Below are 72,089 nucleotides of genomic sequence, written 5' to 3' on the forward strand. Positions count from 1 at the left end.
TATAAACCAGATGTATTTTATTTATTTTAAAATATATTATGATCTTTTTACTCTTTTTTATAGTAAAAGTTCATCTCTGGTCTGGATGTAATTACCTTATTTTTGTGTGTAATTACTATCCTTAAATTTAATCAAAAGGAAAAGGCACACATATCGAGATCATATTAAGCTCAAGTTAGGTTTCCACTGATCATAAATTGATTGCAAATTGACTTAGACTACTGAGATACTCATATTCTAGTTCCAGTAATTAGACACAAAATGAGCAGCTCATGTAGAAATGTCTTCATCATCTGGGATGCTAAACCACTGTCTAAAAAATAGACAGTTGGCAAAACCTTGAACAAAATTTCTGAGAATCATTGCTGACAATTTAATCTTGATATTATGCATCTAAAATGTGTATTGTTAAGAATAGCATTTCTGGTACTTAACAGATGATAGACAAGAGATTGTGCTTTTACAAGAACAAATCATTTTCTACATCTGAGCAAACAGGTGCTAAAAGAATTTGTCAAAAGTCAAAACACTGCCGCACAAACAGTTATTAAACATATGATCCTCATTGGTTTTTTATCCACTGTTGTATCTAAAATGCTGTTGTGCTTTAACATCTGCTCTCTAAAGTCTGTCCACTGCTAAAGTGTCAACCTCTGCTTTTAAAAAATACTGATGTTTGTTGTAACTACTGATACTTGCTCCATCAGTAGTTGTCAAAACAACTGTCCTCCATTATTTACCATTCCATCAGATGTTTGACACGTGGTCAGTTTTTTAGCCTTCAGATCAAAATAACCGCTGCCACATCAGCAATCACTTTTTCCCTAAATAAAACCATGATTAAATCCAAACAGGGTTTTACTGTCGAATTGAATTCCAAAAGTTCTCTTCTCATAGCAGTTTCCCTCTCATAACTCCAAAAACTTCTTCGATCTTCTTCATCCAAAATGACGAAACCAAAATCGAAGTCAAAATCAAAACCAGCATCTTCTTCCACAACAGCAGATGCCACTCAAATGGCTGCTGAAACACCGGAGATTCGCTACAAATCTCCACACAACTATGTAGGTATACTCACAAAACCTACCGATAACCACACTTTCGACTCCATCCTTGACATCCTTTCTGCATCAAAGTACAAAACTTTGATAACAGCAGACGCTCCTATTTACCTTGATACCCAGAGAGAGTTCTGGAAAAATGCCACCCTTGAAAAACAAGGAGATATCATCGCCGCCATCAACTCCTCGATACAGGGTAAGAAGGTAAAAATCTCACCAAAATCCATCTCTGAAACCTTTAAACTCGATGATTTAAATGGAAAAACCTCTTTTACAAAAGACGAGTTGGTAAAGGATTTCATGAAAAGGGGCTATGCAGAACAACCAAACAGGGACACCCTACAAAAGGGTTACTTCCCTTCTGCACCCAGATTTTTATTCCACACACTGCTCATGTGTGTTTCAAATAAAACAACGTCCTTCAATGAGATACCAACAAAAATCCAATGCCTGGGGTATGCAATTTTGAACAATGAAAACTATAACTACTCCCAGGAAATATTTGATGATTTGGTAAAGAACGTTGATAATAAGGCATTTCTGCTCTTTCCTAGGTTTCTCAGTTACTATTTTGAACAAAAATTTGTCGGGAAAGAGGCAGAAGTGCCCAAACAAGGTGTCTCATTCAAAATAAACTGTTTAACAATAGAAACTTTTTCAAGAATGATGGCACAAATAAAATTAAAAACAAAAGAGGCAGAGCAGATTTTAGAAACTGCCACTGACCCTCAAGAAACCACTGCTGAGCCCACTGCTCCAGGTTATCAGAGTAGCACACCCACTGCTCTGAAACCCACACCTGCCACCACCAAAAAGACCAAAAGAAAACCATCCAGAAAACCCACCAAACCCAAAACAAAGGCAACTCTGGAAGATGAGATCCCAGAGCAACTGCCAGTGACAACACAAAAGTCACCAGAAACCACTGCTGCTACTTCCTTACAGCAGTTGGTAGAAAGATCTCAACCCCAGCCTCAAACTCCTCTTGCATCCTCACAAAAGGATCAAGTTGTAAGCACAGGGACACCACAATATGAAGCTCTAGGTCCACTCGGATCTATCTTCCACAGTCCTGATCCCAAGGACATGTCTCTTTCAACACCCATACCCTCACCAATAATAATGCCACAATCAATAATACCCCTGTTGCATGCAGTTGATATTGCACAGACAAAAACCAGTTCCTCTCAATCACCCATTACTGAGAGAATACCTCCACAAGTGACTGGGTCTGATGTTAATACCTCTGTTATCCAAGCAACAGTTGAGGAGGTTACACCCCCTGAGTTACAAGTAACTCTCGGTGGTAGTTCAAGTGGAGCAGCAACTACAACTGATGGATCAACAGATCTTCAGTTGGACAGTTGTTACATAACTAAGACTCCCTTGAAGGCAATTTCTTCCATGGCAACATCGGTAACCACCAGTGAGTTATCTTTAACTGCTGGTAACATCAAAGGATTATCGAGTGCCGAAGAAAGAAGTCCCCAGTACCAAGAAAAAGGGGCATCAATGGATGACTTTTGGGCTACAGCTCCTAAGTCACACATTGATACAACCACTGCTGGTGGGGATTCAGATGATCCTGTTAATTCAGGTGATGATTCAAAATACAATGAATTGACGGCCAGAGTTGAAAATCTGGAATCTACAGTTGCAGAAATAAAAGATATGGTGCAGCAGCTGTTAGAAGCTCAAATAGCCCAATCTTCTGCTCCTCCTGCTCAAGCACCTGCTCCACAAGCATTTGCTGCAAATGAGCTATGGAATATTCTCCAACCACTGCTTGAACATCAGCAACAATTGGCTGCTAAACAGCACGCAAATCAAGTACAAATGCTGACCAACATGGTGGAGTCTCGGTTCAAAGACACTCAAGCAGACATCAAGGCTATAAAGGCCAGCATACAACAGAATGCTCAAAATGAGAAAGGCCCATCTACCATTTTCTTCATGGATACACCCCTGGCAGATAATGCCAAAAAGGGGGAGAAAATCAGGTTGAAAAAGAAAGGTATAGAAGATGGGATGCACATTGAACCAGAAAAACCCAAAACCTCAAAAAATTCAACAGCTGATACAACAGTAGTTACAAAAACTGCTGTCAGTAGCCAAACAGCTGCCATCTCATCAACACACACACCTCCAACACACACAACTACTGTTTCAACACACACCACCACAACTACTGCTCCACCACCATCATCATCTGTGTCTATAACACAAAAACCACCACTATCATCATCTACAATCACATCACCACCACTGCCTCCTGCCATAGAGCAGAAGACAGCAGATCTGTTGTAATGACAACAGTGGTTGAAACACCAGTTGTTTCAACTACTGTCAGTCAGTCACAGTCACAAACCACTGATCCACCCAAAACATCATCAGTCTCCCCTCCATTAAAAAGGAGAAGGGTTTTCATTCCTGATGATGAGTCACCACCACCATCACATCCCCCATCCCCTGCTCAAAAGCAGAAGACAACTACTGATACATCAGTAGTTGTAATGACAGCAACAGTTGAGACACCAGTTGTTTCAACAGTTGTTAGTCAACCATCCACCACTGCTCTATCCTTTCCTATATCTCAACCAAGGCTCTTTAGCAGAAAAAGAAAACCTATTACTGCCGATGAAGGGATACATGATCCAAATGCTGAAAAATATCCACTAGAGCTTGATGCCATCAAAAATGAGATGAGACAGTTTTATAGAGAAACAGATCCTTCAAAAAGAAAATTCTCCTCACTCATTGGCTACATAGCTCCAGAAGATATAACTGGTTATCTCAAGTTAAAGGCTAGGCAAGCTAAAGTTAAAGCTAAGGTTGACAGTGAGAAGGAAAGACTAAGCGAAGTAGGCATTGCTAATAGACTGGAGTTCTACCTTGCAAATGTTAAGCAGATGGAAGAATTTGCACAAGAGCTAGAAAAAGAGAAGGCAGATCAAAAGAAGAAATTGAGAGAACAGCTTCTAGCCTTCATCATGAAAGAAAAGTTCTATCCTGCTGAAGAATCCCAGTTTAAAGAATGGCCTTTAGTAGCTTTGAAGCATGAGGCTGAAAGGATCCAAAGAATAAAAAATGATCCTTCAAAGAAGAAAACTGCTCCAAACTGGAGTAAGTACAAAAGACTCATTGCTGATCTCACTGCTGAATATAAAGGAAAGAAGAAGGAGTTAGTGGATGCTAAAGTAGACACTGCTGAAGCCATATCAAAATGGTCTAGGCAGCAAACTGATGAAGCCTATGAGAGGCTGAAGAAAAGGAAGAAGAAAGAACAAATGATGAAGATGGAACAACAAATTGAAAACCTCAAGACAATGCTAAAATCAGCAGACAGTCCTACACTTGGGTCAAAACAAGATGAAGGCAAACAGCTGACTGAATAAGAGGTCAAGGAAAAAGAAGCAGAGTTCTTCAAAGACACCATCAAGAAAATGGGTCTGAAAGAAGATAGCTCATCAAAGCTTCAAAGTCTCTTTGTGAAGTTATTAAACAGCCCTGCATCCTCAAACACTGCAACAGGCATGATAGACAATGAAAAACAAGAGCTTACTGGACAAGAAACTGCAGAAGACATAGTTGCAGCAAACAAAGTCATAGAAGAAGCTTTCAAAAGAATGTCTGAGAGTTTGCATGTGTTTTCAAGGCCATTATCTCTCAACTCATCAGAAGATAAATCTCTCCCAAGAAACCCATTAGGCTTTAAAATACTAAAGTGGATGTCTGATCAAAAGACCCATGTATTGACCCTGGTCAGAGCCAATGGTGAGGTGAAGCATATATCAAGGAAAGAAGCACTAGGCCTTAGTGTTAAAGATTTGCAGGATCTCCTTGAGCTCTCACTGTGCAGGGATGAAGATGACCAGAGTGCCAAAGAATTTGAAGCTGAATTTAAGGAACAAGCTAGGGCACTCTTGATGAGTAATAAAGGTCCTGAATAAGGAAGGGTTTTGGCATTATCTGTTCCAGGGGGAGATTGTTGGGATTGAACCCTAACAGAGGAACAGATAATGTAAAGCCAAAACCGGATCCCATCAGTGGACACTTAATAAGCAGCAGTTTACTCTAATCTCTCCCCTTGACAGTGGTTATCTAACAGCTGATGGATGTTAAGTGCTGCTCAACTACAACAACTGATAAACCAAACTCTGATGATTATCTAACAACTGCTGAAGACAAACTCTGTTGCTCTATCTACTGCTGTATCCTAAGTACTGCTGAAGACTCAAGCACTGCCCTCTCAAAGACTGATCACCTTTGAAGAAAGCACTGAAGACTCAACATCTGTGCTAAGGCTACAACAGTGGAACGTGAAGCAGTAGTTTCCTTATGTTTTGTACTTTAGTGATTATCAGATGTTACATAACAGTAGTTTGTATAGAACAATATTTATAGTTTGTTAGGTCGTTAGATGTCACTATCATGGTGACGTCAGCTGAAGCATATCAATAGTTTGGTTTACCTATAAGTATGACAGTACTCTGTACTGTTACACTTGATCGTTTTGAGTGAGTTTTTCTCCTCAATTCATCCTTTCATCTTGTGCAACCAACTTTGGTGTATCAGGCTGAGGGGGAGTTTAGATTGTAAGCCTGCACTGTAATCTTTTGCTTTTATGTAAATCTTTTGACTCAATGAAAAGCAATTGTTTATCAATCTACACTTTCCTTTGTTTGTGTTTACAAAGTTTGCTACTCATTTCCGCTGCACTTATTCGTTTTATGCAAACAAACACAATCACAGACAACCCTTAGATCCTAACAGTAGACATATTGTCAATGAATTTACAGTCCGTCCCCATTAACCACTCGGGCATCGACCCCTAATTTATAATAGGTATTTTTTTTAATGTTTAGACACTTTGTAACTTGATTTTGTAAATTGTAATTGTTAACTAGTTGGATTACCCTGTGCTACGCGGCATGCATTAGGGGTGACAATCGAACCTGAATCTAATGGGTAAATCCGAAAACTCAACACATTGGAGACGGGTTTAGGGTCGGTTAATTGGGTATAGGACCAGGTCTGGGATTAGTGTTTTTTTTTTCGGGTTTGAGATTTAGTGATATACCCGTTTACCCGACCAGATTACCCAGCTGTATACCCAATATAATTTATTTTATTATTTAAAAGGGTTGTATTGGTTTATATTTATATAAAAGTAATTGATTAATAATTGAAATCATACAATAATAATTGAGTTAAATGCCATTTTAGTCCCTGTGGTTTGGGCCAATTTGCCACTTTAGTCCAAAGGTTTCATTTTTAACATCTGGGTCCAAAAAGGTTTCATCGTTGCCATTTTGGTCCAACTGACTTAACTCCATCCATATGTGTTAAGTCTGCCAAGGGCATTTTAGTCATTTCATTTTTCTTTTAATTAACCCTTAGTTCTTTATTGTTTAAAAACATTAATATATATCCAGCCCTTTGCTTATTTAACACTGCATCTTCAATCTAAAGTTGAAATCCTAGACCACAACCTGCAAACAACCAATCTTTTTTCACCATCACCACACTCACCCGTAAACCACCACACCTACCACTGTACACCACTGCCTACACTTAACTACCCGTTAACCACCATCATATAACTCCTTTCTCCACCACCGTTCAACACACTACCATAAATCCGAACAATCATCGACACTCCTCACTCTAATCACCACCTAATAGCAACCAAATCCTTCACAACCTCCTGCAACCTGAAACACCACAGCTTCACCAGCTAAACAACAGCCCTTTTCATCGTACTACTCACTACCAGAAACCCAGGCCGCGTCATCATCATCATTGATCAGCAGTCCAAGACCTTGTCACTCCACCTAATTTTGTCCGCTCTTCCCTGTCAATCACTCTACCCACCACATTCACTCTACGCCGGCAAGAATGATGGGTTGTCCACTCTTCACTGTCATTCACTCTACCCAACCCCACCACCACTGCCACCATCACCATCACAGCCTCACCACCACCGCCTCACCACAACCATAACCATTACTGCCTCACCACCGCTTCACCATCACCATCACCTGCACCCGACCACCACCAACGTCACCATCACCCGCGTTGGTGACTGAAACTAACCCCCAATCCTCAAGAACCCTAGATTTCAAATCCCCCAAATTGATCATTTAATCCCCCCTGTCGTGGCAAATTGACAAAGGGGTTTTGTTTGGAATCAAAAAACGAGCGGAATGCGGGAAAGTATTGCGGGTTCGTTGGAGTTCCCACAGTGGCAGTGGCCGACGGTTACAGATTGCTCTCCGAATTGTGGTGGCCGGGTGGTTGTGGTGCACGTGTGGTGGTGATGGCGGCAGGTGGTAGTTGGTGAGGATGGTTGCCGTAGAGTGAGAGAAAGATGAGAGACCTGGTGTATGACTGAATGTGTTATATGTGAGTGTATATATACTTAAATTTGTTTTTTTATTCATTTTATTAATAAAACATACAAAATAACTATAAAGACATAAATGCCCTTGACTTAATAGAGTTTATTGGATGGGGTTAAGTCAGTTGGACCAAAATGACAACGATGAAACCTTTTTGGATCCAGATTGTAACACCCCAAAACCGGGTTTGGTAAATTAAAACCCGGTTGGTAAAAAGAAAAGAGTTTTAATCCCTCACATAATCAAAATGAAACTAGAGGGACCAAAACCGTTAAGTGGGGAAACATGAAATTATAAAAATAAAATTAAAACACCACACACACACATAGTGTGTGTGAGTGTGTCGATGGTCAGGAAGGAGAAAAAGGGGTTCAACCCTAGTTTCACAAAAATCATCAAATTGAGTGGGAAATTCAGCTCGGATCTAATGCATGTACATGAATTCATGATCATCTAGCCCTATAAATCACTTGGTAAGTTGTAATTTAAGATTTGGTAATTTCGTATGAAGTGGGTTATGATGGAGTCACGAATTAGTATGAATTGGGTCTGAATATATGTTATAAGCATCATATAGAACATGAATTATACAAGATTTTGATGTCATTTGATGCTTTGACATAAAACCCACTTGTAGTGGTAAGGATGGTGATCTGAATGAATTATCCATGTTCAATTCTTGTGTAATTTTGATGTATGATGTGGTATATGATGAATTCTTGTTAGATAAATTGAGCATGATATGAGTTACTTGATGTTTAGTGGTGTTGATGAATGAAATCATGAAGTTGGAAGTGAGGCATGAAATACTTGTACATTATGCTTAGATAGTGGTATGCACACCAAGTGTTTGATGAAATGTCTAGGTGAGATTTCTAGATGAGATTGAATGCATGTAATGGATGAAAATGTATAATATTTGGATGTCATGTAATTGGTTATAATTGAACATGAGAAATATATTTTAGATGAAATACATGTATGATTTTTGGTTGGTTATATGATTTGGTAAAAGGTGTGCATTAGAAGGTTGTACTCTAGGCTGAAGTGGTATGATGTTCACCATATGTTTGAATAATTTCTTAATTGAAATCATGGAGTAAATGTACACTAAATGTGAAGCATATGAGATTTGTATAAAGGAGTAATATTGGAACGATATTGGTTTAGCTAATATGTGTTATAGTGTTAGTTGTAGAGACATGAAAATGCTAGTATGAATGAAATGTATTACATATATGTGTGTGTAAGTAATTATATGCGCGTACGTGTGTCCTAGAACATGAGTATGAAATGCATATAGTGTTATTAGTATGGTTAACTTTATCAACGTAACCGTATCGTTATAAGGATGAGAATTTGCACATTTAATAGTTGACTTTCTAGAAAGTCAACGAATGTGAGAATAGTATGGTAGGCTTCCTAACACGAATATAAGACTTGAGAACTCATACGGTACATGTTATATCATTATGTGTTGTGTATGATGACATGTAGAATTATACGAGCTTGAAAAGATGTGATTGTTGATCTATGCCTTATGTTGTTAAAATTTTGATTAATGAAAGTCTAATGTAAGGCATGAATTAGAAATGATGGATGATATGTATGAGTTTGTATGCTAACAAAGAATATGGATGTGGTGACATGAAAGGATAGGAACTACATTAACACGTACTCAAGCATGGAAGGCTAACGGGTCAAGATGAGGCAAGGAAGCGGCTACGAACACGGATGCACAAGGTAAGTGATTTCCGGAATCACTTCTTAATTTGTTAAGTAAGGTTACGTTCTAGTTAATTAGCATAATGGTTGAGACGAAGAATAAGAAGCGGCTACCAACGATTTTGCTAAGTAGATGTAAGGGGTCAAACTGAGGTCTTGATGTTATGATGAAACGAAGAATAAGAAGTGTCTACGGAATGGTAACCGGGTGACGGGTAGGATTGGCATAAGCACGTTAATGGGTGAGTGGTAGTGCGGATAATGTAAAGGTTTTATAGCTATAATGTTCTTGTAAGTTCTGGGCTAAATCGAATGTGTTGTTGAAGAAAATATGAACGGGTCAAACAAGTCATAAATGAATAATAAGTCGATAGTTCACAAGTTAAGAATTTCCTTAATTCGGATATGGGATTTCAAGTCCACATGGTAGAATGCGAATTTACAAGCATGTAGAAAGAAACGGGAGGTTAAACGGGTAAACGGTTCAAAAGATACGCACGTTTTAGTGCGTACGGACGACGAAACGAATCTGCAGAAAACTGCAGATTCTAGAGGGCGTCGCCGACGGGTGGGGGGCCGTCGCCGACGGGCAAGGGAAAAACCATTTTTGTGCTGACGGGTTAATTTCCTGTCTACGGGTTTTTGGGCTACGGGTAAATGCAAGGCCCGTCGCCGACGGCCCTAGGGGCGTCAGCGACGGCCTTCCCAAGTTCCAAAAGCTGAAACTTCGTTATTTAAGTTAATTGACGTACCGTGGGCTTCGGTTTGATATCCGTGGACTACGGCGGACTTCCCAAACATGATTCTGATGGTTTTTAAATGTTGATAGGCCAAAAAGCTAAGACTAAGACCCATATTAATAACATATGATTATGTAAGAGGTACGTGTGATCTAGTACATGATCGTTAAAGTATGTGCGTATGTATAAAGATAGGTATAAGTATATGCATGTGTGTAAAGATCGCGGGGAGGTATGTTCATATGTAGATGTGTATGTATGCATGCAAGTAGAGACATGAATGTAGGTACGTATGTAGAAGTGTATAGATATGTACGAGAATATGCACGTATGTAACAATGTAGGAGGGGTATGTATGTGTGTAGATGTGTATATACGTATGTATAGAGGTATGTATAGAATATGCTTGTATGTTAAGATGTAGGAGAGATATGTTCGTATGTAGATGTGTATGTATGCATGTGTGTAGAGATGTACGAATGTAAGTGCGTATGTGGAAGTGTATGTATGTATATATGTGGAAGTATAGAAATGTGTGTGCGTATGCAAATGTGTGTTAGTGTATGTATAGGAGTACGTGTGATCGTAGACATGAATGTAGGAACGCATGAAAGTAGGTACATGTGTAGAAATGTATTGGTGAATATATGAAGATACGAATGAATGCAGGCATGTATGTTTTGAGGTATGGGGGTATGCGCGGGTACATGTAAGTATGTATGTATGTATGTACGTATGATGTGTGTGTGTAGTATGTGACCAAAAGTGCATGTACGGATGTGCGTAGGTACGATGTAGTATTAATTGTACATGAGGGAATGGGGCTAGTATATATGTGTACATAGCCTTAATATGTTTGAGCACTAAGTTACTAATCATGTGCCTTGAGAATGAAATGAGATTTGCAGGTATGCTATGGTAGTCCATCGTGAAGTTTTGAGGAATTGGAATGCAAGATTGTACTCGGAAGGATAATCGAAAAGTCTGGCACACATAGAAAGATTGCGGCGTGGTCAATTAATTATGTATGATAGATTATGAATGTAGATTATCAAATTTTAATGATGTGCATGTTTGTGGTGAATGTAGGTTACACGGTCTATCGTCGGTTTAAAGCATTGGAGTATTGAAGATCGAGTCAAGGGCAAAAATTGTACGGGAAGAGTAGTCACGTAGCTTAAACGCGTATATGTAATTGATGTGAAAATTCAGAACGAACGATGTAAACCCTTTAATTAACTTTAAAAATTTCTAGTAACGAACCCCAAGTATGATACATGACTAAGATAGAAAGAAATTTTAAAGGCCCAAATTTTCCGCTGCGTCATTTTAAGGTATTACGTTTTAGGGCGTTACAAGTTGGTATCAGAGCCCTGGTTTGAGAGAATCAAGTAATAGAAAGTAAATGCTTGAACTCAAACCGGTGTGCTCTCGTAATCAAGAACCCGTACAATCCAAGACTCGATCGAGGCCTAAATGTAAAGGCGAATGTAAGTATGTATTAGATTATGTATTTGAAGGAACTAATAGTGTGTTATGTGCAAGGTAAGCTTAAGAGTTTGAAGAGGATGATCCGTGAATACAGAATAGGATGAACGCTAAGGCGGGCAAAGGTGCAAATAGGCAAATTAACCCCAGGTATACACTACTAATATGTATGAGTACCGATGTCAAAAGAAAAAGGAAGGGGTCTCCTTGGGAGGGTAATTATTAAACGAAAGACAATGATGTGGTCTTGGGGAAGTTTTAGAAATGCGCACAAAACTGAAACCCATTTCTCGGGCATAAGTCGATGATTACACGAAGGCACGAAACTAGTGTGTGAATTGCGCACCTGGCCAGTACGCAAGAAGCATATGACGTTCGTGAGACCGTGGCAATTATTGCAGGTATGTCCGGTAGAACTGGGTAGCAGGTGGGCGCTATGTCGTAGCGAATGCGAAATAGCAAATCCATTGCGGATTTGGTTATGCTAACGAAGGTTATGAAAAGTTATGCGAGTCGACGGTTCTAGCGAACAAGTCGAATAAGAATAAGCTACCATCCGTTTTGAATGGGTGATATTGAATGCTCTAATGAATGCTAGAAGCTTAATCCGTTATACGGATTGAAAGAAGAAGTTATGATTAAAAGCGAAAGACCCAATTATTTGGGTAGTGGAATGTGTATGCTTAACTCTCCTTGAGAGTGTTTATGCCGAAACCCAATTATTTGGGTAGTCGAATGTGTATGCTTAACTCTCGTTGAGAGTGTTTATGCCAAACCCAATTATTTGGGTAGTCGAATGTGTATGCTTAACTCTCATTGAGAGTGTTTATGCCGAACCCCATTTACTTGGGTAGTTGAATGTGTAAGGAAGAAGAAAACTCATATATGGATAGAACTAAAATGAAGTAATTATGATTCGACAACTAAGATGACTAACCTTAAAACCTAGTTGCTGAAGGTAGGTAAAACCTTAAGTTTTTGTTAAACACATGTAAGAAACAAAAGGTACGAATGATATGTTTGAAACCGCTAGATGGATTCAAACATAGAAGGAATGAAGGGTATGAAAGTTACGTTTAAATCCGTGGGACGGAGTTAAAACATAAAAGGATGTAATGGTTGCCTTTATAAGTAAGCATTCGTATAAGTTTGAATATATAGGGACGATGAACTTTTACTAACCGGTCAAGGAAATGAGAAGGTTACATGGAAGTATGGCATGGAAAGTATAGATTTGATAAGAAGAAGTCAAACATAGATTTGTGTATAAACGAAAATGAGAAAGGTTTCGGGGACGAAACCTAATTTAAGGGGGTAGACTTGTAACACCCCAAAACCGGGTTTGGTAAATTAAAACCCGGTTGGTAAAAAGAAAAGAGTTTTAATCCCTCACATAATCAAAATGAAACTAGAGGGACCAAAACCGTTAAGTGGGGAAACATGAAATTATAAAAATAAAATTAAAACACCACACACACACATAGTGTGTGTGAGTGTGTCGATGGTCAGGAAGGAGAAAAAGGGGTTCAACCCTAGTTTCACAAAAATCATCAAATTGAGTGGGAAATTCAGCTCGGATCTAATGCATGTACATGAATTCATGATCATCTAGCCCTATAAATCACTTGGTAAGTTGTAATTTAAGATTTGGTAATTTCGTATGAAGTGGGTTATGATGGAGTCACGAATTAGTATGAATTGGGTCTGAATATATGTTATAAGCATCATATAGAACATGAATTATACAAGATTTTGATGTCATTTGATGCTTTGACATAAAACCCACTTGTAGTGGTAAGGATGGTGATCTGAATGAATTATCCATGTTCAATTCTTGTGTAATTTTGATGTATGATGTGGTATATGATGAATTCTTGTTAGATAAATTGAGCATGATATGAGTTACTTGATGTTTAGTGGTGTTGATGAATGAAATCATGAAGTTGGAAGTGAGGCATGAAATACTTGTACATTATGCTTAGATAGTGGTATGCACACCAAGTGTTTGATGAAATGTCTAGGTGAGATTTCTAGATGAGATTGAATGCATGTAATGGATGAAAATGTATAATATTTGGATGTCATGTAATTGGTTATAATTGAACATGAGAAATATATTTTAGATGAAATACATGTATGATTTTTGGTTGGTTATATGATTTGGTAAAAGGTGTGCATTAGAAGGTTGTACTCTAGGCTGAAGTGGTATGATGTTCACCATATGTTTGAATAATTTCTTAATTGAAATCATGGAGTAAATGTACACTAAATGTGAAGCATATGAGATTTGTATAAAGGAGTAATATTGGAACGATATTGGTTTAGCTAATATGTGTTATAGTGTTAGTTGTAGAGACATGAAAATGCTAGTATGAATGAAATGTATTACATATATGTGTGTGTAAGTAATTATATGCGCGTACGTGTGTCCTAGAACATGAGTATGAAATGCATATAGTGTTATTAGTATGGTTAACTTTATCAACGTAACCGTATCGTTATAAGGATGAGAATTTGCACATTTAATAGTTGACTTTCTAGAAAGTCAACGAATGTGAGAATAGTATGGTAGGCTTCCTAACACGAATATAAGACTTGAGAACTCATACGGTACATGTTATATCATTATGTGTTGTGTATGATGACATGTAGAATTATACGAGCTTGAAAAGATGTGATTGTTGATCTATGCCTTATGTTGTTAAAATTTTGATTAATGAAAGTCTAATGTAAGGCATGAATTAGAAATGATGGATGATATGTATGAGTTTGTATGCTAACAAAGAATATGGATGTGGTGACATGAAAGGATAGGAACTACATTAACACGTACTCAAGCATGGAAGGCTAACGGGTCAAGATGAGGCAAGGAAGCGGCTACGAACACGGATGCACAAGGTAAGTGATTTCCGGAATCACTTCTTAATTTGTTAAGTAAGGTTACGTTCTAGTTAATTAGCATAATGGTTGAGACGAAGAATAAGAAGCGGCTACCAACGATTTTGCTAAGTAGATGTAAGGGGTCAAACTGAGGTCTTGATGTTATGATGAAACGAAGAATAAGAAGTGTCTACGGAATGGTAACCGGGTGACGGGTAGGATTGGGCATAAGCACGTTAATGGGTGAGTGGTAGTGCGGATAATGTAAAGGTTTTATAGCTATAATGTTCTTGTAAGTTCTGGGCTAAATCGAATGTGTTGTTGAAGAAAATATGAACGGGTCAAACAAGTCATAAATGAATAATAATTCGATAGTTCACAAGTTAAGAATTTCCTTAATTCGGATATGGGATTTCAAGTCCACATGGTAGAATGCGAATTTACAAGCATGTAGGAAGAAACGGGAGGTTAAACGGGTAAACGGTTCAAAAGATACGCACGTTTTAGTGCGTACGGACGACGAAACGAATCTGCAGAAAACTGCAGATTCTAGAGGGCGTCGCCGACGGGTGGGGGGCCGTCGCCGACGGGCAAGGGAAAAACCATTTTTGTGCTGACGGGTTAATTTCCTGTCTACGGGTTTTTGGGCTACGGGTAAATGCAAGGCCCGTCGCCGACGGCCCTAGGGGCGTCGGCGACGGCCTTCCCAAGTTCCAAAAGCTGAAACTTCGTTATTTAAGTTAATTGACGTACCGTGGGCTTCGGTTTGATATCCGTGGACTACGGCGGACTTCCCAAACATGATTCTGATGGTTTTTAAATGTTGATAGGCCAAAAAGCTAAGACTAAGACCCATATTAATAACATATGATTATGTAAGAGGTACGTGTGATCTAGTACATGATCGTTAAAGTATGTGCGTATGTATAAAGATAGGTATAAGTATATGCATGTGTGTAAAGATCGCGGGGAGGTATGTTCATGTGTAGATGTGTATGTATGCATGCAAGTAGAGACATGAATGTAGGTACGTATGTAGAAGTGTATAGATATGTACGAGAATATGCACGTATGTAACAATGTAGGAGGGGTATGTATGTGTGTAGATGTGTATATACGTATGTATAGAGGTATGTATAGAATATTCTTGTATGTTAAGATGTAGGAGAGATATGTTCGTATGTAGATGTGTATGTATGCATGTGTGTAGAGATGTACGAATGTAAGTGCGTATGTGGAAGTGTATGTATGTATATATGTGGAAGTATAGAAATGTGTGTGCGTATGCAAATGTGTGTTAGTGTATGTATAGGAGTACGTGTGATCGTAGACATGAATGTAGGAACGCATGAAAGTAGGTACATGTGTAGAAATGTATTGGTGAATATATGAAGATACGAATGAATGCAGGCATGTATGTTTTGAGGTATGGGGGTATGCGCGGGTACATGTAAGTATGTATGTATGTATGTACGTATGATGTGTGTGTGTAGTATGTGACCAAAAGTGCATGTACGGATGTGCGTAGGTACGATGTAGTATTAATTGTACATGAGGGAATGGGGCTAGTATATATGTGTACATAGCCTTAATATGTTTGAGCACTAAGTTACTAATCATGTGCCTTGAGAATGAAATGAGATTTGCAGGTATGCTATGGTAGTCCATCGTGAAGTTTTGAGGAATTGGAATGCAAGATTGTACTCGGAAGGATAATCGAAAAGTCTGGCACACATAGAAAGATTGCGGCGTGGTCAATTAATTATGTATGATAGATTATGAATGTAGATTATCAAATTTTAATGATGTGCATGTTTGTGGTGAATGTAGGTTACACGGTCTATCGTCGGTTTAAAGCATTGGAGTATTGAAGATCGAGTCAAGGGCAAAAATTGTACGGGAAGAGTAGTCACGTAGCTTAAACGCGTATATGTAATTGATGTGAAAATTCAGAACGAACGATGTAAACCCTTTAATTAACTTTAAAAATTTCTAGTAACGAACCCCAAGTATGATACATGACTAAGATAGAAAGAAATTTTAAAGGCCCAAATTTTCCGCTGCGTCATTTTAAGGTATTACGTTTTAGGGCGTTACACAGATGTTAAAAATGAAACATTTGGACTAAAGTGGCAAAAGACCCAAACACAGGGACTAAAATGGCATTTAACTCATAATAATTATTAGTAGGATAAATGTAACAAATAAAACTAATTGATTAATAATTGAAATTATCTTGAGAATATTTTTGTGTGGGATAACAACGTTAAATATATTTTTGTGGAAAAATAAAAGAAAAATAATACACTAGGAAAATCAATTTCTATGGATGGGCCTTTTGAGTGGTTTATTGGAGATTTGGAGATATCATGTTACATTCACTATTACCACCCTCTTGCTACACAACACAACCCAGGCACAAACTCACTGACTCACTATCTTCCCCTCTTTCTCTCTCTGTTTCACCGTCTTACCCATTTTCTCAATTCTTATCCTTAGATTCATAAATGATAAATCAACATCCCAAATTTGTTGCATTTTGAATGAAGTAAACCTAAAATTCTTCTTCTTTAACAATCGGGTAGAGATTAGGAAAAAAAATCCTACTTACAGAAACTTAAGAGTAAACTGTCATTTTGTCCCTATGAGGTTTGTTCACTTTTACCATTTTAGTCCAAAACTCAAATCTTTTAAATCTGGGTCCCTGTGGTTTCACTTTTCTTGTCATTTTGGTCCAAAATTCAAATCACCTGTTATTTGGCTAATAAAATCCGGTTATTTTGTCTTTTTCTTCAAGGGCAAAATGATCCATCTGAATTTATTATAACATATTATTAATTAAATTAATTATATTAAATATCCCTTTACCATTGTCGATCAGTAGTAAGAGCCTAGTTTGACCAAAATCCTGAAATTAGTCTGAAATTGAAGCATAATATGATCGTGAATTGATGAAATTTTCAGCTCATTCGGATACAGCTCATTCGGATACAACTGTAGCAAGAATTGATTTGGACAACATTAGAGCTGTAAGCGTGGAAGACGGCAAGAAGCTAGCAGAGGAACAAGGCTTGTTCTTTCTTGAAACATCTGCACTTGATTCCACCAAGAACTCATCCTCTTTGGGTGACTTGTTGACTAGTAAACATTCAAGAACAACACGAGTATCTGCTTTGATTTTGCTTGGATTTATCAACACAATAATTCAGCTTTATATGAATCCGAATTCAGTATTTTACGACCGACAGTATTATTGTAGATCTCTCGAATCACCATCTGAAAAGTCGTTTTAACGTTGGTGGAATCAAGTGCTCTTATTAATTTCAGGATTTTGGTTAAACTAGGTGTCACACCCCAACCGATGGCGGAAACATCGGGGTGCGAGCACTAAGCGTTCCGATTGCTCATGAGATTCCATAACACTATTTGTTTCAATAGAAATTAGATCAAATTCATCATAACCTTGTCTAAAAGCGTACACAACCAACACAAGTATCAAATACAAACCATAACGAATATTGTTCAAATTGTTTCAAAAGATTCTAAGTTAACTAGGTGACGTTTCTAAGCATTTCCTACCTGGATTCCATGCATCCCAAAGCATCCTATCAGCCCGCAACATGTATTAAAATATCTATACAAAAGTATTAGCGAGTATACAAGTTTGATAATAGAATAATATAAAACGACTCATATCCATAGTGTAAGCAATAAAATAGTTTCAGCCGTGCTAGTGTCGCAGTCCATGCAGTGATAGCCCAAGTATCCCGATGCTTTGGTGTTTACCCAAGACTCAAGGTAAACTAGAATCCTCCTAACAATACCCCCCGAGAATAATGGGAGAGGTGCATCTCCTATAGCGCTGCTATTGTTAAGGCGAAACTAAACACTCTAGATTAAACGTCACATAGCACAAAGAGTCAAGAATCAAGAATCACAAGTTTAACGTACACATAGGATCGAGTTTAGATTTCAAATATTATAGTTTATATAGAATACATGTTACACCCCAAAAGTTTAAAGTAAAAGGGGATCAAGTATACTCACAGTGATTGCTTAACAGTCGCAACTGTTATTGGATCAAAGGGAGCTCTTTTAAGATTAGCATGATTAGATTACAATAGGATAAGAGTCGCGCAGAATAACGAGATTGCATAAGTGTCAAAATTAGTCGCTGGATCGGATGGTTTTCCGATCGGGTGGCAATCCGATCGGATTGCCAGTCGGTCGGGTGACTTATGTGTATGAGGGATTAGAGGGCTGCCCGATCGGATGGCCATTCGGTCGGGTTGCCACTTGAGTTGAAGTTCACAAATGAGGGGGGATAGGGTGGCTGCTCGATCGGGCGGTTGTCCGATCGGGCTGCCACTCGATCCGGGTGTAAGTGATTTGGTCATCTCAAACGGGTGACACCTCGATCGGGCGGCTGTCCGATCGGGTTGCCACTTGACCAAGTTTCCCAATGTTTCAAAGTTTCTGAAAAAGTTTCTAAGTGTTAGGAAGTTTCAAGTTTCAAAGCTCAAGGACAAGTGTCACCTGATAGGGTGGCTGTCCGATCGGACGGCTGTCCGGTCGGATTGTCGCTCGGTCGGGCGACCCTTGTTCATGTTTGCCATTTTGTAAAATTTCTACGTTTCTAGCTTAACGGTGACGGTACGACACGTACTGTGACAACAGTAAACTCATTATCATACCGCCGTCCTGATCGGGTGGGAATCACCCCTGTCCGATCAGTCGTCTGTTCGTAACGAGTTTATGTCAGAATCCGTTCCATGCTCGTCCTCACTGATATTAACTCAGATCCAAGCCGGCTTTAGACTATTTGCCCAGTCCACAGCCCGTTTAGACCCGGTTTCCACTTTTTTAAGGTGAAAATTTGAGAAAAAGATGAAGATACTCAAGTTTTATAGGAAAAAGTCTAGATTTAGCTTAGATTTAGTGTGAAAACATATGAAATACCTTAGATCTGAGCTAGATCTTGCTCAGAATGACATCTCATGGCAGTTTGTACAAACCCCCATGATGACATCACCCTCAAGAACTCAGATCCGAGAGATTTCACGGTGAAACGTGTGATTTCAAGTGAGAATCACGTAGAGAATGATGTGTAGAGCGAGAAAGTACAAAGATCTAGAGCAAAACGTACCGAAATCAGCAAGAAAACAGGAGAAAAGGGAAGAGTAGCGCGTCTGGGCGAGCAGAGCTGTCACATCACTGAAATGGTGATGTGACAAGTCTATTTATAGGGTGAGAGTGTGTGTGAAGGAGTTAAGTGTGCACGGGTCGGATGGCAGTCCGATCGGGCGGCTGTTCGATCGGGTGGTCATCCGATAGGGTGATAATCCGGTCGGATGACAATCCGATCAGACGGCTGTCCGATCGGATTGCCATTCTGGCCAATCCAATCTTTCCATGTTCCCGTTTTTGATTCGTTTATCGAGTTAGATTAAGCGTTGTGTTGCGTATTGTTTAGGTAAAGTATCTAGATTATATCACAAACCAAAAGTTTCCAAGTTTCTTAGATTCCGCCAGTGACAAGACTTCCAGTCTCTCGTTCAACCAAGAATCAAGTCTTACGAGTCTAAGGAGTCAAGCACCAATAAGTTTCAAGAGTCAAGAATCATAGTTTCTCAAGTATCAAGTATCAAGAATCAAGAGTCCAAGTATCAAGTATCAAGAATCAACATGAAGAATCTAGCTTTCATAGTATAAAGAATCAAGTATCTAGTTTAATCATTAAGAATCAAGTATCTAGATTAAGTATCAAGAGTCAAATATCTAGATTAAGTATCAAGAGTCAAGCATCAAGTGTCAATAACTCACACCAAACAACCAAAGTATCAATATATTATACAATAGGGACCAAAAATGTCAATAGTCCAAACTTCAAGGACTAATCTTGGCAAGATCCTAAAGTTTAGGGACGCTGGGCGTTACATTAGGATCTGACTACTGATCGAATTGTTCAAACTAGGCTCTTACTACTCATCAATTCACAACCGTTGTCGATCAGACAGTTGCAGGGGGAGAAGATGAAGAAGATGAACTTATATTCACAACCATTCTCCCTTTTTTTCGTGGTATCACAATACACCATATAAGGTACACCAATATCTATAAAGACTTTAGGATTGACCCAACTATATCCCTTGTTACCCCAATCTACCCCGTGTGAATTTTTTATTTCAACACTTAAAACTAGCGGGTCCCCTGATAAAACATATACGCCCGTAATAAGGACGGCATGGAGGGCGTCGAGCTCTTCTTCTTTGGGAGTCCTTTCATGAACAAAGGGTCGCGTTTAACCTTGCCAAACCCGAGTCGAAATCATACATACAGATAAGGCCAAAAACGAGGTATAGGACAACTGCTTTTCTAGAAAAAGTTATCCACAAAAGCTTTTGCAAATGTTGTAGAATCATCATACTTTATAAAGCCGTGAATTTTATACCATTCTCCGGATATTTGTTTGGGTGTCATATTACGCATTTTTAGGAATTGTTGATAATTTGAATCATGCACCCCCTTCACAGAACATCTTTATATATCTTCCATTGTGAAACACCCATAAGTTACCAACTCCTGAGGTGATATAACTAATGTTTTATAACCAAGCTGATGATATATATTTTGTCATGAGCAAAGGGTTCCGTTTTTGTTGCTTCCTTTGCTAAATCTGAGTCTAAATAAAATGTATGGATAACACCAAAAACGGGGTAATGACATCTGCGTTTCTAGAAAAGTTTCCCACAAGAGCGTTTACAATCGTTATAGGATTACGATATTGTCTACGACCGCCAATTTTGTAACTTTTCTTTGGGTATTTGTGTGGGTGTCATGTTAGCCATCCTTAAGAATTGTTGATTATATGAATCATACAACCCCTTTGCAAGACATCTACTTACTTGCACTATCAAGTGACACCCATAATTTACCAACTCCCGTGGCGATATAACTAACTTATCATAACCAAGTTAGCGATATATGTTAGTCATGAGATGTGCCCCTACATAGGAACAACAGTAGAAACAACAGTAGGGCTAGTACTCTTGGTCCCATACTTCTGTATAGTGGTGAGCAATGGAAATCTCCCTCACTGTCAAAAAACCATTCATAAGTTAGTATAGTTACTTATTTGAATATTTATAAATACATAGCCAAGGGTCAAGGGTTATGTATGAGTGCGTTATTGTAATTTGGTTTCCAAGTTATAATAATAGAGTTCATTCTTAGTATTGTGTGATTCTTTTTCTAAACTTGACTTTAATGAAATGATCAAGTGTTAGTAATGTTGTTAAAGTTTATTTTTTAGTATATTTTTTAGTGCTTTTATCACCATAATGTTTTGCATCACACATATTTTCTTTATATATGATAAAATAAAACTACCAAAACTTTACTATTTGTTTAAATAAACTACTTTGATAAGATTTTATTACTTAATCTTACATTGTTTCGTTTGTTTTATTAGAATTTTTATCATATACTTTTTTAGGTGCTTGTAAATAATAAAACCGGATTCTAAATAAGTAAAATTTATACAACAAAGAATATATTAACACTATTTTCAACTTTAATTTATACAAGCAAATATATCTATTATTTGGTTCACATTTTGTTTCAGCAAAACACTTAACATCTATCATTGCTAGCTAGTTAAAAAATAGATATTAAAAAATCATAACTAGTAAAAAAAGGTACCAAAAAACACAATTCAGACCCATCAAAACCGAATTGCCAAACCGTCTACTAGTTTGGTTTAAATTGATACAACCAAAATTCCAGACTAAACCGGATCGTGAACACCTTTATATGAACATGAATTAGCTAGCACCTAAAAACTTTGTATTCTATCCGTTATTAACCGTTTTATGGTGATATTATTCTATCCGTTATTAACCGTTTTTGGTTATATGACAGGTTATTTTGTGAACCTCTACACTAGGGATAGGGTTGGTGGGCCATTTCTTGTGCATGTACTTAAAGTATGGGAGGCCCAATTTGAAAAAAGAGATTGCACATATTTTTATCCAATATCAATATTTTCCATCACCTCCATTTTAAAGGTGTAAAATTAACCGGTCTCAAACTGATTAACCGATACTCAAGCCAAACTGATGGCACAAAAAAACCAGTTTGGCCCAAACCAATCTGGACCGAGCCAAGGTTTGGATGATTGGATTGAATCCAAACCGGAAAACCCATTAAAAACGGGTTTTAAATTGCCAAACCGGTTTTGAATCCGAACCTAATTGGTTTGAGTGGGTTGGACCTTTTCCCCTAAAACGGGGTTTCCAACCTGAACCGCTTTGGACCATTAGGAAAAAAAACGGGTCGGGTTATAACCCGAACTTATTTTAGCTCAAGCCGGTTTTTGTACACCTCTACCTTTATTAGGGAATATGGTTGGTGAGCCGTTATTTGTGCACACACTTAAAGGGTCGGAGGCCCAATTTGAATATACTTACACAATATTCGCCATTACAACGAGCTACAAACGCTGAAGAAAACTTGTGTTCGGCTCTGCCCTTTCTCGCGACCTACAAGCAAATGAAAAATTACACCATTTAAGCTCAAACTCTAAAACTTACGACGGTTAAAAGGAAAACACACGGATCAATAGAAAATCCATCAACGTGTAAACAAAACTCAACAAAAGGATTATCTGTTGCTTCAAAATGATTATTTAGTACAAATATGCAAATGTTGTAGTAATTAGGCATTTTCAAGCTGATCGAGTTTGCAAAACACATTCGAAAAGAAACTGTAACAGGTTTTACAACCAATGCAAATAGATCAGAAACGATGTAAGATGGGAGGACTCGTTGAGAGTGATGGCTATGGCCCAGCAATGGGATGACGCCGTTGAGATGTATAATGAGTAAGCTGAGAAGTGTGGGTTTTCAATTTGGAACACTATAGTTATAAAAATGTAAGAAAGTTATCCAATTTACCTTCCTCTCCTTGTAAAAGTAAAGGTGAAAGTGAAAGAAATCCTCGATAACTATAATCGCAAAGAAATCTTTTGAAATGAGTTATAAAAACTTTGATCCTATAATGACCTGTTACATTACCATCTATATCTATACTATATATAATATACATATCCAAAGGACTTCTTAAAGTCATTGAAATTTCCTTAAAACACCCTTAAAGCATGATGTACAAGTCTTTTAAGCACCATAAAACATCACTTTCCATTTATACCCTTCTACTCAAATAAAAACACGGGATACCTAATGCCTTTAGGGTTTCATACTTTCATTCTCATCCTCATTATCCGCCCCCATCTTTCCTTCCCCATTTCTCTCTCCGTTTTCTAGAAACCCTAAACTCGCAACGCCGCTTCCCCCTGTACAAACACACATTCTTATGAAATCAGAAAGATGAAGCTTCAGTGTAGTTGTAGTCTGTGGAAAAAAGACCCAGGTAGTTTTTTTATGGCTGAATGTTTTCATAGATCTACCGGACCACTATCGACTTTGCAGATCTGAGTTTTTAGCTACATTCAAGAACGGTACAAACAACATTCTTGCGTCAATCAGAAGGATGAAGCTTCGGTGTAGTTGAAATCAGGTAGGTTTTTTCTATTTTCTACCGAAGGTTTTCTCAGATCTACCGGGTTACCCTTAATTTTTGACATTTTTGGTTGATTTGTTATAGATGAAGATGGCAAGCAAAACTTTGCAGATCTAAGACTTTTTCTCTCTAATAACTTTGCAGGAAACAAGCAGAGCTAGGGAAGATGACAAGCCCGGATCTGATAGGTTTGCTTCGGTATAGTTGCAATCGGTGGATGAAGATGGAAATCAGGTAGGTTTTTTCTATTTTCTGCTAAAAGTTTTCTCAGATCTAAGGTGCTACCATTAATTTTTGACGTTTTTGGTTGTAGATGAAGATGGAGTGATGGAGATGACAAGCAAAACTTTGCAGATCTGAGTTTTTTTTGGGTAAAGTTGCAGATCTGAGTTTTTATGGTTGTAAACCCTATATATTTTTACGAATCTTCTAATTTGTTTTTGAATTTTTTGATATTTTTCAGTTGTTTAGTGGATGATTGTGGCATTAGGTTCACCTGAGATGTGATTTCTTGTATGTTGAAGGCTATGATGATCCAGCTCTCCGTTTTAGCAGGCCTGTTAACTTCATATGCCCATCTTTATTTGTCATTAGTTTAGTTTTGAATGGATCAATTGTTGATTTCTGAGTGCAAGTTAAGATGCACGTGCAATGCTCTTGATGAAGGATAGAGATAGGGCCACTAACCAAACTGAGTGGCCTGGCCCTTAAAAATGATTTTTATTTTTGTTTAAAATTGTTAGTATGTATTAAAATGATTAAAGCGACTTCATTGGTATGATACGTTCACAAACCTTCATGGTTTAAAAAGGAAAAAATATATAAATAATAAAGGTTCAGCGGATGGTTCCAAGTCCTAATTTGTTAGTTCTGTGACCCGACCCGACCCATCCAGAAATTTCTAATGTATGGTTGTGAAAACTTTGACCACCACAAAAGTGAACCCATAGAAAAAAATTCTCAGATCCGCCACTGGGTAGGATGGGTGGGGCGGGTGACCCATAAACACTTGTTACCCATTTTAATTTTTTCTTTAAATAGCTTATTTTTTCTTTACCAGACGCCGCAGGGTAGGATGGGCGGGTCGGGTCGGGTCGCGGCTGCCGCTAAAACGCAGCGGCGCGACTGCCGCTAAAACGCAGAGGTGTAGCTGCAGCTAAAATGCAACGGCGCGGGTGCCGTAATGCCATAGCACACGGCTGCCATAACGCCACAGCGCGTGGCGGCCGAAACATAGAGCGCGGCTGCAGAAACGCAGCGGCCAAACGCAACGGGCACGGCTGCAGGCAGACGCAACGGGCACGGTTGCCATAACTGATTAGAGTGTTTTAGTTGTTGGTTATTGTTGACATCATGTTGATGATAGTGTGTTCATAACTGCAGGCGAGGACATCAAGAAAATAACTTTCTGAACACGTTTCTTATAATGTTTGGGATCTTTTTCGTGCTTGTGATGATCAGGCAATGCTGATTAGAGTGTTTTAGTTGTTGGTTATTGTTGACATCATGTTGATGATAGTGTGTTCATATAATACTTTGTAATAGCACCAGCAGCCGCACGAGGGAGTATATACAACTTTCTGCACAAGCAAAATGATTCATTTAAGCTTCCTTTGTTACTGAAGATAGCAATCGATATATCCAAAGGCATCAGTTACCTGTATCAAAACAATATTATCCACAGGGACGTGAAAACCGCCAATCTTCTGATGGATGAGCACGACGTAAGAGTTACCTTATTTTCTCTTTATATTGTCGTATTTTTGGTTTAATTATTCTTATTGGACAGGTTGTGAAAGTTGCTGATTTTGGAGTTGCAAGGGTGCAGACTGAATCTGGAGTAATGACGGCAGAAACCGGAACATACAGGTGGATGGCACCCGAGGTATGACTGTGTTTATAACTTTATATATATTCATGTCTTTACAAATGGCTCCATATACATTCGCAATCGCACGAATGTCCGGTTTGTAAAGCGCTAATACAAGAGGAGAAGCTGATTCCTCTGTATGGCAGAGGGAAGACACAAACTGACCCGAGATCCAAACGCATACCCGGCGTTGATATCCCGCACAGGCCAGTTGGACAGAGAAACCGAACACATGTATTTATTTGTGTCAAAAAATATCTTTATTAATTATGTAGCTTATACACGATGCGTGTAACCCATTCATATTAAACAAGTTAGGGGGGGTTATAAAGCGCTTGTAATCGAACCGAAAGCCAAACTGGTTAGCAGGTTGAACTTATTATATACATATGTGTGTGTGTGTGTGTGTTATTGATTTTAATTGTAAATGGATTGATGATGAGTTGATTTGTGGAATGAAATGAGTTAAAATGTCATAAATAGAACACTGTATAATTAATTAAACTTGTTAAATAGACGAATTCGAACATGACTGGTTTATTAAATGGATTAGACACAATAACCCAAAATTAAATTATTTTTTGTATTGGTTTTAAGTCTTGTTTCAGATTGTGCCAAAAGTTAATAGATCGAAAAGGCTGCTGATCCAAGTTTAGAAGAGGTAAGCAACGAAAGACACAACGGCTGTGCAAGTAAAGCAGGTACCCACAACACCGTTTCATCGCTATCCATTGATGGGGAAGTCTCTGGTGCGACCCCAAACTCCTGAGCCATGGTTCCAGTACTGTTGAAGGCTATGAGCACCATAATGGTGAGTGCAGTGGCTAGCTCGACACTTTCCATTTCGGCGAGTGTAGAGAAAGATAGGTTTAGTAGCTTGTACGAGTGTTGCAATTGAAGTAGGATTAGAGGTAGTTTAGTGGGGATTAGTGGAGGAATTTAACAGCTAATAACATTGTTAGTATTATTTATGAAACAAAGCCTTTTCATTTGATAGGAAGTGAGTATCAAATTAGGAGACCTTTAAAATATTGAAACTGTATCGGAAGCATTTGAATGAGGCAAATGGTTCGAGTTTTGATAACAAAAGTTTCTGTAATCCACATTGTCATTGGCTTTTGTAACACCGTCTTTATGAAGTTACTGGTTTATTTCAAGTGATTCATAGATTCAACAAAGCCCTTTTGGGAATTTTTTTATCTTCTTAGTTTCATATATCTTTTAAGCACCCAATTGCTGCTGGTATTTGATTTTATAGGGCTTCTAAAATCTCTGGATTGCTGCTGCATACATCAGTACATTATTATTTTCAAGGCAATCTTGTGTTAGCATAATACAGTTAACTATTTTTGTAGTGGGTTCATCTTTTAGTCCTTTCAGCTAGATTACTTAATTAGCTTGTATATTTATTTGCATTTCTTTGTTTTCATTGTATGCACTTTTCAGAATGATAGAACCCTATCAATGTCTTTTTCTAATCCTATTTAAATTGAGCTTTGGTTGGTCAATTATTGCAAGGATGAGCAAATGGTACTAGGTACCGGTTCAGAATCGGTACTGAATTTCTCGAACCTGTTCGATTTTCAGTACCAGTTTTTACCTTCAAATTCCGGTCCGTACCGGTAACGAACCGTATCGTACCAGGTATTTTTGGTACCGTTACCCATTTTTTTTGGATTTTCGGTATCGTTTGGTACCGAGCTTATCCCTAATTTATTGTACTGATCATGTGATGACATTTAGTTTATGTTTGACTTTCTTGATTGCACTCTGACCTATACCAAAAACTTTATTCAATAAAATGTTGCTTTTTGTTACAAGTTTTATGATTCAAAGCAGATTGTTCCTAATAGACCCTCTATTAGTTCCTTTACTGCAATTATTTGATGGGACATGGCAATCATGATGGGCTTTCCAAAAACCAAACATGGAAATTTGAGGTGCGAGGCGCTGTGGAATACGAGAAATCACTTCTGGAACATGATTCGAGAAATCACCGAGTTTAAAGACAATGTTTTGAGGTACTAGCATACATTTTGAAGGTTGTTTGTTGATTGAAGGTGTGTTCTCAAGGCGGGAAACATGGTTGCACTACCCAAGGGCATTCCATTCGCGTATTCTTTTCGTTTAACTCAGAACCTTTATTCATCATCAACTCTATTTTTCTTCTTTCCCTTTTTGTCTTAATCATATAAAGGCACCCGAACCCGAAAGATTAAACCCATTAAACCCTAAATTATAGGGTAAATAAATATTACATTCATATTCTCTTAAGATTCTTTCTTGTGAAATACAAAAAACTACTAGGTGTCTACTATCATTCTACAATCTTTGTTTTTCAGTTTCAACATGAATCACTGATGATCGCAACTTATTTTGTAAGATATGAAATGCCGCAAAAGGAGGTGTTTTAACGAATTTAGAATTTAGAAACATATACACTGAGGGTGCTCTTCACTGAATTCTTTCCTGCTTTTGATTCTTTTTCTAATTCAAGGATGCTCTTCACTGAATTTTGACGGTATGTTAGGAATTTTTACAAAACTTGCTAATTTAATTGGTGGAAACCTGTATGCAACTTGTAGTTTTTAATTTTGGCGGTTTGCAATTGGAATATAGGTCTGGCCTTGTTGGATTTTCGAGCAATAGTATTGCATGGTCCATATGGCGACTTCAGAAACTGGCCTTGTAGGAAGCAAGCGGTGAATATTTTCGTTTGCTTTGGTTGTTGGTTGATAGAAATTGATCATTTTAGCCATTTTTACTATTTAAGTGTAAAGTAAACACTAAGATATGGTTGAGCAAATAAAGTCGTTAATACCTTTGTACTCATTAACCCCTAAACAAACTACCCCTTTGAATGAACTATGTTAGGATTAAATCTTGTGCATACAATGGATAATATGGATATATGATGTTTTTTGTTTGGTTTGTTTGAAGGGATCTCAAGGGGCTATCATTGGAAGGATTAGTGGTAGCTGAGATATGGAACCTCACCCTCCTTGAATGCTACAGACTTTAGATTTTTTTCTTCTTCTTTTAGAGTTTGGTAATTTCTTTTTTTTTTTCGCATTTGTATTTTATGGTTTATTTAAAAAACACAACTTGTTGTAGTGTAACATATTGGATTTTGAGAGTACCTTAACCGAAAATTTAGATTTTAGTTATGATCCAACTGAACTGAACCTTCTCATGCACACCCTTAGAATTACTAACAAGTGTTGTGTTTTCCGTTGCATCGCGAATTTGGTTTTGGTTATAGCTCAAAATCGAACCGCCCCGTACATAGCCCTAAACTTACCAACCTAACTGATATATTTCCCGCCGCATCGCGCGGGTAAACGACTAGTATAACATAAATAACTAACCACATTTGATCACATCCCAAATATTTTTTTTTTTTTTTTTTTTTTTTTGTAAATAATACCTTGCAATTCTTTTTGGCGGTTTGAACAATACCTTGTGAGGTCCCCGTATCTTTTTCTCCTTTTTTTCACGGTATCACAAGACCGCATATCAGGTACACCAATATCTATGAAGACATTCGGATTGACCTAACTACATCCCTTGTTACCCCAATCTTCTCCATGTGTTTTTTTTATTTGAACACTTATAACTAATGGGCCCCCGGATAAACATATATTCCCGTAATAAGGACGACATGGAAAGCGTCGAGCTCTATTTCTGTGGGAGTCCTTCCATGAACGAAGGGCCGCGTTTAACCTTTGCCAAATCTGAGTCGAAAACATACATAAAGATAAGGCCAAAAACGGGGTATATGACATCTGCTTTTCTAGAAAAGTTATCCACAAAAGCTTTTGCAAACATTATAGAATCATCATATTTTATAAAGCCGTCAATTTTGTACCGTTCTCCGGATATTTGTTTGGGTGTCATTACGCATTTTTAGGAATGGTTAATAATTTGAATCATGCACCCTTCACAAGACATCTTTCTATATCTTGGTTTGTAAAACACCTATAACTTGAATTCCTAGATCTAAAAACTAGAAAAAAAAATTAGGTAAAATATCGAACACACCCAGAACTCGATCCGAATCGTTCAAGCGACCTAGAAATTCTATGTCCGGTTTTATAAACGTGGAGCATCTAAGAACAATGAAACAAGTAGAATAAACTATCACGCTACTTGTCTTTCATTTTAAGTAAACCATATCATAATAACCACTTAAAAAGTAAAACCTAACTTGTGTTTACCTTTTTTTTTATGAAAGTAGTATAGTCCACTTGTACCATATGTTGGTGTCTTAAAAAGTTGTATGCCTTTCATTGTAGAGTGCATCTCCATATCATTGTAGAGTGCAGCTCCATACTGAAATCATTAAGAAGAACGAAATTTAGGTCACACAACAACTTCAATTATGGTTTAAAATTTTCAATTACTCAGGCCAAATACTATATATCAATTAGCAAATTTAGTTTGTGGAAGAAGCTACTCTTTAAATTTTTACAAGTACCCTAAGCTTGATTTACAACTTACCAATGCATACTTGGACCCATCAAGCACACATGCCCAACCCTTTAGACCGTGTGTTATCACTACTGGTTCCATGCCACGCCGGACCATCAACGCCCAGCGCACAACCACATAGTGGCGCAATCGACATCGCAGGAGAACCTTTTGAATGGTGAGGTGCATTGGGGTGTGGGTCTGTGATATGTTGTCAACAAGGTATGGTTCGACAACATTGGGTTTGTTTGGCTTAGCTTATTTTAGTTCAAAAGGACTTTTGCTAAAAGGACTTATTACCTTATGACTTTTCAAAAAAGAACTTCTAAAAAAGTGTTTGGGTTAGCTCTTAAGCCAATAAGTTAGACATGTTTGGGATCAAAGTCAAACACTACCCGGAATGACTCTTTCATAAGTAAACGAGCAGAAATATATTTGCAAATACAAAAACTGTATCATACCTCTTTACTGCTTCAAGCAGGTCAGCTAAAGCATCAGCATTATTGGATATCGATCCTACCTGAAAAGGTAACAGTTGATAGAAACAAACGATGAGCTGTTATCAAAATATATAGAGTATAAATTGTTGATTTAGTGGCTACATCCCGTAATTATAGATATAAGGTTGACGACAATTAGATCACTTAGACCATTTAATGCGGATACATCCCCTACACCACACACACTAACAACAAACTCAAGATTCTAAAGCAAGTATCACATTAAAAGCATACAAAAATGAAGCAAAACAATATCATAGCAAAAGAATACAACCGGATACATGTTCGTTCCCATTCACCCATGTATTTTCCTACTTTTATTCCTACCCTGAACATAAACCTAACTTTTGGCCAGAGGGAAACAAAAACAGAACCATTTAACGCAAACATAATAAGCCTTTATAAAATAAATCTAATGTTCTCAGCCTTAACTAAAGCAATCAGCTATTAGTACCCAAACTGAGATAAATCGACTGCAGATATAAAAAATCACAAAGATGTTACCGACAGCAAGAGCAAGTGTTAAGAATCTGCTTGATGTCTCTTAACTGTTAAGAATTCCTTATAATAAACAGAGATGGGGAGTGGGTATATCATCGGCAGGCAACTGGTAGATATATAAGGGTGCAGATGCAATGTAAGGTAGTTGGAGGATTGAAGGCAGGGAGGGAGGTTACATTTATTTACAGCAGTTCCATCTACTACACAAATTGAATGTTGGACGACTCGTTTAATTGGGGGCGATTAATTGAAGCTGGTAGATTGTATGTGTGGTAGATGGGGGACTTAATTGAGAATTGATGATGAAGGCGGGATGAAGAGATGATGAAGCGGCAGATAGTTGGCAGGGGTGGTTTAATGGGAAATTTGTCCTCAAAAGGAATTTTGGGTTTGGAGAAGTTTAGCAGGTTGTTCATTAAACGTACTCAGTTTTATAAATATACTTATTTAATTAAGTACATTACATTTTTTAATAGAGAAAAATACCCCGACCTGGTTTATCCATTTTTCACCTTTAATCACCAACTTTCTAAAATTACAGTTATAGTCCTCAACTTTTGCAATTTCGTTCCCGGATAGCCCCTGAAGAGGATGGAGGTTAGTTTTTGATGTTAAATGGGTGTAAAATGACTAAACTGCCCTTGCTATTTAAATCAAACAAAAAATAAAATAGTGAGACCCAATTTTCAATTTATATTTATAATAAGTTAATAATATAATATAGAGACTAGTGGCACCCACTAGCACAACATCTTATCCATGGGAGGCTTTGATGGTGTGCGGGGAGAATCTCCATAAAAGGCCCACAATTTCGAGGGCATGCGATTTAAAAAAAAATCCGATATGTATATGTTATTTTTTTAAATAGTTAACACATACTACTTTCGATATAGGCCAATTTACAAATCATTTTATGGTTTAGAATTTAGTCCACTTGGAATTAGGTTTATTAAGCCCAATACTGATTTGATCTTTTTTAAATAATAACAAAACATAACAGAATGACACATTTTTTCAATCTCGAACAGGGTACGTGAATTCTCAGAGACGCCTCTGATCTCATCTCACATTTCCGACCACACCCAACTCGTCTTCTCAGGCGAGCGGTCTTATCGGCGACAACGCAAACTACATGAAATAAAAACCATCAGCAAATTAGGTGCTTACCATAAGCAAATTACCCAAAACAAAAACCACCTGGTTTCTTTTTCCATGTCAGACACATCCGCTCTCAGCCTCCAATTCATCAACAATGGTGTATATCATTTTAATAAATGTAATCTGCAACTTTGTCTTCGAAATGGTCTCACTAGAGTTTGCATTTCCCACAAAGAGAACTCATCAAGTCAGTTTTGTTACATTCAATTGGCATCATTACTCTAAACATGGGCTTAATGTGATTATATAATTATTACATCCCATATTTCTGGGAGAACAAATCCATATACCCATCTAAACCAGCTGTCATCAAACAATGAATCAAGTATTCAATCATGTCTTTTATGTTCTTCTCCATGATCATTCTAGTTTGAGCCCACAGCCGTTCTATATAATCATGCTGTCGTTTGAAGTCAAAATGTTATTCCTATATATGTTATAATTAACGACTGATTCTAAGAGATTTATAACAAAATATTAAAACAAAAACCTGAAATCCAATTTGATGAGTTGAGTGTTCCGGAAGGCCTTTTTCTTTCATTTCTTCGTAATGTTTTAAGACTTCACTTAACATATCATTTTCCGATGGCAATGAAACCTTAGCCGACAATGCGTGTGCTATCCATCTTGATTGGCACTCAATTATTATAAATGGAATGGTCTACATTTACAAAGGACCGTTAATCCATCATATATATATATATATACTAGGTTAGAGCCCACGTGTACACGTGGTTTAACAAATGAAAATACTTTGAATTTGTTTGGTTTTAATTAAAATAATAAAAATAATTTTAATATAAATAAAATAAACTTAAAAACCCATATGATAGGTAAAAAAATACAACGAATAATTCAGATTTCACTAAAAAAAAATTAGTAAACCACATTGGTTGTCTTATTTGTAATATTCTCATTGTTATCTAATTTGAATGTTTAATGGTCTTGATTGAAACTAAAATTAAACGTGCATAAAAGAAAGTTGCATACACATACTACATGAGTCTAATGACAAAGTGAAAGTATCTCAGCTCGTTTGTCGCTCGGTTGTCGCATCCCCTTACCATATGGAAGTATACGATCTTGCCTATAAAAGCAACCAATTAATTAAAAATGATTAATTTGTAAAAATAACTAACAATAAAAAATTCAAAAAAATTCTAAACAAAATAATCTCATATGGATTACGCCTACCAACTTTAGTTTTTATATATTTATTTTATTATTACTTATATTTTATTGATATTTTTACATTAAAAGTCTAAAACGTTAGTAAAGCCATTAGTTATTTACATGTTTATTTTATTATAATTGAATTTTATTAATCTCTACTATAAAGCAAAGATATGATAAATATAAATGGAAAACAAAATGGTAAAAGACAAAGTTTATGGATTAAAATAATATATTTTTTATTTGAGATATAATCTATATCTATTTATTTAGGGTAAAGGATAAAAAGATAAAATTCATGTATTAAAATAATATTTCTTTTATTTGAATCTTATTAAAAAATATTATCTATATCTATTTATTTAGTAGGGAAAAAATAATTGAGATCAACTCATAAAATGCCATGTGTCCTCATGTGATTTACTTTATTATATGTATAGATTATATAGGGAGAGAATCAAATAAAAAAAAATTATTGAAAGAAGAAATTACATATTGGTAAAATACTAATTCATTTATTACTCATTTAATTAATTATTTCTTTTTTAATTAATTAGTCAACTAATCATTAATTATCGTACATATAATCTACAAACCCTATACATATCAAAATTTTTCTACATATACCCTACACATTATAGAATATTACCCTACACACATCGATATTTATTCTACACACCTCGAAATATATCTTACATATCTCGTAATTTATCTTACATGTGTTATAATTTATTCTACACTTGAAATTAAGTTGTTCTTTAATTTGAAAAAAAAAATATATATTTTGAAAATGAGTTACAAATTTAATTACTTACTTATTAAAGAGAAAGAATACAAATTATTGATTTATGTAAGTTTACCAGTATAACCTTAAAATATAATTAAATACAAAAATTAAATGAAGTAAAATGAAACATTCTTATTGGTTGAATTTTTTTCCTTCTTACAAAAAATTTATTCTCATTTGAACTTTTCACTATATATATATATATATATATATAGAGTGAATTTCAAGAATTGTCCTTTATCTTTATACCTATTTTCAGGCGCTGTCCTTTATGTTCAAAATTGACGAGTTTTGTCCTTTATGTTTTCATATCATACACGTTTTGTCCTTTAGGCCGAACCCAATTAGTTTTTTCATTTGAATTTGGTCATGTGCTTTGCACATGACGTCAATTTTGTCAATTCAAAGGTTGTAGAAGCCTTGAGCTGTAAATCTGTCGTTGAACTTACCTTTGAATTGACAAAAATGCTCTCATGTACAAAGCATATGACCAAATTTAACTGAAAAAACTAACTGGGTTAGGCCTAAAGGACAAAACGTGTATGATATGAAAACATTAAGGACAAAACTCGTTAATTTTGAACATAAAGGACAACGCCTGAAAATGGGTATAAAGATAAAGGACAATCCTTGAAATTCACTATATATATATATATATATATATATATATATATATAGGATTAGGTTCAAGAATGTTAAAAGATAATATGGATTAATAATAGTTGTTTACATTAAATGTTATGAATATATACACCTATTTAAACAGATCATGTAAAAAATTTTTATTAACAATTAGTATGTATATATCACAATTCGTTGAATATCTCTTTATACACCACATTAGTTGTTTTATCCGTAGGTTTTCCGTTGTTGTCAAGTATGAGTATCTTGACCCCATTTCTTGTTTTCACCCTTGATAAGGCAACATACAACTGAGCATGAGAGAAGACCGGTTGTTTGAGGTACAAACCTACTCTTGAAAGAGATTGGCCTTGACTTTTGTTGATGGTCATTGCAAAACATACGGCCAGTGGAAATTGCCTTCTTTGAAAAGAAAAAGGAATCTTTTTATCAGAAGGTATCAAGTTTAATCGAGGGATATATGTGCAAGTACCAATATTTGAACCAGATATTATCTCCGCTTCTATTACACGGTTGTGCAGCTTTTTTACTTGTAGCCTTGTACCGTTGCACAATCCATTCTGTTGATCAATATTTCTTAATAACATCACTGGAACACCAACTTTAAGGACTAACCTATGATTTGGTAGGCCAGATATTTTAAGACCATTGAGCACATCCGGAGAGTAAAGTCTTTGTTGTGTAGAAGTTACATCTTCAGACGGACAAAGACTGTCAGAGCTAAGATACTCTTTTTCTTCACCAAGAAACATTGCTAGCAACCTGTCATTAATCTCATGAACAACTTCATTTTTAGGTGCAAGTATGGCCCGGTCACTGAAATAGTTATGAGCGTATACGTTTTCCAAGATTGATGGATAAACAAAATCAATTAAACTTCCAATTGGATCAGATGGATCAGTAATCAAAAGATCTTGTGGTATTTCAATAGTTGCTTCTCCATCATTTGGACCACCAACGTTACCCTCACCCAAATCCAAAAGCCATTTGTCAAAACTATTTATTTCATCAACATCAGCCGTAGATCTTTCAACCGTTAACCTCATGTTTCTAGTTAGTCTCAGCAATTTACATTTACTCCACAAATAAGACGAACATAAGGAGGCATTAACAATCTCTTGTCTGCCACCATTTGGAACAACAGGTAATATTTGTCTAAAATCTCCTCCAAAAACAATAACCTTACCTCCAAATCGGATTTCAGAATTGAGAGATGTGTCAATGTTGAAAACGTCATTCATTGTTCTATCGAGCGCTTCAAATGCATGTTTGTGAACCATAGGTGCTTCATCCCAAATTATCAATTTAGTCTCATGAAGTAATTTAGACAGATCACTTTCTGGTTTTATATTACATACCGAATCTTCAGTAAGATTCAACGGTATGCTAAACCTGGAATGTGCAGTCCTGCCACCATCTAACAACAACGATGCAATTCCACTTGAAGCCACATTTAACACGATTTGACCTCTTGATCTAATTGCAGCGGACAATGTCTTCCATAGAAATGTTTTACCTGTTCCGCCATACCCATAAAGGAAAAAAATCCGACCGTTATCACTGTTTACTGATGCCATAATCTCTTCAAAAACAGAGCGTTGTTCATCAGTTAACATTGTCAATTGACTATCGTACAGATTTCCAAGGTATGTTGTATCATATGCCTGCTCCTCGTATATCAAATGACAATCGGAAATACCTGAAGACGACATATCTGGATATGGCATTGATTCAAATCTTCGCAAAGAAGAATTATTTCGCAATAAAAACTTTTCAATTTCGACCAAGACATAGTTCTTCAGTTGGTGATCCGGAATTGATAACTCTACGCAATACGAAAGAAAACAACATCATGTTATGAATAGGGAAACCATTTCATCATAATAAGATAAAATAACTTAAATAATGATGAAAACATAAGATTATTTTTTCAAAAAATATAAGTAATAAAAGTCAGTGTAAACAAAACGTACCTGTAACTCGATGGTATTTTGCTAATCTGTAAACAAAATCGTCCGCCATGTATCTCCACGAACTTTCCCAAACAACCTCAGGTCTAGGAAGACTACTGGATAACAACATCGTAGAAAATAAATTCCGAATGTATGAAGCGCTTCCAGTTAAATTTGCTTCTTTTATTGCCTCTACATATTCTGAATCATCATCTAAAAGACCAAGTGCGTAGCAAGCATCTCTGTATGTATCGTAAACTTTACCATTAACTGTTTTAATGTCGTTAAACGATGTTGGTCCTCTAACCTTGTTAAGAAGAATTCTCAAGAAATACGCTTCACCTAAAGATGGAGATACGGAATGAATCCTGCCAATTGATTTTTTCCCTTTTCTTGGTTCCCATACTCTCTTGTCAAGCTTCCATACATAAAAAATAGGGAACTGAACGTATGTAAGTGTACGTGCCAACAGGTCATTTGGGTCTTTATTATGTTCCATCCATGATAGAAACATTGAAGATTTAACTGACGGTTTGTTTAGAACAGAGTTAATATCCTCGTCAGGGCCGAAAACAACAGGTTGTTGGCCAGGTAAATGGAATTGAAGCCTCATAACAGAAGGTCTTCTATAATGTACTTCGTTAGCAAATATCCTCCAAGATGCTTCGCAAGCTGATATATAGCGGCAATCGTAATACTCTTTGATCTCGTCTTGTGGTTGCTCTTCCGGTTGATTATCACCATGCACAACAGCTATAGTGGCTCTATCAGGACCTTTATTGATGTATTTAAAAAGATATTTTATAGACGCGGCTTGATTGCACCATTCAACGTTGATATGAGCTTGATATCTTTTCAATATTTTTTTGTTGTAAGGAACGACACTCCTGTTATCAAGGTCAATTTTATTTTTCACAACAGAAGCACCATTGTTTCTCCTTCTGTATAATGGAAACCCATTTGAATCTAGTGTTGTATGATCTTGAAACTTTTTTGGAAAGCCTTTTGAACACTTCATATCTACCATACATGGAGAGCTCAACCTAGCATTACCACATGGACCATGTATCATATACTCTTTCACCAGGATGAATAATTCTGGATCTTCATCTCTGTTTGGAATTTTTGCAGATATAAATGAATCAACATGGTCCACAGTAGGTAATTTGAATTCAGGTTCCATGAATAAGCATAAATGGGCATGAGGCAAACCACGTTTTTGGAACTCGATAGTGTAAACAACTACAGAAAAAAAAAACAAAGTGTTAGGTTTGATGATGACTAATAATTTAATTATTTTTTTAACATTACCTGCTGAAGCTTTGCCTAATAGATGATTCTTTTTTAAATCTTTGCAGATTGAATCGAGTTTTATTTTGAACAATCTAGACAGGATATCAGGCCTATCTTCCGGACTAAGATTGGTGTCTTTGAGAAACCGTTGAACTTCTGGCCATTTTGGATTGCATGTTATGGTTATAAAATAATCTGGATAACCAAAGCATTTACACAGAGCCATAGCATCTAAATAGTTTTGCATCATATATCGTGCTCCACCAGTAAAAGAAGACGGCAAAAAAATACGTTTTCCAGCTTTAGATATATCATCGTGACCTTTACTTCGTAATTTACGGAGGCTTTCATATGTGTCGGACCTAAGATCTTTTTGTTGATATCGTATGTACCTAAGTCTCTCGCTCTCTATCATAGTATACGCGTCAACCAAGAACTGCTGGAATAGCCTCTTAGAATTAAGGATTAATGAAAACTGATTTATACGATCCTGGATACGATAGGCAAAGAACTCTCTCATAGTACACTTTGGACGTGTTTTATTAACAACATCAACAACACCTCTATGAGGGATATCAATTCTGTAGCCATCATCTCCGTACGGAAACAAAATCGGATATTGTAGTGCGAGATATGATGGATGCAACTCACTAATTCTTTTTAGTTCACCTGTTTGAGTCTCAACTACAATATCTCTATTGTCAACGACATTTTCGATATCACCAACAATGAGAGCAGCAATCTCACCATCCGTTGGTAAGTTATACGTGCGACCATCTTTTTCTCTTGTTCCAATTATTCGAAGCTTCACATTTACATTAGGGTTGTCTTGGAAGGAATCCCTAACTCTTCTATAAGTTTTTGACCAACTCATTGTCATTGTCTAGTACATCCTTTATATGTTCGATTAGTTTACGATCAACAGTTGCCGAAGAAGAAGAAGATGCACCATCTGAACCACTGTTACAAAAATGTTATCAAATATTATTCAAATTGTCATAAAATATGAATTAGTAAGCTGAAAAAATGGATTTATGCTAACAATATGCAATGGAATTTACCTAAATATCGATTGCCTGTTTGAAATTTCGTCCTCAGTATCATATATGTATAGTTGGCAAAATTTTGGTTGCGCTCCGTTGTTTGGCATAAGACTTCCAATTGTATGATAATTCTCACCGCTAATTCTAAAGCAAAAAGGACCATTGCCTCTGTTAACCGTCGAATCAACCTTACCACCCATTGAAGTAAATGCGAACATTGAATTGTAACGGCGAATATTCTTCAAAAAGTGCTTGCTTTCATCACCATTGTTACTAAACAGGATTCGATAACTTCCTCTGGCATCTTTGTAATCTGGAAGCTCTACTATGCCATAAGAACAACAAATGAAATAACAAACTTTTCCATCCTTTTTTCTTCCTTTTCCTTTTTCTGCATTCTACAACTTTGCATTACATACTTCACAAGTAACGCATTGGTCACCATGGTCCAAATAATCTGTTTTGAAAATTAACAAAAAAATGTTAACACTGTAATTTAATAAAGAAGATAACATTATGTCGACACATTTAATACTTTATGGACCGAAGAATACAAATTATTAGAAATGTACCTTTTGAAACACCTTTCAAGGGATCTTGAACTACAATCTGCTCTGTGGTAAAGTCAATAATTGGTATTGGAGAAGTAATTCGTGGTCTACCAATTAACTTACGTTTACCGGATGACAACCTTTCAAAAGAAGAATTTTGAAGAATACCGGAGGTGCCACTAAATGACGTAATGTTAAACGCAATATGACCGAGAGTAGCGTCTGCTGGTTGAGTACCATTGTTCGTAAGACAACTTAAGTTACCTATAATATATATAAAAAAAATTTATAATCTTCATGATATAAATTTATATACAAAAACATTGAAGTGTATAAAACTTAATAAGTATTTACTTGTTGCCATGAATTATCCAGTTCGATTAGGAATGACATTTGGAGTTGCTTCTAGATCAGGAGAGCTACGTATATTCCTATTGGAATATGATATACTATTTCTCAGAGGAGATCTTGTATTCTCCAAATTTACTTCCCTTAAACGGCTGTTATCTATATATACAAATTATAAAATATTGGTATATAAAGATAACATTAAAAAAATATATGATTACGTTCAATTAAACATAGATAGCAATATTGTGAAATGCAAGTTTAGTAAAATAAGTTATTTTAAATACGGCTATTATAAATGACAAAAAAAATAAAAACTAACCTTCAGATAAAACAGATAATTGTTGTGTAACGGTTGGAATAGAAGGAGTTGGTATCGAATCAGTTGGTTATGACCATTGTATGGTCAACATTTGATGGACATCCATGTAATTTAGATCTTTTGTTATCCAATAATACTTTCCTAATTTTCCGACTATGTCTTGCCTGATCTTGTGTTACAGTGGGAACGACAACTAAAACAACAACATACAAAAAAATTAATTTTATAAAGTAACAATGCATAATACTGATGTGTTTTAAATATAGAAACAATATGGAAAAAATAGCTAAAAATCACTTAACATCAATGTACAAACACAGGAAACTAAAAAGTTAGTAAATTAGTACCGTTAGTAATTGTCGATAATGGCCTTCTACCTCTACGAACTGTAAGGGAATAAAAAATACACAGTTTAGCAAAACAGATTGTTTGTTAAGATATATATGATAAAAAATAAACGTAATACAATATAAAAAATTAATTTAATTTTTCTGGTAAACTAAAAAGGTTTGAATATTTATAACAACTTAAATTACCAATTGTATTACCAGTTGTAATATTTGTAGATGCATTCGTATTTAAGATGGCTGAAACACCTGTAATTAACATGATTAAATTATTTATAAAGATGTACATAAAATAAAACTTTATGAAATATAAATCGATATTTAAATTAACGACATTACCGTTAGAAATGTTTTCCTCTCCTTTGTTGTAAGATTCAGATGAAAACTCGTTTTTTTCTTTTAGACATTCCTGAAATTATAATGTGATACGATTTAAGAATGCGACAATCCAAAACTGTAATAAAGTTTAAATGTATTTAAGTATGAGATTCTAAACATTCTTATGTATTAGATAGTAATTGATACGTCAATTGTATTTTCCTAAATTAACATTATACAACCACAATATAAATGCATCACAAAAATTAAAAAAATTACAAACAGAAACAAAACACAAATGAGGTCAATACATAACTTCAAATGCTGTATTAAACCAATGAAAAAAGAAAATATAATAAGGTCTTTAGTTATTCAGTTTCAGATAGGATATAAGATGAAGAACTTGAAACAATAATATAAAAATTTTTAAACTATAGGCGACATAGTGGTTTCGATAAATAAAGCTCCTTTAGGACCGATGTAGTCATCAACATGTTGTAGGTACTCAAAAGAGTCGTTGGAAAGGTCAACTTCAACAATATCACCCCAAATGCTTGTTATGAGCCACTTGTTGTCTTGAATTATATTATTCCTTCGACGCCTTTCAAGATAATCAACAACATGAGGCGTATTGAAAGAAAACACCTTGACCCAAGCCTCATCTTCAAATTTGAACAAATCAGCATATAGGTTTTCAGACCGTCCAACAACAATGACGTGCAGCTTCATTTCAATGCTCAAAAAATGTCCTTGCCAAGGATTCAAATCCAAAACCTCGGGAAAAGGAATTGTGCTGTAAGTTTCGGAAACAACGTCGAAAGCTACCATGTGTCTCTCACCTGGTGGAAACCAATAATTGGAAACCATAAAATAAATGCTTCTACCAGAATAAATTCCGGGAAACCATGAATAATATGTTGAAGCATAATTAGTGACGTTCAATGAATTTATCTTTCTCCGTGACTCACGACGACGTGAGTAAACTCGTGCGTTAAGAACATTACGGTAACGATTGATGTGGAGAACTTTGAGATCGTTCGAGTCGTCAAAGTACATTCCACCAGTAGCAGCGTTTCGCTCAAAATTACGATCAAAGTAGTCATCGACCAAAATTTTAAAGCGCCTTGTTGTTGGATTCCAAAGAATGAGCTCACACATCCTTTCATTGCAAATTAATAGCAGACCTTTAAAGGACGCTAAAACACGTAAGTATGAAGGATGGACATTAGATGGAGAAATTATAGTTTTGCTTGTATCGGCTTGCAAATTACCCCCTACTATGTTGCCAACAACAATTGTGTTATCTTTTAAGGAAAGAAGCTTCTTTTGTAGCGAACTTATAATTCGCCTAGAATGCATAATCTCAAAATTATTATTTGACAGTTCATCACGAAAAAAATTAGATAGACACTTGAAACGGCCGATAGCTTTTGCAGGCAGCCTCATGAAAATTTCGTCCACAATCAATTCAGACCCAAGCTTCTCCATTTTATGATATAATTTTGCTACAATAGAAGATATAAGAAATTAAAAAAAAAGTTTATGTATATGTTAAAAAAATATTATCCATTATTTCATGCTATGATTACACAATAAATTTTTAATTCAAACTTATTATGTGTAACAATAAAAGAAATTAAATATAATATCAAAAACACGTAACCATCTTTAAATTTGTATTACAACATATAAGAACGTTAATTAAAAATCTCTAAAATGGTATCAAAAGATATAATAACGTTAATTTAACTTGTTAATTTAAACACTATATGTATGTATAATAATGTTATTAGTACAATGAAAGAATGAACAACAAAAACAAATTGTAATTGTAATACACATTAAAAGTTTATGTATATGTTACAATAGATATAACAGTAGAAGATATAACATATCAAATAATTTAATTTATGTATATGTTAAAATAACCTAATAAAAATATTTATATATGCTTATAGACGAAAATTTTATAATATTCAGTTATTATGTGTAACAATAAACGAAATTAACTATAACCGGAGACAATTACATGGTATAAAAATAAAAAGCAATAAGATTCAAAAATATCTAGTAACTATTATTTATTTTAAAGTTATTATGTGTAACAATAAACGGAATTAACTATAACCGGAGACAATTACATGGTATAAAAATAAAAAGCAATAAGATTCAAAATTATCAACATTGGGTGTCATATACGCATGAAAGTTAATACTTCCGTATAACAATTTAAATTGTAATCTGGAAATAAGAGGTAGACTGAATACTAATACTAATAAGAGTACATGATCATGTAAGTTTTATTAGAAAAAAAAAACATTGTTATAAAGAAAAAAAACTAACAGATGAAAAGAAATCAGAATATATTAGGTTGATATTAACAGACAATCGATGAATGATGAAATAGATAATAGCCATACCTTTGATCGTGTAGAATGGATTGACAGAAACTCTAAATGTTAGATGTGAATGAAACACAATGAAAGAAAGGTATTTATAATAGATGATGGGTTTGAAATTTTATCAATCAATTTTCAAATTTTAAATTTGGTTATGAAAATTTACTAAAATACTCAAATCAAGGTGATCGAATTTCTTTGATTTAGCAGTTCCCAAAAATAATGTAAACGTTAATTTATGGTAATATAAAAAGTTATTTTTGAAACTTTAAAAGTTAAACATATTATGTAAAATTTTACATCATAATAATAGATTCTAAATTTGTAAACATATTTATCATCTCATTTAAAAACTAAAAATATGTATGGCATATCCATTGCTAAATATAAACGAAATCAAAAAATTAGAAATAATAATTACAATAGTTTGTTTAATTTACAAAGTAAACACGTTATTCTTTTTTTTTTTAAATTCAATTTGTTTGTTTTTAAAAAGATATTAAATTGAAAATTCAATTTGTTTGTGTAAAAAAAAATTAATGTCTCTTTATTGATCAAATAAAACAATGTATCAGAATAACTTGTTTCAAAACTATGCTTGTAAAGTATGTTGTAAAAATATTAGGTGTATTGTATGTAAAATCATAAATGTTTAAATTGCTTATATTTATGCTTATAATTATAATGTCTTTAGATAAATAATGAAACATTTAAAAAGAAATAATATGTACTGGATGTATTAATTTCATTTCAAAAATCGATTAACTTTAATTAATACCTTTAACTAACATGGCTTCGTATGATTATTGCAAGTTAATGTTTACGTTGATAAGTAACATTCATGTTGATAATATATATTATTAGTTGCATAAGAAAACCCAATAACGCTTCATATAAACAAAATGGTGTAATCAAGTTCTAGACAATTAGATTTAAAAGATCAAAGAGTAGCATACAAAAACATACAATAATACTAAAGTTCTAAGGTACTTGTTCAATACACAAAAGTTAACCAACCAACAAAAGTTTAGTTCATGTCAACCACCACTTAACTTAGAAATACAAATATCTAAAGTTTTACTAACCGGATCGGACGTTTTTCAATATTATGGTGTTTTTCGAAGTAACAAAGGTGAAATCAAGCATCATACCATCAATCAATTTGTTGTCATCCATAAATTTTTGCCAGTTTTCGACAGAATAACGGTTCGCAGTTCCGTTTTTTCAGTCTTGGCTGTGTAAACAACAACATGACCTTCCAAGTTCTGAACTTTCAATGAATGTCTCTTCTTCTTGAACCCAGCTCGATTAGCAACTTGGACGGGAAGACGCTGCATTTAAAACACAGCTTGCTTAGCAACATACATTAAAAATAAACGATATTTAAAATTAATTAATAATTAAAAAAAATGTATATCAAATTTTAATATACGAAAAATCATACCAGCCTATATTCTCCTTTTCGAGTAAAGTCGAAATTTTCCTTATCCGTGTTAACATTCCTTGTTTGAACTTTCTTCGGCAGGCTATGCTTCTTCACTTGTTTAATCTTTTTATCCTGCTGGATGTTAAAAAAATATACTAACTACTTATAATCGTAAAAAAATAAAAATAGTATCATACACAAAAATGAGCCTATTGAAATACATGGTGATACTTAACACGGATACATACCTTTAGAGTGCAATCAACAACATCTCCTTTCGTTTTCATTGGTTTGAAAACTTCTTTGTTAATCATGATACCTTTTCCTTTATGAATGTCAGGTAGCTTCGTCGATACACATATCAATCAAATTATTATAAATAAAACACTTTATTATGTGACATCCTTAAATTCATTATGAACTGTAACCATTATAAATAATTATAGCAAATACAACATTACCTTGTTTACTGTTGTTTGTTCATGTCGGATGATTTGGCCAGAATGTATACCATATGCCTATCAAAAAAACAATTCTGGATAATTATTTAATAAAATCAGGTGTATATAACAAAAAAAGATAAATACCTTGTCTAACTCATCAACAAATTGACCATGACTTATTTCAACAACCTCATCATCATCGACTGAATCAACTATGTCACTCAAAACAACAGGAATACAATCACGATAAACTGATAATTGAAAGGAAACGTTATCAATCTTATTAAAGATCAATAAATCTTCATCAAAGATTTTAAGCCTTTCGCAAAGAGTAGGCCATCCGTCCGTGAATGCATAGCAGTTATGTATTTTAGCAGATTCCACACTCCAGCGAGTACCAGTAGCTAGTATTTGATATGTGCCGTTTAGAGGTTGTTTTTGAAAAAACTTTTTAATGAAAGCATCTGGAATTACCTGTATTAAATGGAAAAAAAAACTTACCACGCATGTTGATTCATTATAGTAAACAGAACTAATACTATAATGTAACATAAATATATACTAAATAACATGTATACAGTTAGATTAATAATGTGCAAAAGGAAATAAATATACATACAGTTAAGCCCAATTGTGTGTATCGCTGATATGTGAAATACGATTGACCGCATATACCGTCAATAAAAAACGACAGTTCAAACACATCATGTAGAATATACTTGAAAACCAAGAGTGAATCCTTTGGCAATTGAAGGCCTTTAACAACTACTGCCCAACCATCAGGCAAAGCCGGTCTAGACTCTAATGTTTTCATAGTTACGGTCCAAGACTTACCACATTCATGAAGTATCTTGAGATGAATACGTGGCCATGGACGACCCCAATGTTTATAAACAAAACGGAGAGGTAACTCTTGAATACAAAGATATTACTATTAAGTATATAATGAAGTTAAATAAATATTATATGAATTTGGGTACTAAACATCATATTATTCAGTAAAATGTAAATAATCATACCAGCTTTAAAGAGTTTGGATCTTCTAGGATCTTCACAAACGAAACATTCATGATTTCACCTGAATTTTTAACATATATATATTTTTATTACATCTTAACATATCAAATTGAATTCATGAAAAAACCAAATGTATATGGTTAAGAAATATACATTTTCTTTCTTATTACAGTCAATCCGATAACTAACTTGTAAGAATCTGAAATTTATTGTTCTTATAAAAGATTCTATGAGATTTTAAGTGAATGACTAAATATCGAATCATCAATGTCCGATTATGTCTAAATTACGGTTGGTATCTAAACAAAAGTTGAACAAAGCATAACAAAAGATAACTACAAACACTTAATTTCAGACAATTAAAGACTGAATCTTACAAACACAAAACTATAAACGGTTTACATTTTCGTTATAAACCATTATAATAAATAATAATATCCTTAAACAGTTAATTATAAACCATTACAATCAATCTTATAACTATCTATAATGATTTTGAAATATAAAGTTCTAATAACAGTATCTATGAAATTCTAAGTGAATGATTAAACATCGAATAATCATTGTCCGTTTATGTCCTCCGTAAATGATTGGTATATATATATATAATGAAGAAAGCATAACAAATAACAACTACGAACAATAAATCTCAAATTATTTATCAACAATCAACGATTGGAACGATTAAGTAACAAAATAAAGGAAAAAACTAAATGAAGTGGAATGTTATTACCTTTAGATGAGGAATCCATCTAAGAAACCAGCGACGGCAAGCTTAAGAACGATGAAAAGGGATAATATCGGAGCCCTAGTTTCCGTCGCCGATGAAGTGACTGGTGGTGATAATTTGAGACATGCTATGATGGTATAGGTTGCTATGTAATGATGATAGACTGTATTTTAAACAACCGTCATTTGTAATATTACATAAACAACCCACAAACTTTTAAAAATGACGATAATAAATTGGATTTAAATATAACTTACAACAACACCATTTTATGTTATAATATATGTTTATAAATATTTAAGCAAGTGTGAAATTATTATTATTATTACATATTTTATTAAATTAGTATATTGTTAACTGTTTTTTACATTTATGTATTAAATTTATCATTTTTTATCAACTTACAATAAATATGTTAAAGATGTTAATAGTAACAGAATATTATATATAACAATTAAGTATATTTTTTTTTTCAATCATGAATATTGAGGGTTAGGATATTTCAAATTAAATTATGACAAATCTTTATACAAAATCTAAATTAACATTGAATATTTCAAGCGTGAATACTCAGATGTTGTCGATCTATCTTTAAAAACACAAAAATAAACGGATATATATTAATAAAAGAACACATGGGTTAATAAACAATAAAAAAGTTTGTATGAGTAATAAATAGCAAATTTTTAATAATAATGAGAACAAATTATTTTTTCATTCTGTATCATAAAATAATTTAACCAACACCTCCTTCATTAAATTCTTGTTTAACATCTCTTAAATGTTATGTCACACCCCCTAAAATACCACTTAGGGAGTGTCCCTGATAGGCGTGTGACGTACCAGCAATGAGCCACTAATTACATAGAACCCACACATGTTTCGAAAATAAAGTTCTTGATTAACAATAAAACACCATCCAAGTTCAAAAGAAAACCAAAGTATTCAGCGGAAGCAAAGCCAAACGAAGTTAAATAGTTTAAAACCAATATAAGGTATCAACAAATCAGAACACAAATCCCTCCAATCGACCCATGAGACTCCAGCTACTCCAGACAGCAAGTTCCAATGCAACAGCTAACGACCTACAAGCATGCAAACAAGTGTGTCAGACTACGCTGGTGAGTTCAAGGTTTTGTTACCGAGTTTAGTTTATCAGATGTATATACAAAACAGTTTATCAATTTGATTTGATGTTGTTAATAACTCGATTACCGAAATGGCTACAAGATGTGTTTGCCCAACCCCAATGTCTCTATCAAAACATTGGTCATGCTTTAAGGAAATTAGTTCACGCCCGACCTCCCTGAGACGGTGTGAGGGTGCCAAACCTAATAGCGCTATCAACTAATAACCTCGTTGCCTTCCAGGCAACTATCGGTAGATGTAAGGGGTCTTATATGATAGAAACTGAGTAATAACCAACATCCCAATAACCTGCATTCCCCCTGGAACGTTACCCAATATCCCTTCCCGGGATGCATGCTTGGAAAAGAGCAGTGAACTCACCTTTGGTTTGCTCGGTAAGACTAGTTACTTGATCACACTTAGTCAATCAAAGCCTATGATGTTCATATATACCATAATCAGTTTGCATCCAAGTTGATCATGTTGTCACACAAGAACACTATCATAAAACATAACCGATACACCCTTGGTTCACCTACTACTTATTAGTTAGACATTCCACGCAATTATACACACAATCAATACACGTATCCATAATGTGCTCAGCCCCGCACCACGGCCCAAAACCTAATACCCAAGGGGTGCGGCCCAAAGAAGTAACCGGCCCGAGCCCGAGTGTGCAGTCCAAAACGACATGTTATCTAACAATTACATGTGTGTGTGTGGCCCATCGAAGCCCATATTTAATTTAATAACATGACCCAGTTCTAACACTAGTTTGGCTGTTTAAATTGTAATAGCTCATTGAGCTTAAGCCCAACCCGATTACCCCCAAGTGCATATACGAAGTAAGCCCACGTAGAAAAACATTTGGATCATTAACATACTAGTGTTGCAAACACACAAGAGAACTCAATTATCATAGCAATTTATGTTGGATTATCATATAAAAGTTGCCGCCAACCCACATGTAGGCCAAATCCCTTGATCCTCATCTGACAATATTATTATTATGTCCACTTTATCTGATTTAATCAAGACTCACACATGGGCCGTCATTTACCAAGCCTTATCCACACATGTAGGTACAATTCCATTGGGCCGTTAAACTAACTATCACAATTGCCTTCAATTCATAATTACATACAAGCTGTTTAGTGGACTCCTAGTATAATTTTGTATTTATAACCCTACCTTGTTCGGTTACATCAAATACAATATTTATTCTAATTAAAACAATCAATCATACCAAATTGCCTAACATATGTATATTAGTTAACCGACCCACTATGTACATACGATTCACCATTCATGCTGAATAATCTATAACCTAACACATCATGCACAAACATCTAAATCATCTATATTCCTACTGACACTTCATTAAATGTCCACATGATATTGTTTGATCGCACATGGCCACCATGTTCATATATATATATATATATATATATATATATATATATATATATATATATATATATATATATATATATATATATATATATATATTTTGTGCAACCGATTGTCATCATTGGCATCAATATTCATTAGTTCCCACACCTATTTACCACAATTTGGTCATAATATCTAATAACATGAACAATCATGATTCACAAATACTAGCATGTATAGATGTAGTCATTAGCACTTATAACCTCACATACGAACCTAATCAGATGATACGACTATGCATGCATGACAAAAGAAATTGATTCGAAACGTAGAGATATACTAACCGAAGATTGAAGAGGGTAAACCAGAACTAGAGTTAAAGTGCTTGACAAGGGGAAGAGGTAGGCTTCGATCAAAGGGGAAAAGGAGCTGCTAATGGTTCCAAGAACGAAGGGAATGCTAGGGTTTTGTAAAGATTGCAATAATCAATTTACGTATACCCATCTTGCATATATATGCGTACTACCCAAGTTAATTTGAGTCTGATTAGGTTTAGGCACCTTGGGCCCGAGTTTTGGACTTGAAAGAGAATACAATCAGGTTTAGATGTGAGGGTTCTAATTCGGCCCAGGTGCATTAACTAGACGAGATCCAATACATAGACGAGGTCCAATATTGTTGGTGCAGTCATCTGTCGACTACGTCTAATGTCGAGTTCGGGTTGCGATGCGGATCTGGTCAAGCATGATGTTATCATGTTCAATGATGACATCATGTGACATCATCAAGAAAAATATGATCATCATCAAAGGATTTCAAGTAAACGACAAAACATGTTGGATCTTTGTGTTGATTGGACCAAATGAGGGTTCAATGAGATTCCACTTCTCAAAGATCAAATGACAACATGTGAAGTCAAAAGACAAACTTGTGAACCGCTTTTAAGGAATCTGTTCGGATCGCTTATTTGACAAGTTGATGGATCGCTTTTAGTGTAATGTTCATAGATCGCTTTTATGGCATGTAATTTCGAGCGGTCCCAAAGTACTATAAATAGGTTGAATGTCATTTCATTTGTAACAGAGTTCAGAATTGATACCGAGGTATTGCCGGTTTTTCCTTGTAATCGAAACGTTGTAAAATCAATCTACAAGAGGTTTAAAGTGTGAATCTAGCTGTGTACGCATCCGTTTTTTTGTTTCCGCCTCTGAAACGGAGTTGAGCTCTTCCAAACGACTCGTTTAGGTCGAAATCCGATCCTACAATTGGTATCAGAGCCAAGGAGGAGGAGATCTTGCATATACAGCTCGTTTTTCATCATTTTTCTGCTTCTACACCTTTCTTTTTCGGAAAAACTAAACATTTACGGTCAAAATCGCTTCAAATTTACACATTGTGTGCGGAATCATGATTTAACAAAACCTGGAAGTTTTCAGAACCTAATTCGGCTTAAAATTGATTAAAATTGAAGTTTTGTTCAAAAGCGGTTCGTGTTTTGCTGACATCACATTTAGGACCGCTCCAAATAATCACTTCTGGACCACTTTTTGAGACAATCGTGGACCGCTCATACGGCATCACAATAACAGTCGTGGCTCGCTCATAATGACATGCTGTGAACCGCTTATAGTACATAATCAGGCCCGCTTTTGATACACCATCTGACTCGCTTTTGTGTCATTGCATGTGAAACAATTAATACCACCGCCCCACTAAAGAACATCGGCCCTATTATATTGAAGTTAGTAACCGCCCATCTTTGGTTTCATTGGCCCACCTTAGCGGCCCAATCAAGGGTGTCGTTGGACAGTTCGCTTATACGTGCCGCCCAATCGGATTTTATTATAAAGTCATTTTGAATGTCTATCCACGCTTTCCTATAAGTGCCGCCCAATCGGATTTTATTATAAATTGTTGCAGCCCAGTTTGTGTGGCCCAATTAATGGTTTGTATGTGAACGACAATATCAGAGTTTGCTGCCCAATATGTCACCGTCCACCGCCCCACTATCTTGTAAACAACCCAATCATTAGGCTTGTGCACCGCCCATTATCATTCAAAGCTCAATCAGATTTTTTAAAAAAAAAGAAGTTTGAAGTGTGTTCAGGTCACATGAGATACTTTGAAAGGCCAAATTCGCTGGAAAATTGGTCCTAGTTCGTATAGTTTGGAGTTCACAGTTGTCAAAGGTTCATCAGTCTGTTTGAAAGTCATATCAGTTCGTTAGTAGTGAATCTGGTCGTTTGAGTTTGATCTGAGTCAGCAGTTCACTCAGTGTGTCAACTTTCAGTCCACACAGAAAATTCATCAGTTCGAGTACCAGTTCGTTTCCATTATTTGATAAATCTTTAAACTGATTGTGTTTTTTGTTTGTATGTTTTCAGGTATTTCCCGAAATATCATCTGATTCTTGAAGCATGGATTCTGATTTTTACAACGCATTCGCTACTCCGAGTACCCCAATCACTGCTGTTCAAACCACAATGCTCGAAAACGAAACCGGAACGATGCAAAAACCTCCCAATTTAATGAACATCGAAGAATACAAAGGTTGGGAAGGTCGGTTTGAGAATTGGGTGCAAGCGAATTATCTTGACGCTTGGGAATGCGTGGAAACAAAGTATATTCGACCATTGAATAGTGATGAAGAGCCAGTTCCAATCAAAGATCTTAGAGATGATGAGAGGAAGAAGTACAAAAATGAGAAAATGATGCTAAGTCTTCTTCAACAGGCAGTGAAAGAAGATATCATGGTTCTGCTACAGCATAATGGAACGTCTTACTCAATCTGGAAAGCGTTACGTTCGAAGTTTAGGGGAAGTGAAGAGATGGTTAAAAGCAAGAAGTCGCTTCTAAAGAAAGAATTTGATCTTTTTCGTGGGTTGAAAAATGAGAGTACGAGAGAGATTATTGAACGTTATTGTAATCTGCTTGCAAATATGAAAAGGTTAAGTATTGAGAAGAGTAATGAAGAGTTAATTGACAAACTTGCTGATGCGTTGCCATATGAGAGTTGGGGCACATACCTGATGATGCTCAGAAACAAGAAAGGTTTTAGCAATCTGACGCTCAGTAAGTTCATCGAAAAGATCGAAGCTCAAGAAATGGAACAGAGAAAAGTGATTAGAATGAAAGATTTCGATGGTGAACAAGATATCGGATTATATTATAAAGCTGGGGTAAATGAGAAATCGTCGAATTTATCTCCAAAGATTGTGACTGGTATGAGTGCCAAGAGCTTCTCTGAAAGCCCATCATCTGGATCAAGCAGCAAGACCAGTTTTACTTCATTTCCATCATTTGATCCGAACATCTCTGCAACTAAAAACGGGAGAAAATTACAGTGCAACATTGTATTGAATCTTGAAAATGATCAAGATTATTCTGAGGATATTGCAAAAAACCAAATGTCTTTATTAGGAATGGTTTTAGAATCTTACACTTGTTTTGTTGCAGGTCGTATCGGCAATCCAATGCTAACCAAAGAAGACTACGACCAGATAGATGCTGAAGAGATGGAGTTGATGGATATAAAGTGGTGTTTGGCTAGTGTTTTACGGAGAGCTGAGAAATTTAAACAAATCACGGGGAGAGATGATCTTCGTGATGCGAATGTTTCTACTTTAGGTTTTGACAAATCTAAAGTCACCTGTTTTCGGTGCAGGGAAAAAGGACACTTCAAGAGGGAGTGCACAAACCGAGAAGCAAGTGGAGCTCAAAATCCGTTGTTCAACAACAACAACGATTACTATCGCAAAGCCATTTATCACCAAGTTGGTCAATCATCTCAACAACAAAAACATCAAGCTCAGACTACACATGGAAGAGATGTGATTGAAGATACCGGAAAAAGAGCTTGTGTGGTTAATCCAAATCAAAAGCAATCATTTACCTGGGATAACTACATACCAGAAAATGGAAAAGCTTGTTTGATTGATCAAGAAGATGAAAAGCTTGCAGAAGGTTTTAGCTGGGCAAAGTTCACTTGGGATGATTATGTTCCTGATCAAACTACAGCTTACACTGCATTTACAGCAAAGATTGTAGATGATAGTGATGATGATACAGAGTATTGGGCGAGAAAATACAGAGAAGATATGAAGCTGCTTGCTGAGAGTGATAGCGAAGACGAAAAAGTCAAGAAGGAAAAGAAAAAGAAGAAGATTAAGACACCGGTGAGTAGTGATGATGAAGAGGTGCCGGTGGTAAGAAGGCAAAAGATGACAGAAGTGCCTAAGTTTAAAGTTGAAGAACAAGTTGATGCAAAAGAAGTTCCGGTAAAGTGTGAAAATTGTGAGATTGTGAAAAAGCAGAACAGCATGTTGATTAACAACTTAAACAGACTGAAGGAGTCTTATGATGTGCTGAACAAGGCAATGAATCAGTACAATCAAACTAGTGAAGAGCAAGCTGTAGCAATGAAGACTCTTCAGGGAGCATTTATGACAAAACAGAAAGTTGTAAACAATTACATTGAAAAATGTGCTGCTTTAGAACAGAAGCTTGAGCTGCAACGAACAGAAACTGAAAGAGTAAATCGTTTATTGAAAAGTTACTCATGTACTTCGTATGTGATTGACAGGATTTATCCGACTGTTGAGAGCATGAAGGTCTGGGAAGAGGATGAGGTAACTGAAGAAAAAGCAGCTGAAGTCAGTATTGAAGAAAAGATTGCTGACAAGAGGAAGAGTGACAAGAAAAAGGATACTGAAAAGGCTTCATCTGGTAAGAAGAAAGGTGTCAGTTATAACAGATGTCCACATCCACTAGAAAACGGATATTTGCCTAGACATCCTAACGATGAAAGAGTCAAAAAGGCTACAAATTTACAGTGGGAGTCAGAGTCATTGGTCAATCTTCCAGAAAGTATTGATGTTGTGTTCACATCATCTGACACTGATCAACAGTCTCAATTGATGAAGAAAGTCGTGGATCATGTGTTAGACAGTGATGACAGTGAAGAGTCAAAGTCGGAGTCAGCGTAAGAGTCGAAATCTGAGTCAAAAACTCTGGGGCAAACAGTAAAACAGGGAAAATTAGTCTATGATAGAAAATTCTTGTTATCAAAATCTAATTTGGATGATGGGTTGTTTAAAGTTGCTTATACTTTGAATAATTCGGACAAATTATATTCTGATGAGGAATTTCCATTAAGAGGGGTCAAAACTGAATTGATAAACAAGGTTTTCAAACTCACATAAATTAATATTTCTGAAATGAAAGACTTATGTTTTAATGAAAAATCTAAAAAATACACCTCAAGAGTACAACAGAGATTAAACAAGAAAAAGAATTACGGTTGTGGTTCAGATTTCCAAAAGAGATCAAACCATAGCGGTAATTTCAAAAAGAAAGGATTAGGTTTTACTCCTACAGAAAAACAGAAAAATGAAAAATATGTTCGTGATTTTCAATCCAAGATGTCATTTGTTTCAGGTACATCAACTGATGAAGAAGAAAAGACAAGTTTCTGGAGGGAAAAGAACAGTGAATTTTGGAAGAAGAAACAGGCTGAACTAAAGAAAGACTCGAGAACTTGTTTCAAGTGCAACAACGTTGGACATATCGCCAAAGATTGTTCTCAGGCGATACAATCAAAACAGGGAGTTTTTCGCAAAATCTCAGAAAAAGTGTTTGCGTTCGAATCACCACTTGATAGAACAAAATTGTTCAAAGATTCTATTTTTGAAATTGGTGAGAGTTCAAACAGGTTTTACAAGAAGAGAGCCAAATCTAAAAACCAGAAATGGGTTGTGAAGAAGGGTAGTGAAAGCTCTAGCGATGATTCTGATGGATCGAAATCAGAGGAGCTATCTTCAGGCGATGAAACTGATTCCACAAAGTCAGTTGAGCCACAGGTTGTATCAAAATGTGAAGCTGATGAAAAAGTTGAGAACTCAGTTCCGAGTGTTAGTGATGATGAGTTTCCATCACTTAGTGCTGAAAATTATAAAAAGAAAATTGGTAAAGTTGAAATTTCTAACCAATTTTATCATGATGAACAGGAATTTGATGCTGAAAAGGTCTTTAACCCTAGGGTAAAACATATCTTTGGCAAGATGATTGATAGAAAAGTCAAAGGGGTTAAGGAATTTTATGAGAAGAAAACAAAGAAAGAAAAGGTTGAACCATCCCTGGTTTGTGACTGGGATGGTACATATTTCGAACAGTAAGTCTCAGGACTTGCCGGAGCTCCCAGGATGGTAAGCGTGGAGCATGAATCGGCATCTTTCTTAGAGTTGTATTCGGTAACGTCATTCAAACGGTAAAGAGGTTTGTTTATGTATTTCTTACAATTGGTACAGAGGTTTCTGAAATGCAAATGGTAAATCAAGGACATTAAGTTGTACTTGTATTTTCCTACATTGGTCGAAAGACAAGATGATGAACCACAACCCCGAACATTTGTTGGATATTTCTACAAATGATAATCTACAATTGGTAAAATCAATCAAACTTATTTTCCGGAAAAACCATTTTGATTAAAACAAACTTAAGTGTTTTGAAATCTAAATGGGAAAATAGTTTGTTAATAGGGGGAGTTCTGATTGTTTATGCCTAGTGAATGGCGAATTGAGGAGATTCGATATCAGTTGTCACGTTCTGTATAGTTTGTTTTCAATTTTCATTAGATGTATTTGAATTTTAGGGGGAGTAAGAATTTTTAAAGAAAATCCAAAAACATCAGAAAATTTGAAAAAGTCAAAAACATGATAAAATCAAAAATGAGTTTTTGTTGCATAAAAGAGGAAATGATAGTACATCAGTGGACTATCACAACACGCTAAAGAATTGGAAAGTCAAAATGTGATAAACGATCTTACTGCGGATGTCTCAGTAGATTTTTGCACATTTAGTAAATTGAAACGAGATATAAACCTAAATCAAACTTGCTTGATTCGTGGGTAACCCCCGAAATCTTGTTTGAAAGGTCCCGTATTCTGAGATACTAGGTCTTTATATTCAGTGATATCTGGGGTATTATCCCGGGACTTCTGCTGTATGGAAGTGCTGACCTAGTCCCCGCATAATACTTTCTGCAAATGCTTGAAAAAGCGCCGCCCTCAGCATGCTGATGAAACAATAAAATTGATAGTCGCTGCTGTTGAAATGCAAAAAGATCCTCTAAAGGGGACCCACCAAAAGTCGAAGCCGTCATCTCTCTGCGTATACGGAAGTATCGACCTGAGCTCTCACGGCCCTCGCACATAACCCCTTTACAGATATCATCTGTGGTATACTCACCTGTAAGACTGAATATTTGGGATCTGGATACGGGAGTATATTCAAGTGGAGTGATACACAATTAAGTTAAGGTCTCTAAAACATTAATATCGTATCTCGAATCGATTGAAATTTGTGTGAAGATTTAAGTGGACAAACATACTGACAATCTAGGTAAATTGTTTATAACTGAGTATGTTTAAAGCTTAACGGTGTTGGTGATTTGTCTCAAAACTGATATGATCCTCTTGCACGAGCTCACAAAAATATTGTCTGTAAATATTTTCTGTTTCTGCATTTTAGTTCTCTTATTCAAAAATCCAAAAAGATTTTAAGTGTGTTTTAGCATAAATTTTGAAAAAGTCAAAAAGATTTTCGACAACTGATGTTGAATAGCTGATTTTCAAAATTCCGAGTGCTAAACATGATGAGCAATTCTTGACGGGGAGTGTGTGTGTGAAATTAAATGTTTTCATAATCTAACCTGTCAAGTGGTTCATCAAAATCTGTGTTTGTTGTGAATGAGAATCTGGATTGGTGCAAGTTCATATGTTTAAAATATGTATGTGAAAGAAATTTACTCTGAGGTAGAGTTTATGCAGGAAAGCCAGACGTCGATCCTGAAGATGTTGCTGAAGATCAAAGGAATGCCAGCAAATCGAGAGGGGGAGTCTGAAGATAGAGAGAGAGAAGCCCCAAGACTGATAAAGACTGAAGTCGTTGAAGACTCGACACTTTAGACTCGTCAACATCTGAGGGGGAGTCTGTTGGTGCAGTAATCTGTCGACTACGTCTAATGTCGAGTTCGGGTTGCGATGCGGATCTGGTCAAGCATGATGTTATCATGTTCAATGATGACATCATGTGACATCATCAAGAAAAATATGATCATCATCAAAGGATTTCAAGTAAACGACAAAACATGTTGGATCTTTGTGTTGATTGGACCAAATGAGGGTTCAATGAGATTCCACTTCTCAAAGATCAAATGACAACATGTGAAGTCAAAAGACAAACTTGTGAACCGCTTTTAAGGAATCTGTTCGGATCGCTTATTTGACAAGTTGATGGATCGCTTTTAGTGTAATGTTCATAGATCGCTTTTATGGCATGTAATTTCGAGCGGTCCCAAAGTACTATAAATAGGTTGAATGTCATTTCATTTGTAACAGAGTTCAGAATTGATACCGAGGTATTGCCGGTTTTTCCTTGTAATCGAAACGTTGTAAAATCAATCTACAAGAGGTTTAAAGTGTGAATCTAGCTGTGTACGCATCCGTTTTTTTGTTTCCGCCTCTGATTTTGGATTTGTAAAAGAAGACACTTCTAACCATCCTTGATCTTCAAATTTAAATAGCTTCACGTTTATATCATGGGTCTTTACAACAACAAACATATGAAGTATGTTGCGGATTTTTAAAAAACACCTTTGGCGAGCAACAACATGAGTAAATTGCGGTATAGAAAGCTTTGAGAAAGTTTCAGAAACCACGTCAAAAGCAATCATATAACTTTTATGAGGCGCCCAATAATGTGGAGATGCAAAATATAGAACATTGTTGCATAAAGTGCCGTTAGACCACAAATATAACAGTGAAGCGTAATCTGATCCTTTTAAAAAAAGATAAAGTTTTCCATTCATGTGTGTTCATAGAATACACACGAGGTACAACACCATCCATACGACGTTGGAGATGTAATATTTTAACATCGTTCAATGAGTCTAGATAAATCCCAACTGCATCTGCCTTGATATCGAAAAAACTTTTAGGTTTATTATGACACAAATTCAAAAATTTATTGGGGGTTGGATTCCACAGAATCAATTGGTCTGAAGGACCTTGGATGCACATCAGTAAAAGACCGTATTGAGCAGCAAGAATCATTAGATTTGAAAGCGGGGTATCAACGGGGAATGATATAAACTTCCTCTGACAAATGTCTACCTTTCCTCCAATCAAGTTGTCAATATATATTGATGATGCAGTAAACGTGATTAGCTTACGATGTTCAGAATTATACATACGGCGAGAGTGAATAATAGAAAAAATAGATGAAGACAATTCATAACGCCATTGCTTGCAAACTGATTTAAATCGTCCAACACATTTACTTGGTAGCCTTGATAGGATTTCGTGAGCAAACATCTCAAACTCAAAAGGTTCCATCCTAAAAAAAGATTCATATGAAACAAATGATATGATTTATGTATAGGAATTTGTGAAGCAAACAAACAATAAATACTAATGATCTACAAACACATGTCACATATAGATAATGAATCGTATTAAAACAATATACATCTTTAAACAAACATACGAAAATAATAGAAAGAAAAGCAAACCAAATTTCAGAGTTGATAATAACCGTTTGAGTCAACAAATCTTATCTGACCTAGTAACAAATGCTCTATTTATAAATCCATTTTAAGGTAAATAGTAACATAATTAATGAAAATATTTTATTTAAAGCATGAGATGTCTCAGATTATATACAATATAATTAAAAAGTTAAGTCCATAAATAGCTAAAGAAAAAATAAATCTATTTAAATTGTTCATAATTTATAATTAATTAGGATACACTATTTTAAGGTTGAGATATAAAAGATTATACAACTTCGATCAAAAATAGTGACTCGAAATATGAAGACTGAAATATTTAAAACTAATGAGAATATTTTATTTTAAGGATCAGATGTAACAATACTTTTTAAAGTTATTGTAAATGTTATAATCTTTATAAATGTTAGACATTCATAATTTTAGCAATAATATAAATAATATATTTATGTATTTGAAATAGTTGACAAATTTATAAATCCGTTTAATTTTTATGTTAGTTTTATTGATTATTTAGACAAATTTTGGCAGATATATCGATAAAATATTCGGTTGACTTAAAATTTAATTTCACAGTTCTTAAGATCAAAATAGAAAATTCTCAATTGTATATTAACGGTTTTATTGGTTACATAATTCCTTAAATAACAAATGAATTCGTAAAAATAAAATCTCATTTACATTCTAAACTTAAATATTTAGGTTTACTTAAATAAGTATGGTTGTTAATTACACATAAAATTCCGCCAAAAATATGAACTTGACTTAGATAGATGTATAAATAAATTTGAATTATACTAAAAAACATTAACATATTCAAATTTGTCATTTAAAAATCGACTTGCCTTTTTTTAAATAGAAATCATATTTTTTTTTAATGCACAACCTAACGTATTATATAAAGGATATACTTAGCATATTCACTTATAGGTTTTGAAGTTTTTAAACAACGGTTTATATTCCTTTCGATATTATACTCTTTGAAATCTTGATTAGCATCAATGTAAGATACATTTGTCAAAACAAATGTGTGTGCAAACAGTGGAATGAAGGGCTAACATCATGGCCGTTTGAATGGTTACACGTCAACTATGCTAACGAATATCTGGTATTATATTATAGTTGTTTTTTACTAATTTTCAAAATTTAAATTAAATTTATGAACAATGTTAGTTTTTTAATTCAAATTTATTTGCAACTTATGGACACAGGAAAGTTTTTGGGAGGATTGCCTATCGTTATATGGAGAACATTATAAAGAATATTTTCCTCGGGAATCAAAACGCAACAAAATAGAAGAATATGAGGCAATTGAAGAAGATAACACGATTGGTGAAAAAAAGAATTAGTATTTTGGAACATTAGAGTTATGGCTTGTTTGTTCATTATAATAAGTGTTTCCTATGTTTGAATAATATTAACAGTTTTAATTTTTATTGGATTAAAAACAAAATTGTGGTATGCAAGTCAATGGGTTTTGATTGATAATAATAAATAAAAATAATAAAAATATATATAATAAGAATAAATAAGATTGAATACAAAAAAATTAAACAGTGTGCTTGAATAAATGAAACAAATAATATGATTGATAATTGATTCATTAATCGTTAAAAATGGTCAATAATAGAAAAATTCAAAACATATAAAGAAAATGAACACCCATGCAGGTTCTCAAATGTCAAACGGATCTGGAAACATGCCTTGTTCCAATAGTTCATCCTATAACATATATGATAAAGAATTTAACAATAAATATGAACAATGTTAACGAAATATTAATATTGTAATCATTAAAATTATATAACAAATTTATTATCTTACCACTCTATTACTAACGCGATTGGTGTGTCTCTGTAAAAACTCAAAACTTGAAAGATCTTCATACCATTTTTTGCATACGCTTCTAAACCGACATAGTGATTTGAGAGGGAGCCTAACAAAAATTTCCATCATCACAACATCAAACGGAATTTGATCCATTATATGAAATACCTAGTAAAATGGAAACGTATAATAAAACATATATTATATTAGTTTGTATCTTCCACATGAAAATAGATTGTGTATTACTTAAAGATTTTGCATAATACCTGGTTGAAGAAACGAATGAATAGCTTAAAACTGCATATATAATAAAGATGTATGTTGTAATTTATATTAATATAAAATGATTTTATAAAGAGAAAGTTATATTATTAAGGTAAATTTAAATCAATTTTAGTAAACCTGGTTGGGTTTATAATATGATAATCGAATACTTCTATAAATGTAACCAATAATTAAAAATTAATACATATACTAATAATATCTCTAACTATACTTTCAGTGTATATTTAAATAATTAAAATGTTATATCCGTTTAAAAATGTTAGTAGGTAGTTTAAGGTTAAAGACAATTACATAAGTTGCAAGTAAAGAGGTACTAAAAATGTAATATAACATAAGCCAATACATGTTATCTTCTTAATCCTTATTATAGGTTCGTTCGGATTGATAAATATTTAAATCATAAATACAGAATTTAAATAAAAACTTATTAATTACAATTATCAAATGACTAAATAATTAAAACTTTTATTTTATAATCATTTGGAAATTGGAAATACGACACTTTAATACAGTGTTAATATCGATACTAAATCAAAATAATATAAGTAACATCAACTTATAAAATCTAAATAGGTGACAACGGTCTCTTCATACGATGCTACATTGTATAGTCCTTGAAAGGTCTCAGCGTCGTGAAAGTATTGAACATCTTTCAGTCCAAATTGTATCTCAAAAAAACCACACCGATCGATCACAACAAACCAAGTGTCACCTTTGTTGTCAGATAATTTGTTACGACATGAATCAAATGAGTAAAATAAATTTACGTTTGTAAAAGAAGACACTTCTGACCATAGTTCATCTTCAAATTTATATAGCTTCACGATTGTTTCAGGGGTCTCTACAACAATAAACATATGAAGGGTGTTACGGATTTTGAGAAAACTGGTTTGGCGACCAATAACATCAGTAGATTGGGGTATGGAAACCTTCGAGAAAGTTTCAGATTCAACATCAAAAGCAATCGTATAACTTTTAGCAGGCGTCCAATAGTGTGGAGATGGAAAATATAAAACATTATTGCATAAAGTTCCGGAAGACCACCAATATAAACTTGAAGCGTAATCCGCTCCTTTCAAGAAAGTTAAAGTTTTCCATTCACATGTGTTCCGAGAATACACACGCGGTATAACATCATCCTTACGACGTTGGAGAAGTAATATTTTTAGATCGTTAGATGAATCCATATAAATCCCAACTGCATCTTCCCTTAATTCAAAAAAATTTTTAGGTTTCTTATCACACAAATTCAAAAATTGGTTACTTGTTGGATTCCAAAGAATCAATTCGTTCGGTAACCAATGGATGGAGATCAGTAAAAGACCATATTCAGAAGCAAGTGTTGTTAGATTGGAAAGACAGGTGTCAACGGGGAAGGAAATAATCTTCCTTGAAGAAATGTCTACCTTTCCACCAATCAAGTTATGAAGATCAATTGATGACTTGGTCAGCGTGATAAGCTTACGATCTTCATATTTAGCGGTACGACGATAGTGAATAATCGCAAACAAATGTGACGACAATTCGTATCGCCATTGTTTGGAAACACATCTTAATCGACTTTGTTGGTAGCCTTGATAGGATTTCGTTAGCAAACATTTGAAAATCAAGACGTTCCATCCTACATAATATTTCATAAGAAACGACTGATGAGAATTACGTACTGGAATTTGTGAAGTAAACAACCTCGTTGCATGAATGATATACAAAATATATAATAGAGCAAAAACAAACTCGTATTAAGATAAACAACAAATTAAAAACAAAACCTAATGAAAGATACATAAAAAAAACCGAAATTCAGAATTGGAGATAATTACCTTTTCTCTCAACACAAATAATCTAACCAACTAAAATTTGCTTTATTTATAATTGCAGTGGAAGGTAAACTTTATATTTAATGCGGATATTTTATTTTAAGAATATGATATGTAAGATATAATCCATTAAATACGAAAATAAATGAAAATATAGTCTCCAAAATTAGATAAATGGACGATTGTGAACCATGTAAGTTTGGAAATGATGTAGCTAATTATAATTTCAAATTCGATATTTTTATAATAGATAAATAAGTGTAACTATTTGTATGTGATTGACCAATTTCCATATTTCCATATCAACTATAAATTGTAAAGTAAGAAAGTTTGCAAAATGATGTACCTAATTGTAATTTTAAATTCCACAATCAGTAAAATAAATAAATAATTGTAACTAATACTATGTGTTTGTGCAATATCCATAGAAAGTATATATTTTAAATTAAGAAACTTTTCCTAAATTTAAACATAATAATACATAGAATGGTATATATCATTATATTTTATCAAAATATCGTAATTAGTAGTTACTATATTAAGATAGTGAATTCCTTGAAAAAAGAATTATAAATGGAATGATATATAACATTATTTTTTATCAAAATATTTAAATTAATATGAAAATGTAACAATTATAATAAAATAAAAGAATATTCGGAAGGTAAGTTGTGTTAATTGATGAATTCGGACAATTAATTAAAAAAACAGTTGAATTAACAATTTTATAAACTATATATAATAAAAGTTGATTATGTATTAACTACTTTAAATAACAATTATTATAATTAAACACGTTATTTTAAATCATGTTAAAAGTTTAAATGATTAAAATAAAATTGTGTTTACAATGCTTTTTGATGAAATTAATAATGTAAATAAAAAGTTAGCAAATGTCAAAACCATACCGGATGTAAAAAAACAACAAAAAGATATAAAAATTTAATATCTAACATATGAAAGGGAAATAACATGAAGTATATGTCATAAACTCTAACAGCTTTCATATCTAGTGACTACGCCTGTCACACCCTCAAAATACCACCTAGGGAGTGTCCCTGATAGGCGTGTGACGTACCAATAACGAGCCACCAATTACATTGAACCCATACAAGTTATAAATAAAATCCCAATTATTAATAAAAATATACTCAACAAGTTAAAATGAAAATCAGTAAGTTCAGCGGAAGCAAATAGTAAACCAAGTTAAATTGTTTCATAACCAAAGTATGGTCTCATGAAATCAATCACATAATCCTTCCAGTCGACCCATGACCACTCCAGCTACTCCAGACAACAAGTTCCCCAAATCCAAGATACCTAACGACCTGCGAGCATGTAACAAGTGTATCAGACAAAGCTGGCGAGTTCACAATTTTAGAAAACGTTTGTTACCGGTTGTATGTAAAACAGTTCACTGACAATGCAAGTAATATTGTTAATATCTCATTTCCGAACAATGACGGCTCCTGAAATACACGACTGCCCTTCCCACGTACTCCTATCTAGTACTGGGCCAGACTGGGTCATTAGTTCACCTCCGTCCTCTACAGGCACGGGGTGAGGGTGCCAAACCTAAGTAGCGCTACTAACTAATACCCGATGAGGGACTTACAAAATATGATAGGTGAGAATATTAACCAATATACCCGTTTTTACCCAAAGACTTATCCCCCCATGGGATACCCACTGACTGTCCCCAACCACTGGGACGCATGCTCGAATGTAGTGAACTCACCTTAGATTGCTCGGTATGTTACATTACATTACCCCTTCCAAGTTGGTCAACCAAACCCTACCGTGGTTACCAAAAATCGTCAGTATCGTATACACACAATTCACGCATTCATCATATACAATACACATGTAACGTACACATAAGTCACATCTCATTATGCAAATCGTAACTAGAAATCACGTAACGCACAATCCATATCAGCATATAACAAGTATTCGATTCCCACGCAAAGGTCACATCACATATAACAACTTTGACAATTTAAAACATTAAACACTCAAGTGTGCGATTTCCTAGCTGATCGCTTAAACAGTTTGGCCCAATTTCGTAATATGTACATGTGTGTGTGTATGGCCCAGTAGTACCGGCCCAAAGGAAGCGTGCGATCCACACTCCTATGTGTGACCAGCCGATGGTGTGTGACTAGAATTCAATTATGCGAGTGTGCGATTGCATTCAATATGTGCGGCCCGTGTTTCGTTCGTGGGCCAGTGTGCGACTGTTCGAGGGTGTGCGAGTGTGGCCCAACAGATCTCCCAAACTATGCGTTTGGGCCCATTAAATTGTTAGGCCTAATTAAGTGTGCGATCATGTTGATATTGTGCGACTGACCAGTCAAACTTTCCATCTTTTGCTTAAACATAACATCTCATCAAATCCATTCAATTAAAAGATTCAACCAGTTACAAATTTCTAATTCTTCTCGACCCTACTCATTAATAAACGGTTTCAATAATCTTTTTTTTTTTTTTTTTACAATTATTCAATTTGGATCAATCCCATTATGCCAAATAAGAAACTGTTTCTTTATACAATCATCATCATCATTGGTATTCAAATTAAATCCAATATTCTACACCAATTATCGTTATAATCATAACAATATTCACAATGATTTAAACACCACGTTTCATCATATGCACACTCCTAATCATCTTATAGGTCAGAATCATGGGTAAATACCCTAATAGTTTTCTAGATCACCATAGCAGTTTTTCATCATAAATTATAGCAATAATATTCATCATGATTGACAATATTTGAATCAATTCCATAATCTTATAACACCTCTTACATACCCTATTTATCAAATATATTAATCTCATAACAGTGAATCATATTAATTATCGTTTTATTCAATCAAACATATAAGACTATAGCTACCTGTAAGAACCCTGATTTACAATCAGTTTCATGCTAACACGTACTAATTCTTAAGCTAAATCACAATCAATTAACTCGGATTAAATAGGAATTATGGACTAACAATTTAACCAAACAGTACCATATCATGCGATCCATGTTTTAGCAAGGAATAAAATACAATAACATAATTTGTACACTAACCATATCATGCGATCCATGTTTTAACAAAGAATAAGAGGGTTGCATCGATGAGAGGGGGACAAATCTACTGTTGTCGTGATTCAAGGGAGGGTAGAAGTAAACTAGGGTTTGAAGATGTTTGTGCTATCAAGTTTCGTAACTACATGTGTGTGTATATATATTCTAAAATCAATAACCGGCCCCCAAAACAATGATCCACCTGGGCTCTACCCGGCCCAAACATGATTCCGGTGTGCATATGTGCTCGGGTTTAGGCTTCGAGTGTGTGTGTATAACATCCAAACTAATCAGCCCACCTTATGACTTGACTGGGCTTCGAACCAAGAGCGGGTGGCGTTTAGGATGGGTTGTCACGTTAATAAATTATGACACTTGAGGTCCAATTACATAATGGTGTTAAAATAGCTTGTCTGCAATTTGATTTGAATTTGTAGACTTTGCATGTGATTCATTTAATATTTGACAGGTCCACTATTGTGCCAGCTCAATAAGATTCATGAAATTAAAAGTTGTCTGATCCATACATTAGAGGTCCAATAAGATTTTGTTTAACTAAATGTTGTCAGCCACATTTTGAAAGTCATATATCAATTTGTGTTGCAATTAATTTCAGCTGAATTGAATTGAAGTTCAAGTGTCGAGTTCTTAAATACTTATTTGTTTGATTCACAAGTCACAGTTGTCACAACGCCTAACGAAGGGTACAACCAGTTCAACACTCAACACCTGCTCGTTTTCATCAAAAGAATAGTGAACCCTGTCACGGACATTAATTCTAGCAGCTTTCATAAAATTCTTCCAACTGGTTAATGCGTATCGCCAACCTCCGTCGGTTTTTCTTTCACGTCTGGTACCGTTGGTACATTCCTGTGGCGGATCCAAATGCATAAGCCTAACGGTGATATCTTTTAAACCTTCATCAAGTCTAGCCATCCGTGAAACAGGATCAGGAATCCTCTGTATTGTCGTAAAAGTAAAATTATTAATACATATGAACCTAAACAAACAATGTTTATTAAGTAACAACAAACAGTAAGACCTGTATTTTAGAGGTTTACAAAATAATATTAGAACTTACAAAATAACGATCACCAGCCATACGAACAAAACGACGAACACCCCCATGTATTTGTTCATCGACTTCATTTTCAGCATCGATAGGTACAACATCAGCCTTAAAATTAAATATATAACATGTATTACATTAACATATATAAAACATACAATTAAGTAATAAAATGTAACTTACTTCGTCGACATCCACATCAGGAAACTTCATTTCAACACAGTTTTTTCCAAATATTTTTAAATAAAATAAATTACCAAACGCTTTCGTAAATAACAAAAGACAATCAGCCTTCAACTGTAACTGACTAACAATTACGTCAATACCAACAGTAAACCCGACTTTACCGTCAGACGTTTCAATGGCAATGTCATACGTTTTGTTGTCTACTATTACTGTAGATATTACATCATTTGAAGAATAATCATAAACTTTTGGCAAGATACATTCTGGAATAACCTGTGTGAATGATAAAAAAAGGAAAAAATATTTATATTTAATATTAGTAAAGTAATACATCAATATATTACGAAAAATAAAGAAATAATTTATCTTACGTAAAAATGAGATGATGGAGGGAGCAGATACGTCCAGAAAGAGCCACGACTAACCCCATCAACGAAATATGTTAATTTAAAGGTAGTAGATTCTAAAGGATTAAATACTACCAAACAGCCTCTGGTTAGTCGCAAATGTTCTACAACTTTGGACCAACCATGAAAAAGAATAACTTTCCTTTAGCAGCGCTTAAAGAAACATTAAATAATCGGCCATCTTCAGTGTGTATCATGACATTTGTAGGGCCTTTGTCTACACCCCATAGTTTGCACGCAGCGTCGTCTGGAATAGACTAAAAAAACAAACAAATGCAAAACTAATTATTATTATAATAAAAAGATATAAACAGTAGAATAATATTAAAGTGTATTTAATAATGAGAAAAACAAAATAATAAAAATAACTTATGTAGTAATTTATCAAAATACCAAAATTACTTCGTCTGCTACATTCATTAGCCTACAGAACCAGTATCCTCTGAAACTGATTTAAAAATTACGATGTTAATAAAGAGTAACATGTAAAGGTTAGTGTGAGAAAAACCAAAAAATATGAAAAAATAAACAAAGATTCTACAAATTAGATGTTACATAAAGTAACAATATTAACAATAAATACCTTGATGAACCTTCAGCCATAAGAAATACCTACAAAAGGACGTTACATAAACAAACCGCATCTAATGAGTTATTAAAAAAAATATTACTAACAACAAAAATAATATGTGAACAACATCTTATAATAAAAATTGATATGTAACAGTTTCTTCATGAAAAGTAATGTTTATAACAAAATTTATAACAAAAAAAAGGCAACATATGATATAACATTATGATACATCGAAAAAAAATCATCTAACAAATTTATTTACACTGACAATTAACAAAATTTAACACTCTTTAAATATACAATAATATTCTACTTTTATCAAATACAGATAAAGTTTCGTCAAAATTTAATAACAATAACAATGAAATAAAAATTATATTACATCAATTGAAATAAAACTTAATAAATATATTTATACCAAACGGAATAAGATTTTCGTAAAAACTATAGTCAATAAATAAACATTACAAACAAAAAAAAATTCTGCATGGTTATCGGTTTTAGGGATTTGCATAAACAACATATACTATAACAAAAACATATTATTAAAACACAAAAATGAAGAACTTTTAGAAAACCTGACAGATTTAGAATTAAGTAAACATAAAGATAGTTTAAACGAATTAAATAAAAGAAATAACACATGAATACAGAAGGAATTTAACAAAAAACAACTTACAGATTTGTAGAGCGATATGTGAAATTTAGAAATCGATTCAATAAAAAGTAAATGTAGATGAACACGGTTAGGAATGTAAAACCATATATATATGTAGATCCAGTGAAGTAATGAATTGTTATATGGAAACCGATGGTATTCTTGGAAGATGATTGGAGTGAAGTTGAAAAGTTGATTGGAACCATAACTGCAAATTAAGTAAGTAAATAATTTTTCAAATATAACGTCAACCTAATTCTAGAAACAATAAATAAATACAGAAACAGACTTATAATTATAATTTCATAAATTAAATTAAAAATCGTTAGTCTATTTATATACAAAAAAAAAACATTTTTCTATAATTAGATTCAAAACATTACTCTGATAACTTAAAAATCAAATTATAATATTAAATTTAATAAGAATAAAAATTGAATATTTGTTAAATGGTTATTGCGAATTAGAAAATTAAAAATATAAAGATAATTTACTGAGAATTTAAAGGACTTTAAAAAATTAAAATAAAAAAATTGTGTATGTTTTTTATTATTTATTCACATGAAAATGTAAATTCAGTAAACAACAGTATGTAATAGTTCCTATAATTGATTACTATATATGTTTAGAAACAACTTTAGAAACTGTATATAATAAAAGGTGATTATGTTAATTTATTTAAATACAATTTATTATAATTAAATCAACTACATCTATAATTAAATAGTTTTGAATTTAAATAAATAATAAATTATTTTATTAAACCTGGTTGGGATCTACATATAATAATAACTCTAAGTACACATTGACGGTTGATTTCATTATTTACGGAAAAAAAATACTAACACAATTTATGTAAAATAATTTAATCCATAAAACTATTCAATTTAAATGTAATAAAATTAAAAGGTTTGAATGTTAATGCAATAAAGAAGACGAAATTTAATAAATATTAAAGGAAACAAATCAGCTGTTAATACCACGATAATAAACGAAATATCGATATCAAACCAAACATCAAGTACTGAAATAAATGTTTCGAAAAAGATTAACCAAAATAAAACATCACAAATTGTTCGAAAAAACTGAAATGACTATTAAATCATGATACTACTTTTCCAGCTTTGCTTTCATCTCCAAACCTTCATTGTTCTCACAATCACCCATACGCGGTTTAGTTGAAGACTGAGAAGAACAAAGATCCACATCATAAACCGCCTCCAAATTACGCTTCAGCTCATTATCCAGCATCTTTGAAGAACAACTATTATGAGCTCCAGAGGGTGTAGTAAAGTTGCTGTTGTTCAAATTGGACATGGGAGTGTCTTCATCAACGATACGGGAAACAGAATCCTGTACAACAAAATTAAAAAAGTAAAAAAATAGAGCTGGACAAATAAGTTGAATACAAAAAAATAATAAAGGATTAATGATATAAAGAAGTTGTTTAACAAACCCGGATGTTAACGTTAACAATTGGATTTGGATCAGAAGCAATAGCATTTAAAGGTTCTTCATCAGCAGGCTGTATGTATTTCATAATTTCCAATAAATATTCATAAGTGGTATAAGATTTTTATAACAAAAAAGTTAAGCTAACGTTGAGGGTACATATAGAACCTGGAAAACATCAAAATGAGTATCAAGATCTTTGATGATTGAAGGATTTTCAGTCAACTTGGACACAGAGTAGCCATCTGATTTCTTTTTTATGTTAAACGAACCTATGGCTATCTTAAACGCAAACCTCTTGTTTATCAATGCCTTCAGCTCATTCGGAAAGTTGCCTTCGCTGGCTAACTGTTATGAATGTGTTCATCAATAAGTTGGATACATAATGTAAAATAACAAAAGAAATACGTATAAAGCAATTAAGAAAACTTATATTTGGATAATATAAGTTACCTCCATGTTATTATCCAAAAGCTGGTTTGCGTTAACATTTAGCAGTCTAACGACTTCACGTTCAAACAACGTCAAAGTAACAATCCCGGTACAATCCTGAACACGTATAAGAAGTTTTATCCTAAAAAATTTCCAAAAAAAAGATGGTGTTAATAATCAGTATCTTTTATAAGATAGACACAATTGAATCAAGTAATTTCACCTGGGAACAGAGACAACAGTCCTTTTATTGCAACGATCAGTTTGGCATTCCAAGACAGTTACTTCATCATATCCTTCGCTCCCATCTTCCTTGGCCTTGCAAATAGTGTTGGTAATAACCTTTTTGTTGCAAGTTTTACATGCATTGTAAAACCATGAGTCTTCTGAAGCAAAGCTTTTAATTGTTCCCAGTATAATAACAAACTTTTCCTGTATAGATAGATATATTTTATTGCATTACAATAATTTAAAAAAACAAAAGGTATAATAATAAAATATTATTAATCATAATATTACTTCTGATATTCCGCTTAATGCTCCAATTGTACTAAAGGAAATATCAGAAAGATACTCCTCAGCCATTGACTTCATAACAGGTGAACTCAAACCAGAGTAACCGGAAGACGTTGACGTATTAAGCTGAGCAAGGAAACTGTACAGAAATAATAACACTTGTGACACTAATATGTATAAAAAATAGACTATAAAACAAAATCTTAATAAGATTACGTACCTTCTCTTAAATTCCAAAATCTCGGGAATTTCAGTGTTTATGAACACTCGAGTTACAGTATACAAATTGGATACAAACAAATTTCCTGTTTAGTTATAGAAAAGTATAAAAAAATAAAACAGTTAATACATTAAATATGAAGTTGTTTTTAAATTGACAATCACTATATAAAATATACCTCCCCAAAACCGGTACTTGCCAAACTGAACAACGACAACAACATTCTTTTCATCCTTATGGTTTCTTTGAAATTCAATAATCTGATCAGCATAAACCCCCCATAGAGTAACGTAAATCTGCTGGTGTCTACAA

General features: G+C 34.5%; 2 long non-coding RNA genes across 10 annotated transcripts; one reads left to right on the forward strand and one right to left on the reverse strand.

Moving 5' to 3' along the window:
- Positions 1-17,707: 17,707 nt before the first annotated feature.
- Positions 17,708-31,637, reverse strand: LOC110937762. Of its 4 annotated transcripts, none has more exons than XR_002591011.2 (6): positions 31,219-31,636; positions 30,676-30,734; positions 29,962-30,076; positions 29,172-29,478; positions 22,764-22,835; positions 17,708-17,929 (listed from the first exon to the last, which is right to left on the reverse strand). It is a non-coding gene; the product is annotated as an uncharacterized LOC110937762 (long non-coding RNA). The 4 variants fall into 4 exon arrangements; XR_002591010.2 differs by lacking the exon at positions 17,708-17,929 and adding an exon at positions 20,125-21,391 and having other exon boundaries at positions 22,684-22,835; positions 29,204-29,478; positions 31,219-31,637; XR_002591008.2 differs by lacking the exon at positions 17,708-17,929 and adding an exon at positions 20,125-21,391 and having other exon boundaries at positions 22,684-22,835; positions 31,219-31,637.
- LOC110937760 lies at positions 23,536-28,883 on the forward strand. 6 transcript variants are annotated; one of them, XR_004890754.1, is made up of 7 exons: positions 23,536-23,871; positions 24,019-24,108; positions 24,188-24,245; positions 24,338-25,598; positions 25,664-28,265; positions 28,364-28,446; positions 28,685-28,883. It is a non-coding gene; the product is annotated as an uncharacterized LOC110937760 (long non-coding RNA). The 6 variants fall into 6 exon arrangements; XR_004890753.1 differs by having other exon boundaries at positions 25,664-28,446; XR_002591002.2 differs by having other exon boundaries at positions 28,364-28,883.
- Positions 31,638-72,089: the final 40,452 nt, after the last annotated feature.

Source organism: Helianthus annuus, chromosome 4 (genome assembly GCF_002127325.2).
Source record: "Helianthus annuus cultivar XRQ/B chromosome 4, HanXRQr2.0-SUNRISE, whole genome shotgun sequence".
Lineage (NCBI taxonomy): Eukaryota > Viridiplantae > Streptophyta > Magnoliopsida > Asterales > Asteraceae > Helianthus > Helianthus annuus.